The 72,007-nt window shown below is 47.7% G+C and overlaps 2 protein-coding genes across 2 annotated transcripts; one reads left to right on the top strand and one right to left on the bottom strand.

Moving 5' to 3' along the window:
* Positions 1–16,314: 16,314 nt before the first annotated feature.
* LOC109887133 (BRCA1-associated ATM activator 1-like) lies at positions 16,315–19,258 on the bottom strand (the record flags this gene model as incomplete). Its single annotated transcript, XM_031818003.1, has 4 exons — positions 19,102–19,258; positions 18,741–18,882; positions 17,809–17,963; positions 16,315–16,518 (listed from the first exon to the last, which is right to left on the bottom strand). Coding segments are annotated over exons 2-4 (486 nt in total), but the record flags the coding sequence as incomplete, so codon positions are not given.
* On the top strand, positions 19,242–43,745 carry LOC116365355 (eukaryotic translation initiation factor 3 subunit B). Its single transcript, XM_031818004.1, has 18 exons — positions 19,242–19,656; positions 20,655–20,856; positions 22,973–23,092; positions 24,541–24,598; positions 25,262–25,390; positions 25,567–25,724; positions 28,455–28,586; positions 30,235–30,301; positions 31,279–31,325; positions 32,719–32,929; positions 34,214–34,307; positions 35,407–35,532; positions 36,004–36,082; positions 37,372–37,510; positions 41,153–41,278; positions 42,576–42,762; positions 42,855–42,964; positions 43,104–43,745. Exons 1-17 carry the CDS (start codon positions 19,557–19,559, stop codon positions 42,950–42,952), a joined length of 2,073 nt encoding a protein of 690 aa, XP_031673864.1. The 5' UTR covers positions 19,242–19,556; the 3' UTR covers positions 42,953–42,964; positions 43,104–43,745.
* Positions 43,746–72,007: the final 28,262 nt, after the last annotated feature.

Genomic DNA, 72,007 nt, shown 5'->3' with positions numbered 1-72,007 from the left:
GTATACACAGAGTACCAGTACTGAGTTGATGTGTAGGGGTACTAGGTAATAACATGGCTGTATACACAGAGTACCAGTACTGAGTTGAGTGTGTAGGGGTACTAGGTAATAACATGGCTGTATACACAGAGTACCAGTACTGAGTTGATGTGTAGGGGTACTAGTAATAAACATGGCTGTATAACAGAGTACCAGTACTGAGTTGATGTGTAGGGGTACTAGGTAATAACATGGCTGTATACACAGAGTACCAGTACTGAGTTGATGTGTAGGGGTACTAGGTAATAACATGGCTGTATACACAGAGTACAGTACTGTATTTGTAGTTGATGTGTGAGGGTTGGTTGGGTACTAGGTAATAACATGGCTGTATACACAGAGTACCAGTACTGAGTTGATGTGTAGGGTGTACTAGGTAATAAACGGCTGTATACACAGAGTACCAGTACTGAGTTGATGTGTAGGGGTACTAGGTAATAACATGGCTGTATACACAGATACCAGTACTGAGTTGATGTGTAGGGGTATAGGTGGTAACAACATGGCTGTATACACAGAGTACCAGTACTGAGTTGATGTGTAGGGGTACTAGGTAATAACATGGCTGTATACACAGAGTACCAGTACTGAGTTGATGTGTAGGGGTACTAGGTAATAACATGGCTGTATACACAGAGTACCAGTACTGAGTTGATGTGTAGGGGTACTAGGTAACAACATGGCTGTATACACAGAGTACCAGTACTGAGTTGATGTGTAGGGGTACTAGGTAATAACATGGCTGTATACACAGAGTACCAGTACTGAGTTGATGTGTAGGGGTACTAGGTAATAACATGGCTGTATACACAGAGTACCAGTACTGAGTTGATGTGTAGGGGTACTAGGTAATAACATGGCTGTATACACAGAGTACCAGTACTGAGTTGATGTGTAGGGGTACTAGGTAATAACATGGCTGTATACACAGAGTACCAGTACTGAGTTGATGTGTAGGGGTACTAGGTAATAACATGGCTGTATACACAGAGTACCAGTACTGAGTTGATGTGTAGGGGGTAATAGGGGTACTAGGTAATAACATGGCTGTATACACAGAGTACCAGTACTGAGTTGATGTGTAGGGGTACTAGGTAATAACATGGCTGTATACACAGAGTACCAGTACTGAGTTGATGTGTAGGGGTACTAGGTAATAACATGGCTGTATACACAGAGTACCAGTACTGAGTTGATGTGTAGGGGTACTAGGTAATAACATGGCTGTATACACAGAGTACCAGTACTGAGTTGATGTGTAGGGGTACTAGGTAATAACATGGCTGTATACACAGAGTACCAGTACTGAGTTGATGTGTAGGGGTACTAGGTAATAACATGGCTGTATACACAGAGTACCAGTACTGAGTTGATGTGTAGGGGTACTAGGTAATAACGGCTGTATACACAGAGTACCAGTACTGAGTTGATGTGTAGGGGTACTAGGTAATAACATGGCTGTATACACAGAGTACCAGTACTGAGTTGATGTGTAGGGGTACTAGGTAATAACATGGCTGTATACACAGAGTACCAGTACTGAGTTGATGTGTAGGGGTACTAGGTAATAACATGGCTGTATACACAGAGTACCAGTACTGAGTTGATGTGTAGGGGTACTAGGTAATAACATGGCTGTATACACAGAGTACCAGTACTGAGTTGATGTGTAGGGGTACTAGGTAATAACATGGCTGTATACACAGAGTACCAGTACTGAGTTGATGTGTAGGGGTACTAGGTAATAACATGGCTGTATACACAGAGTACCAGTACTGAGTTGATGTGTAGGGGGTACTAGGTACTAACATGGCTGTATACACAGAGTACCAGTACTGAGTTGATGTGTAGGGGTACTAGGTAATAACATGGCTGTATACACAGAGTACCAGTACTGAGTTGATGTGTAGGGGTACTAGGTAATAACATGGCTGTATACACAGAGTACCAGTACTGAGTTGATGTGTAGGGGTACTAGGTAATAACATGGCTGTATACACAGAGTACCAGTACTGAGTTGATGTGTAGGGGTACTAGGTAATAACATGGCTGTATACACAGAGTACCAGTACTGAGTTGATGTGTAGGGGGTAGGAGGTAATAACATGGCTGTATACACAGAGTACCAGTACTGAGTTGATGTGTAGGGGTACGGAGGTAATAACATGGCTGCTATACACAGAGTACCCGTACTGAGTTGATGTGTAGGGGGTACTAGGTAATAACACTGGCTGTATACACAGAGTACCAGTACTGAGTTGATGTGTAGGGGTACTAGGTAATAACATGGCTGTATACACAGAGTACCAGTACTGAGTTGATATGTGTAGGGGTACAGGTAATAACAGGCTGTATACACGAGTACCAGTACTGAGTTGATGTGTAGGGGTACTAGGTAATAACACGGGCTGTATACACAGAGTACCAGTACTGAGTTGATGTGTAGGGGTACTAGGGGGTCATAAACATGGCTGTATACACAGAGTACCAGTACTCAGTTGATTGTAGGGGTACTAGGTAATACATGGTGTATACACAGAGTACAGTACTGAGTTGATGTGTAGGGGGTACTAGGTAATAACATGGCTGTATACACAGAGTACCAGTATGAGTTGATGTGTAGGGGTTACTAGGTACAACATGGCTGTATACACAGAGTACCAGTACTGAGTTGATGTGTAGGGGTACTAGGTAATAACATGGCTGTATACACAGAGTAACCAGTACTGAGTTGATGTGTAGGGGTACTAGGTAATAACATGGCTGTATACACAGAGTACCAGTACTGAGTTGATGTGTAGGGGTACGTAGGTAATAACATGGCTGTATACACAGAGTACCAGTACTGAGTTGATGTGTAGGGGTACTAGGTAATAACATGGCTGCATACACAGAGTAACCAGTACTGAGTTGATGTGTAGGGGTACTAGGTAATAACATGGCTGTATACACAGAGTACCAGTACTGAGTTGATGTGTAGGGGTACGAGGTAATAACATGGCTGTATACACAGAGTACCAGTACTGAGTTGATGTGTAGGGGTACTAGGTAATAACATGGCTGCATACACAGAGTACCAGTACTGAGTTGATGTGTAGGGGTACTAGGTAATAACACGGCTGTATACACAGAGTACCAGTACTGAGTTGATGTGTAGGGGTACTAGGTAATAACATGGCTGCATACACAGAGTACCAGTACTGAGTTGATGTGTAGGAGGTACTAGGTAATAACATGGCTGTATACACAGAGTACCAGTACTGAGTTGATGTGTAGGGGTACTAGGTAATAACATGGCTGTATACACAGAGTACCAGTACTGAGTTGATGTGTAGGGGTACGAGGGTAATAACATGGCTGTATACACAGAGTACCAGTACTGAGTTGATGTGTAGGGGTACTAGGTAATAACATGGCTGTATACACAGAGTACCAGTACTGAGTTGATGTGTAGGGGTACTAGGTAATAACATGGCTGTATACACAGAGTACCAGTACTGAGTTGATGTGTAGGGGTACTAGGTAATAACACGGCTGTATACACAGAGTTACCAGTACTGAGTTGATGTGTAGGGGTACTAGGTAATAACATGGTTGTATACACAGAGTACCAGTACTGAGTTGATGTGTAGGGGTACTAGGTAACAACATGGCTGTATACACAGAGTACCAGTACTGAGTTGATGTGTAGGGGGTACATAGGTATAAACATGGCTGTATACACAGAGAGTACCCAGTACTGAGTTGGATGTGTAGGGGTACTAGGTAACAACACGGCTGTATACACAGAGTACCAGTACTGAGTTGATGTGTAGGGGTACTAGGTAACAACATGGCTGTATACACAGAGTACCAGTACTGAGTTGATGTGTAGGGGGTACTAGGTAATAACATGGCTGTATACACAGAAGTACCAGTACTGAGTTGATGTGTAGGGGGTACTAGGTAATAACCATGGCTGTATACACAGAGTACCAGTACTGAGTTGATGTGTAGGGGTACTAGGTAATAACACGGCTGTATACACAGAGTACCAGTACTGAGTTGATGTGTAGGGGTACTAGGTAATAACATGGCTGTATACACAGAGTACCAGTTACTGAGTTGATGTGTAGGGGTACTAGGTAATAACATGGCTGTATACACAGAGTACCAGTACTGAGTTGATGTGTAGGGGTACTAGGTAATAACATGGCTGTATACACAGAGTACCAGTACTGAGTTGATGTGTAGGGGTACTAGGTAATAACATGGCTGTATACACAGAGTACCAGTACTGAGTTGATGTGTAGGGGGTACGAGGTAGGTAATACACGGCTGTATACACAGAGTACCAGTACTGAGTTGATGTGTAGGGGTACTAGGTAATAACATGGCTGTATACACAGAGTACCAGTACTGAGTTGATGTGTAGGGGTACTAGGTAATAACATGGCTGTATACACCAGAGTACCAGTACTGAGTTGATGTGTAGGGGTACTAGGTAACAACATGGCTGTATACACAGAGTACCAGTACTGAGTTGATGTGTAGGGGTACTAGGTAATAACATGGCTGTATACACAGAGTACCAGTACTGAGTTGATGTGTAGGGGTACTAGGTAATAACACGGCTGTATACACAGAGTACCAGTACTGAGTTGATGTGTAGGGGTACGAGGTAATAACACGGCTGTATACACAGAGTACCAGTACTGAGTTGATGTGTAGGGGTACTAGGTAATAACATGGCTGTATACACAGAGTACCAGTACTGAGTTGATATGTAGGGGTACTAGGTAATAACACGGCTGTATACACAGAGTACCAGTACTGAGTTGATGTGTAGGGGGTACTAGGTAATAACATGGCTGTATACACAGAGTACCAGTACTGAGTTGATGTGTAGGGTACGAGGGTAATAACACGGCTGTATACACAGAGTACCAGTACTGAGTTGATGTGTAGGGGTAGGAGGTAATAACATGGCTGTATACACAGAGTACCCGTACTGAGTTGATGTGTAGGGGTAGGAGGTAATAACATGGCTGTATACACAGAGTACCCGTACTGAGTTGATGTGTAGGGGTAGGAGGTAATAACATGGCTGTATACACAGAGTACCAGTACTGAGTTGATGTGTAGGGGTAGGAGGTAATAACATGGCTGTATACACAGAGTACCAGTACTGAGTTGATGTGTAGGGGTACTAGGTAATAACATGGCTGTATACACAGAGTACCAGTACTGAGTTGATGTGTAGGGGTAGGAGGTAATAACATGACTGTATACACAGAGTACCAGTACTGAGTTGATGTGTAGGGGTACTAGGTAATAACATGGCTGTATACACAGAGTACCAGTACTGAGTTGATGTGTAGGGGTACTAGGTAATAACATGGCTGTATACACAGAGTACCAGTACTGAGTTGATGTGTAGGGGTACTAGGTAATAACATGGCTGTATACACAGAGTACCAGTACTGAGTTGATGTGTAGGGGTACTAGGTAACAACACGGCTGTATACACAGAGTACCAGTACTGAGTTGATGTGTAGGGGTACTAGGTAATAACACGGCTGTATACACAGAGTACCAGTACTGAGTTGATGTGTAGGGGTACTAGGTAATAACACGGCTGTATACACAGAGTACCAGTACTGAGTTGATGTGTAGGGGTACTAGGTAATAACATGGCTGTATACACAGAGTACCAGTACTGAGTTGATGTGTAGGGGTACTAGGTAATAACATGGCTGTATACACAGAGTACCAGTACTGAGTTGATGTGTAGGGGTACTAGGTAATAACATGGCTGTATACACAGAGTACCAGTACTGAGTTGATGTGTAGGGGTACTAGGTAATAACATGGCTGTATACACAGAGTACCAGTACTGAGTTGATGTGTAGGGGTACCAGGTAGTTGATGTGTAGGGGTACCAGGTAGTTGATGTGTAGGGGTACGGGGTAGTTGATGTGTAGGGGTACTAGGTAATAACATGGCTGTATACACAGAGTACCAGTACTGAGTTGATGTGTAGGGGTACTAGGTAATAACATGGCTGTATACACAGAGTACCAGTACTGAGTTGATGTGTAGGGGTACTAGGTAATAACATGGCTGTATAAACAGAGTACCAGTACTGAGTTGATGTGTAGGGGTACTAGGTAATAACATGGCTGTATACACAGAGTACCAGTACTGAGTTGATGTGTAGGGGTACTAGGTAATAACATGGCTGTATACACAGAGTACCAGTACTGAGTTGATGTGTAGGGGTACTAGGTAGTTGATGTGTAGGGGTACTAGGTAGTTGATGTGTAGGGGTACTAGGTAGTTGATGTGTAGGGGTACTAGGTAGTTGATGTGTAGGGGTACTAGGTAGTTGATGTGTAGGGGTACTAGGTAGTTGATGTGTAGGGGTACTAGGTAGTTGATGTGTAGGGGTACTAGGTAGTTGATGTGTAGGGGTACTAGGTAGTTGATTTAGGGGTACTAGTAATAACATGACTGTTTACACAGAGTACCAGTACTGAGTTGATGTGTAGGGGTACTAGGTAATAACATGGCTGTATACACAGAGTACCAGTACTGAGTTGATGTGTAGGGGTACTAGGTAATAACATGGCTGTATACACAGAGTACCAGTACCGTGTTGATGTGTAGGGGTACTAGGTAATAACATGGCTGTATACACAGAGTACCAGTACTGAGTTGATGTGTAGGGGTACGAGGTAATAACATGGCTGTATACACAGGTGTACCAGTACTGAGTTGATGTGTAGGGGTACTAGGTAATAACATGGCTGTATACACAGAGTACCAGTACTGAGTTGATGTGTAGGGGGTACTAGGTAATAACATGGCTGTATACACAGAGTACCAGTACTGAGTTGATGTGTAGGGGTACTAGGTAATAACATGGCTGTATACACAGAGTACCAGTACTGAGTTGATGTGTAGGGGTAGGAGGTAATAACATGGCTGTATACACAGAGTACCAGTACTGAGTTGATGTGTAGGGGTACTAGGTAATAACATGGCTGTATACACAGAGTACCAGTACTGAGTTGATGTGTAGGGGTACTAGGTAATAACATGGCTGTATACACAGAGTACCAGTACTGAGTTGATGTGTAGGGGTACTAGGTAATAACATGGCTGTATACACAGAGTACCAGTACTGAGTTGATGTGTAGGGGTACTAGGTAATAACATGGCTGTATACACAGAGTACCAGTACCGAGTTGATGTGTAGGGGTACTAGGTAATAACATGGCTGTATACACAGAGTACCAGTACTGAGTTGATGTGTAGGGGTACTAGGTAATAACATGGCTACATACACAGAGTACCAGTACTGAGTTGATGTGTAGGGGTACTAGGTAATAACACGGCTGTATACACAGAATACCAGTACTGAGTTGATGTGTAGGGGTACTAGGTAATAACATGGCTGTATACACAGAGTACCAGTACTGAGTTGATGTGTAGGGGTACTAGGTAATAACATGGCTATATACACAGAGTACCAGTACTGTGTTGATGTGTAGGGGTACGAGGTAATAACATGGCTACATACACAGAGTACCAGTACTGAGTTTATGTGTAGGGGTACGAGGTAATAACATGGCTATATACACAGAGTACCAGTACTGAGTTGATGTGTAGGGGTACTAGGTAATAACATGGCTGTATACACAGAGTACCAGTACTGAGTTGATGTGTAGGGGTACGGGGTAGTTGATGTGTAGGGGTACGGGGTAGTTGATGTCTAGGGGTACGGGGTAGTTGATGTGTAGGGGTACTAGGTAATAACATGTCTGTATACACAGAGTACCAGTACTGAGTTTATGTGTAGGGGTACGAGGTAATAACATGGCTATATACACAGAGTACCAGTACTGAGTTGATGTGTAGGGGTACTAGGTAATAACATGGCTGTATACACAGAGTACCAGTACTGAGTTGATGTGTAGGGGTACGGGGTAGTTGATGTGTAGGGGTACGGGGTAGTTGATGTCTAGGGGTACGGGGTAGTTGATGTGTAGGGGTACTAGGTAATAATATATACTTAGCTGTCCTATGGTCTGAGACAGGGGTAGGGGTACTAGGTAATAATATATACTTAGCTGTCCTATGAGGTCTGAGACAGGGGTAGGGGTACTAGGTAATAATATATACTTAGCTGTCCTATGGTCTGAGACAGGGGTAGGGGTACTAGGTAATAATATATACTTAGCTGTCCTATGAGGTCTGAGACAGGGGTAGGGGTACTAGGCGATAATATATACTTAGCTGTCCTATGAGGTCTGAGACAGGGATAGGGGTACTAGGTAATAATATATACTTAGCTGTCCTATGAGGTCTGAGACAGGGGTAGGGGTACTAGGTAATAATATATACTTAGCTGTCCTATGAGGTCTGAGACAGGGGTAGGGGTACTAGGTAATAATATATACTTAGCTGTCCTATGGTCTGAGACAGGGGTAGGGGTACTAGGTAATAATATATACTTAGCTGTCCTATGAGGTCTGAGACAGGGTTAGGGGTACTAGGTAATAATATATACTTAGCTGTCCTATGAGGTCTGAGACAGGGGTAGGGGTACTAGGTAATAATATATACTTAGCTGTCCTATGAGGTCTGAGACAGGGGTAGGGGTACTAGGTAATAATATATACTTAGCTGTCCTATGAGGTCTGAGACAGGGGTAGGGGTACTAGGTAATAATATATACTTAGCTGTCCTATGAGGTCTGAGACAGGGGTAGGGGTACTAGGTAATAATATATACTTAGCTGTCCTATGGTCTGAGACAGGGGTAGGGGTACTAGGTAATAATATATACTTAGCTGTCCTATGAGGTCTGAGACAGGGTTAGGGGTACTAGGTAATAATATATACTTAGCTGTCCTATGAGGTCTGAGACAGGGGTAGGGGTACTAGGTAATAATATATACTTAGCTGTCCTATGAGGTCTGAGACAGGGGTAGGGGTACTAGGTAATAATATATACTTAGCTGTCCTATGAGGTCTGAGACAGGGGTAGGGGTACTAGGTAATAATATATACTTAGCTGTCCTATGAGGTCTGAGACAGGGGTAGGGGTACTAGGTAATAATATATACTTAGCTGTCCTATGAGGTCTGAGGCGTTTAGATTCTGTTTGTTCAAGTGCAACGCTAATAACGATGGTTTTGGGAAACTGCTCAGAGAACAATGAAATTCACCTTAAGGCCCGGTTTCCCAAAAGCATCTCAATCGCCCTTCACACTGCCCGTTCTCACCTGGACAAGAGGAACACCTATGTGGGAATGCTGTTCATTGACTACAGCTCAGCGTTCAATACCGTAGTGCCCTCCAAGCTCATCACTAAGCTAAGGACTCTGGGACTGAACACCTCCCTCTGCAACTGGATCCTGGACTTCCTGACGGGACGCCCACCCTCCAGGTGTTAAGGGTAGGTAACAACTCTTCCGCCACGCTGACCCTGAGCACGGGAGCCCATCAGGGGTGCATGCTTAGTCCACGCCTGTACTCGCTGTTCACCCACAACTCCCAACACCATCATTAAGTTTGTAGACGACGCGACAGTGCTAGGCCTGATCACTGATGACGATGAGACAGCCTATAGGGAGGTCAGAGACCTGGCGGTGTGGTGCCAAGGCAACAACCTCTCTCTCAACATCAGCAAGACAAAGGAGCTGATCGTGGACTACAGGGAACTGAGAGCCGAGCACGCCCCCGTTCACATCGAGGGGGCTGTAGAGGAGCGAGAGCTTCAAGTTCCTCGGCGTCCACGATCAGCTCCTTTGTCTTGCTGATGTTGAGAGAGAGGTTATTGCCTTGACACCACACCGCCACATCACTAAGGATCTATCATGGTCCACACACACCTACACAGTCGTGAAGAGAGCAAGACAACGCTTCTTCCCCCTCGGGAGACTGAACAGATTTGGCCTCAGATCCTCAAAGTTCTACAGCTGCACCATTGAGAGCATCGTGACTGGCTGCATCACCGCCTGGTATGTTATGTTGCTATAGCAACTGCTCAGCATCCGACCGCAAGGCGCTACAGAGGGTAGTGAGTACAGCCCAGTACATCACTGGGGCAGAGCTCCCAGCCATCCAGGACCTCTATACCAGGCGGTGTCAGAGGCCCTAAAAATGGTCAGACTCCAGCCTCCGTCATAGACTGTTCTCTCTGCTTCCGCACGGCAAACGGTATTGATGCATCAGTCTGGAACCAACAGGATAGCTGGCTAGACTACCTGACCAGTTTAGATAGCTGGCTAGACTACCTGACCAGTTTAGATAGCTGGCTAGACTACCTGACCAGTTTAGATAGCTGGCTAGACTACCTGACCAGTTTAGATAGCTGACTAGTCTACCTGACCAGTTTAGATAGCTGGCTAGACTACCTGACCAGTTTAGATAGCTGGCTAGACTACCTGACCAGTTTATATAGCTGACTAGTCTACCTGACCAGTTTAGATAGCTGACTAGACTACCTGACCAGTTTAGATAGCTGACTAGACTACCTGACCAGTTTAGATAGCTGGCTAGACTACCTGACCAGTTTAGATAGCTGGATATACTACCTGACCAGTTTATATAGCTGGCTAGACTACCTGACCAGTTTAGATAGCTGACTAGACTAACTGACCAGTTTAGATAGCTGACTAGACTACCTGACCAGTTTAGATAGCTGACTAGACTACCTGACCAGTTTAGATAGCTGACTAGACTACCTGACCAGTTTAGATAGCTGAATAGACTACCTGACCAGTTTAGATAGCTGGCTAGACTACCTGACCAGTTTAGATAGCTGGCTAGACTACCTGACCAGTTTAGATAGCTGGCTAGACTACCTGACCAGTTTAGATAGCTGACTAGACTAACTGACCAGTTTAGATAGCTGACTAGACTACCTGACCAGTTTAGATAGCTGACTAGACTACCTGACCAGTTTAGATAGCTGACTAGACTACCTGACCAGTTTAGATAGCTGACTAGACTACCTGACCAGTTTAGATAGCTGACTAGACTACCTGACCAGTTTAGATAGCTGGCTAGACCACCTGACCAGTTTAGATAGCTGGCTAGACTACCTGACCAGTTTAGATAGCTGACTAGACTACCTGACCAGTTTAGATAGCTGACTAGACTACCTGACCAGTTTAGATAGCTGACTAGACTACCTGACCAGTTTAGATAGCTGACTAGACTACCTGACCAGTTTAGATAGCTGGCTAGACTACCTGACCAGTTTAGATAGCTGACTAGACTACCTGACCAGTTTAGATAGCTGGCTAGACCACCTGACCAGTTTAGATAGCTGGCTAGACTACCTGACCAGTTTAGATAGCTGACTAGACTACCTGACCAGTTTAGATAGCTGACTAGACTACCTGACCAGTTTAGATAGCTGGCTAGACTACCTGACCAGTTTAGATAGCTGACTAGACTACCTGACCAGTTTAGATAGCTGGCTAGACTACCTGACCAGTTTAGATAGCTGGCTAGACTACCTGACCAGTTTAGATAGCTGACTAGACTACCTGACCAGTTTAGATAGCTGGCTAGACTACCTGACCAGTTTAGATAGCTGGCTAGACTACCTGACCAGTTTAGATAGCTGGCTAGACTACCTGACCAGTTTAGATAGCTGACTAGACTACCTGACCAGTTTAGATAGCTGGCTAGACTACCTGACCAGTTTAGATAGCTGGCTAGACTACCTGACCAGTTTAGATAGCTGACTAGACTACCTGACCAGTTTAGATAGCTGGCTAGACTACCTGACCAGTTTAGATAGCTGGCTAGACTACCTGACCAGTTTAGATAGCTGGCTAGACTACCTGACCAGTTTAGATAGCTGACTACACTACCTGACCAGTTTAGATAGCTGGCTAGACTACCTGACCAGTTTAGATAGCTGGCTAGACTACCTGACCAGTTTAGATAGCTGACTAGACTACCTGACCAGTTTAGATAGCTGACTAGACTACCTGACCAGTTTAGATAGCTGACTAGACTACCTGACCAGTTTAGATAGCTGACTAGACTACCTGACCAGTTTAGATAGCTGACTAGACTACCTGACCAGTTTAGATAGCTGACTAGACTACCTGACCAGTTTAGATAGCTGGCTAGACTACCTGACCAGTTTAGATAGCTGGCTAGACTACCTGACCAGTTTAGATAGCTGACTAGACTACCTGACCAGTTTAGATAGCTGGCTAGACTACCTGACCAGTTTAGATAGCTGGCTAGACTACCTGACCAGTTTAGATAGCTGGCTAGACTACCTGACCAGTTTAGATAGCTGGCTAGACTACCTGACCAGTTTAGATAGCTGGCTAGACTACCTGACCAGTTTAGATAGCTGACTAGACTACCTGACCAGTTTAGATAGCTGGCTAGACTACCTGACCAGTTTAGATAGCTGACTAGACTACCTGACCAGTTTAGATAGCTGGCTAGACTACCTGACCAGTTTAGATAGCTGGCTAGACTACCTGACCAGTTTAGATAGCTGGCTAGACTACCTGACCAGTTTAGATAGCTGGCTAGACTACCTGACCAGTTTAGATAGCTGGCTAGACTACCTGACCAGTTTAGATAGCTGGCTAGACTACCTGACCAGTTTAGATAGCTGGCTAGACTACCTGACCAGTTTAGATAGCTGACTAGACTACCTGACCAGTTTAGATAGCTGGCTAGACTACCTGACCAGTTTAGATAGCTGGCTAGACTACCTGACCAGTTTAGATAGCTGGCTAGACTACCTGACCAGTTTAGATAGCTGGCTAGACTACCTGACCAGTTTAGATAGCTGGCTAGACTACCTGACCAGTTTAGATAGCTGGCTAGACTACCTGACCAGTTTAGATAGCTGACTAGACTACCTGACCAGTTTAGATAGCTGACTAGACTACCTGACCAGTTTAGATAGCTGGCTAGACTACCTGACCAGTTTAGATAGCTGACTAGACTACCTGACCAGTTTAGATAGCTGACTAGACTACCTGACCAGTTTAGATAGCTGACTAGACTACCTGACCAGTTTAGATAGCTGGCTAGACTACCTGACCAGTTTAGATAGCTGGCTAGACTACCTGACCAGTTTAGATAGCTGACTAGACTACCTGACCAGTTTAGATAGCTGACTAGACTACCTGACCAGTTTAGATAGCTGGCTAGACTACCTGACCAGTTTAGATAGCTGGCTAGACTACCTGACCAGTTTAGATAGCTGACTAGACTACCTGACCAGTTTAGATAGCTGGCTAGACTACCTGACCAGTTTAGATAGCTGACTAGACTACCTGACCAGTTTAGATAGCTGGCTAGACTACCTGACCAGTTTAGATAGCTGGCTAGACTACCTGACCAGTTTAGATAGCTGGCTAGACCACCTGACCAGTTTAGATAGCTGACTAGTCTACCTGACCAGTTTAGATAGCTGACTAGTCTACCTGACCAGTTTAGATAGCTGACTAGACTACCTGACCAGTTTAGATAGCTGGCTAGACTACCTGACCAGTTTAGATATCTGGCTAGTCTACCTGACCAGTTTAGATAGCTGGCTAGACTACCTGACCAGTTTAGATAGCTGACTAGACTACCTGACCAGTTTAGATAGCTGGCTAGACCACCTGACCAGTTTAGATAGCTGACTAGACTACCTGACCAGTTTAGATAGCTGGCTAGACTACCTGACCAGTTTAGATAGCTGGCTAGACTACCTGACCAGTTTAGATAGCTGGCTAGACTACCTGACCAGTTTAGATAGCTGGCTAGACTACCTGACCAGTTTAGATAGCTGTCTAGACTACCTGACCAGTTTAGATAGCTGTCTAGACTACCTGACCAGTTTAGATAGCTGACTAGACTACCTGACCAGTTTAGATAGCTGGCTAGACCACCTCACCAATCTAAATAGTGTTAGCTGACATGTCTAATTGAGTGGCTGTCAGTGGCTGACACAACAAGAGAAAAACAACTGCTGACGCACAGCCAAATGTTGAAATTGCACCTTGTTTGTGCTACTATTCTAATTCTCAACCGTATGTGTATTCTACTGTTCTAATTCTCAACAGTATGTGTATTCTACTGTTCTAATTGTCAACAGTATGTGTATTCTACTGTTCTAATTCTCAACAGTATGTGTATTCTACTGTTCTAATTCTCAACAGTATGTGTATTCTACTGTTCTAATTCTCAACAGTATGTGTATTCTACTATTCTAATTCTCAACAGTATGCGTATTCTACTATTCTAATTCTCAACAGTATGTGTATTCTACTATTCTAATTCTCAACAGTATGTTGAGACCCCGACTGAGGTCACTCTGACATGTCGAGACCTACCATTAACATAGACAGGTTGGTTGTTCAGCAACAAAATCGACGAATGCCCAACTATGGGGAAACAGGCAGGGTTGGCTTAGATTATTGATAACATGTAAACAATATTTAATCTCCATTGTTAATTGAAATCATAAAGTTGCACAATGAGAACTTGTCTCAAATACATTGTTACAGTTGTTGGTTAGCTAGCTAGCAATTTATTGTTTTGTCATATTAGCAAAACACTAAAAAATAACCCACACCTCAGAACAAGATCAAACGAACTGAAACGAGCCACTTCAGATTCCCCACGTGACAGTTCCTAGTCATCGGTGCTATTCGACCATCCAGAACCAGAACAACACACGGCATTCTGACCCGTTGAAGAGCGCTTCGTTTGTCGAGACGTTGTCAGCTAAACCCGTAGATAGAAACCCATAGAAAGACTGCTACCGTATCCTGCTACCAGTATACTACCGTAGTAACCTGTGGATAGAAACCCATAGAAAGGCTGCTCTAGATAGTATACTACTATAGTACTACTGTTGATAGAAACCCATAGAAAGGCTGCTCTAGATAGTAAACTACTATAGTACTACTGTTGATAGAAACCCATAGAAAGACTGCTACCGTATCCTACTACCAGTATACTACCGTAGTAACCCGTGGATAGAAACCCATAGAAAGACTGCTACCGTATCCTACTACCAGTATACTACCGTAGTAACCCGTGGATAGAAACCCATAGAAAGACTGCTACCGTATCCTACTACCAGTATACTACCGTAGTAACCCGTGGATAGAAACCCATAGAAAGACTGCTCTAGATAGTATACTACCATAGTAACCTGTGGATAGAAACCCATAGAAAGACTGCTCTAGATAGTATACTACCATAGTAACCTGTGGATAGAAACCCATAGAAAGACTGCTCTAGATAGTATACTACCATAGTAACCCGTGGATAGAAACCCATAGAAAGACTGCTCTAGATAGTATACTACCATAGTAACCCGTGGATAGAAACCCATAGAAAGACTGCTCTAGATAGTATACTACCATAGTAACCCGTGGACAGAAACCCATAGAAAGACTGCTACCGTATCCTGCTACCAGTATACTACCGTAGTAACCCGTGGATAGAAACCCATAGAAAGACTGCTACCGTATCCTCCTACCAGTATACTACCGTAGTAACCCGTGGATAGAAACCCACACTTTAAGAAAGACTGCTACCGTATCCTACTACCAGTATACTACCGTAGTAACCTGTTGATAGAAACCCATAGAAAGACTGCTACCGTATCCTACTACCAGTATACTACCGTGTTGATAGAAACCCATTGAAAGGCTGCTCTAGATAGTATACTACTATAGTACTACTGTTGGTAGAAACCCATAGAAAGGCTGCTCTAGATAGTATACTACCGTAGTAACCTGTTGATAGAAACCCATAGAAAGGCTGCTCTAGATAGTATACTACTATAGTACTACTGTTGATAGAAACCCATAGAAAGGCTGCTCTAGATAGTATACTACTATAGTACTACTGTTGATAGAAACCCATAGAAAGGCTGCTCTAGATAGTATACTACTATAGTACTACTGTTGATAGAAACCCATAGAAAGGCTGCTCTAGATAGTATACTACTATAGTACTACTGTTGATAGAAACCCATAGAAAGGCTGCTCTAGATAGTATACTACTATAGTACTACTGTTGATAGAAACCCATAGAAAGGCTGCTCTAGATAGTATACTACTATAGTACTACTGTTGATAGAAACCCATAGAAAGGCTGCTCTAGATAGTATACTACTATAGTACTACTGTTGCTTTCATGACAGCCGGGAACTTGGGAACAAAACGCATTTAAATCACGATGTCGGTGATCTTCAGGTTGGAAAGTCGAAGCTCTAGAAAGATGCCTGAGTTACCGACTTCGGAAGTCGGAAGTCTGAGATTTCTGAGTTGCCAGTTGCAGCATACCTACCAGCCTGATCCAGGAAGTGGAAGGCCTGTGTGTGGCGCATCATGTTACTCAGGCCTTGGATCCAGCCAATCCGCACGCTCGGATCCTCCCATAGGCCAGCCACCTGCCATCGCTTGCTGTCGTAGGCCACGCCCAGGATGGATCGATCCTGAGATGGGATGAAGAGATAGCGAATGTCTAAGAGGTGAAGACAGTCCGACGCCCAATCACAAACGGACCCCTAAACCCTAAGCACTTGTGGAGAGCGGAGAGGATTTGATTGGTGTAAGCAATATGGTGAAACTTCCACCTGTCGAGATAGAGCTATTACCATAATGACTACACCTGAGACTATCCTATTACCATAATGACTACACCTGAGACTATCCTATTACCATAATGACTACACCCGAGACTATCCTATTACCATAATGACTACACCCGAGACTATCCTATTACCATATTGACTATCCTATTACCATATTGACTATCCTATTACCATATTGACTATCCTATTACCATATTGATTATCATATTACCATATTGACTATCATATTACCATATCGACTATCCTATTACCATATTGACTACCTTATTACCATATTGACTACCATATTACCATATTGACTACCATATTACCATATTGACTATCCTATTACCATATTGACTACCCTATTACCATATCGACTATCCTATTACCATATTGACAACACCTGAGACTATCCTATTACCATAATGACTACACCTGACTCTATCCTATTACCATAATGACTACACCTGACTCTATCATATTACCATAAACTACACCTGGCTCTATCCTATTACCATATTGACTAGACCTGTTGGGCCTGAATATGAGATCCATGTGTTTCTGTCTTCTTTATCGTCCATATATATGTACATATTCTTATTCCATCCCTTTAGATTTGTGTGTATTTGGTAGTTTGTTAGATATTACTGCACGGTCAGAACTAGAAGCACAAGCATGTCGCTACACTCGCATTAACATCTGCTAACCATGTGAATGTGACCAATAACATCTGCTAACCATGTGAATGTGACCAATAACATCTGCTAACCATGTGAATGTGACCAATAACATCTGCTAACCATGTGAATGTGACCAATAACATCTGCTAACCATGTGAATGTGACCAATAACATCTGCTAACCATGTGTATGTGACCAATAACATCTGCTAACCATGTGTATGTGACCAATAACATCTGATAACCATGTGTATGTGACCAATAACATCTGCTAACCCTGTGTATGTGACCAATAACATCTGCTAACCATGTGTATGTGACCAATAACATCTGCTAACCATGTGTATGTGACCAATAACATCTGATAACCATGTGTATGTGACCAATAACATCTGATTCGTGTGCGTTTCCTTCTACCATTGCAATACTACCTGGATGGATTGAAAATCTCTATCAGTCAGTCAGTTCACCTGCAGCAGGTTGAAGCCGTGTTGGCTGGCCGCCAGCAGGCCGGAAAGCTTGAGGCTGAAGGAAAGCATGCTGGGATCTGTAGTTTTGTCCAGACACGCGGTGGATATGTAGTCCACCAGACAGGGGCAGGACTCCAACAGGGCCAGGCCATGGTCTGGAAAACATCGCCACAGGTGTTATTAGGTATTATTGTCTGTGTCTATATAGGAAGTCTCATCCTCGCTGTGTGTGTGAGAGAGATTATATAGGAAGTCTCATCCTCGCTGTGTGTGAGAGATTATATAGGAAGTCTCATCCTCGCTGTGTGTGTGAGAGAGATTATATAGGAAGTCTCTCCTCCTCGCTGTGTGTGTGAGAGATTATATAGGAAGTCTCTCCTCCTCACTGTGTGTGTGAGAGATTATATAGGAAGTCTCTCCTCCTCACTGTGTGTGTGAGAGATTATATAGGAAGTCTCATCCTCGCTGTGTGTGAGAGATTATATAGGAAGTCTCTCATCCTCACTGTGTGTGAGAGATTATATAGGAAGTCTCATCCTCGCTGTGTGTGAGAGATTATATAAGAAGTCTCATCCTCGCTGTGTGTGAGAGATTATATAGGAAGTCTCATCCTCGCTGTGTGTGAGAGATTATATAGGAAGTCTCATCCTCGCTGTGTGTGAGAGATTATATAGGAAGTCTCTCATCCTCGCTGTGTGTGAGAGATTATATAGGAAGTCTCTCCTCCTCACTGTGTGTGAGAGATTATATAGGAAGTCTCATCCTCTCTGTGTGTGAGATTATATAGGAAGTCTCTCATCCTCTCTGTGTGTGAGAGATTATATAGGAAGTCTCTCATCCTCTCTGTGTGTGAGAGATTATATGATTATATAGGAAGTCTCTCCTCCTTATTCTTGCTTGTGAGACCTTTCTGTGTGTGTGTGTCTCCTCACCCTCCTTGGTGAGACCAGTGAACCAATCCAGCAGTTTCTCGAGGCTGGTGTCATCTGGTAGGGACTGTCTGGGGTCCGCTAGTACAGCGCACACCCGAGGCAACAACACCAGGCACTCACTGTCCATGCTGCTTAGAGATGTCTATGGGGAAAAGCCAAGAGGGGGAATATGACTTTAGTTTAGACAAAATGTAGTTTTCTAGTTCTGGTCCAGGGCGAATAGTAAAGCACACTGCTGCCCTGGACCAGAGCTAGCTAAGTAAAGTATGAAACTGTATGGCAACACGTTCGTAATGAAGTTAACCAAGTCAGCTACACAAAACAACTGAGTTGAATGACAAATGCATGATAACCACAGTACCTAGGTATATGTTGAAGATATCTGAGAAGCAATTTAGGGACAAATTCACGAAGCTTGATAGATAGCAATCGCCTGAAAAGTATCTCGCGGGACTGAAACCTTGTTTGGTTTTACCGGAGCGTGCGTTCATGGATTCCCTCACTACGGAAGGTAAGAAGGATCATTCAAGGTGTGTGCATAAAAAAATCGATTTAAAAAGAAATTAACAGCAACTGCGCATTTTCTCCGATCTCATACAATCTGGTAAACTGAATCTAAAAGGCATCGCATCGCACTGCAGCCTATCGACACACTAACACGTGTCTGTAGTGATATCGCGAAACCGGAAGTTAAACTCCTCCTCGACGTTTCCCCGCAATTCGTCCATTTTCACGTAAATCGCACATGGTGTTACACAAAATCTACATTTTGCACCGATTTAGCGTCGACTAAAACACACTTCTTTCGCCTGTTAAATGCACGACACCGAGGATATGCCGGTTGATGTCGATTTCGACGAGGAGGAACCGTCGTTCAGTGACCCAGAAGACTTTGAAGATGATGTCGACGATGAAGGTGAGGAAACGCAGGAAAGATGCCGGATTATAATGCGGCCTGGAGAGCCGCTTAGCACGTTGTTTTTAACACATAGTAGTTGGCTACAAGGCCATCATATGTAGTACATATGGACATATAAACCAAAATGGGTATAAATAATTGACATATTTAAAATATATTTGAAGGTTCAACGTGAAGATCAGTTAATGAGGACGTTCATTAAGTGATAATGTTAGTTATCTACAAGGCCATAATATGTCATAATAATACCAACTTGTATATAAATAATTGTTAAAATATTTTTTAAAACGCGTTTTTTTTTGAAGGGTCAACGTGAAGATCAGTTAATGAGGACTTTTTGTTGTTGAGGATGTTCATTTTAAGTGATAATATTAGTTAGCTACAGTAGCTGCTAAAAGCTAACCCTTGGATTCATTCATACCGATCCACTCAAAGTTGTCCATACAGATGGCGAACCAAAAGGAGAAATATTTACTACGTCTGTGACATTTTACAACATTTTGTTTGTTAGCTATGTTCTTATTGTAAACAAATGTGAGCATAACTGTTTTTGTTTCCAGTTGTTAGTTGAAGCGGGACATTTTGACTCCCCGCCGTCAGTGTTTTACTGTCTAACCTCAACTACCAGCTGTCAGATAATAGTGAATGCAGATGTGTGTTTTTATCAACTATAACAAAGCCCAAACTACATCCTCATAGCCTTTACCCAAGTTTAATTTTCAGCAGGTGTGGCAAAAATGGTAAATTCACTTTTTTGGGGGGGGGGGGGACAACAGAGCTAATTTTAGGTGACATTGTCGCCAGTAAATTGGTAAAACATGTAAAAATGTATGCACAAATGAGTCGCTTTGGATTAAAAAGTGTATGCTAAATGGCATTATTAATACATGGGGCCTGTCTTTGTCTATACACAATCAATGGTATGGAAAACCCTGGTTTGATAAACTACCTCAAGTAATATGTTCTTTACCCTCATCCATCCCTCCCCCCTGTAGAGTTACTGGGTGACCTGCTACGGGAGAAGCCCCAGGAGGCAGACGGGATAGACTCTGTGGTTGTCGTGGACAATGTGCCCCAGGTCGGCCCCGAGCGCCTGGAGAAACTGAAGAACGTCATTCACAAGATATTCTCCAAGTTCGGCAAGATCACCAACGAGTTCTACCCGACGGTAGACGGACCTGAAGGACTCACTAAGGGGTGAGAAGTAGGGTGCAGGGAGGCTGTAGGAGGGGTTCAGGGAGGCTGTAGGAGGGGTTCAGGGAGGCTGTAGGAGGGGTGCAGGGAGGCTGTAGGAGGGGTGCAGGGAGGCTGTAGGAGGGGTGCAGGGAGGCTGTAGGAGGGGTTCAGGGAGGCTGTAGGAGGGGTTCAGGGAGGCTGTAGGAGGGGTTCAGGGAGGCTGTAGGAGGGGTTCAGGGAGGCTGTAGGAGGGGTTCAGGGTTGTCACGATACTAAGTATTAAGGTAGAGAAGAAAATGAAACAGACTGCATTTCTTGAGGAAGACGGTCCTAATGTTAGCAGACACACACACACACGGTCCTAATGTTTGGGGAAAAACCGCTGTATGTTGTCAACCACAGTCACGTTTGTTTATTTTCCAAGCTATAGCACAATATTTTACGCAAAGTAGGTTTTTAAAGGACCAAAGAGTTTAGTCTTTGTTTTATTGTTTGATCTCTGTAGGTACATCTTCCTGGAGTATCCCACTCAGACCTATAGTTAGTTAACCTGTAGTTATCTCCTCTGTAGGTACATCTTCCTGGAGTATCCCACTCAGACCTATAGTTAGTTAACCTGTAGTTATCTCCTCTGTAGGTACATCTTCCTGGAGTATCCCACTCAGACCTATAGTTAGTTAACCTGTAGTTATCTCCTCTGTAGGTACATCTTCCTGGAGTATCCAACTCAGACCTATAGTTAGTTAACCTGTAGTTATCTCCTCTGTAGGTACATCTTCCTGGAGTATCCCACTCAGACCTATAGTTAGTTAACCTGTAGTTAATGTTATCTCCTCTGTAGGTACATCTTCCTGGAGTATCCCACTCAGACCTATAGTTAGTTAACCTGTAGTTATCTCCTCTGTAGGTACATCTTCCTGGAGTATCCCACTCAGACCTATAGTTAGTTAACCTGTAGTTATCTCCTCTGTAGGTACATCTTCCTGGAGTATCCCACTCAGACCTATAGTTAGTTAACCTGTAGTTAATGTTATCTCCTCTGTAGGTACATCTTCCTGGAGTATCCCACTCAGACCTATAGTTAGTTAACCTGTAGTTATCTCCTCTGTAGGTACATCTTCCTGGAGTATCCCACTCAGACCTATAGTTAGTTAACCTGTAGTTAATGCTATCTCCTCTGTAGGTACATCTTCCTGGAGTATCCCACTCAGACCTATAGTTAGTTAACCTGTAGTTATCTCCTCTGTAGGTACATCTTCCTGGAGTATCCCACTCAGACCTATAGTTAGTTAACCTGTAGTTAATGTTATCTCCTCTGTAGGTACATCTTCCTGGAGTATCCCACTCAGACCTATAGTTAGTTAACCTGTAGTTATCTCCTCTGTAGGTACATCTTCCTGGAGTATCCCACTCAGACCTATAGTTAGTTAACCTGTAGTTAATGTTATCTCCTCTGTAGGTACATCTTCCTGGAGTATCCCACTCAGACCTATAGTTAGTTAACCTGTAGTTATCTCCTCTGTAGGTACATCTTCCTGGAGTATCCCACTCAGACCTATAGTTAGTTAACCTGTAGTTAATGTTATCTCCTCTGTAGGTACATCTTCCTGGAGTATCCCACTCAGACCTATAGTTAGTTAACCTGTAGTTAATGTTATCTCCTCTGTAGGTACATCTTCCTGGAGTATCCCACTCAGACCTATAGTTAGTTAACCTGTAGTTATCTCCTCTGTAGGTACATCTTCCTGGAGTATCCCACTCAGACCTATAGTTAGTTAACCTGTAGTTAATGTTATCTCCTCTGTAGGTACATCTTCCTGGAGTATCCCACTCAGACCTATAGTTAGTTAACCTGTAGTTATCTCCTCTGTAGGTACATCTTCCTGGAGTATCCCACTCAGACCTATAGTTAGTTAACCTGTAGTTATCTCCTCTGTAGGTACATCTTCCTGGAGTATCCCACTCAGACCTATAGTTAGTTAACCTGTAGTTATCTCCTCTGTAGGTACATCTTCCTGGAGTATCCCACTCAGACCTATAGTTAGTTAACCTGCAGTTATCTCCTCTGTAGGTACATCTTCCTGGAGTATCCAACTCAGACCTATAGTTAGTTAACCTGTAGTTATCTCCTCTGTAGGTACATCTTCCTGGAGTATGGGGCTCCCACTCAGGCTCTGGAGGCAGTGAAGAACGCTGACGGCTACAAGCTGGACAAGCAGCACACCTTCAGAGTCAATGTGTTCACCGACTTCGACAAGTACGAAAACACCACACACATGGTTATATGGGGTGTCTAGGGGCATCAGCTGTTATATGGGGTGTTCTGGGGCATCCTTCCAGCTGTTATATGGGGTGTCTAGGGGCATCAGCTGTTATATGGGGTGTTCTGGGGCATCCTTCCAGCTGTTATATGGGGTGTTCTGGAGCATCATTCCAGCTGTTATATGGGGTGTTCTGGGGCATCATTCCAGCTGTTATATGGGGTGTTCAGGGGCATCATTCCAGCTGTTATATGGGGTGTCTGGGGCATCATTCCAGCTGTTATATGGGGTGTCTAGGGGCATCATTCCAGCTGTTATATGGGGTGTCTAGGGCATCATTCCAGCTGTTATATGGGGTGTCTGGGGGCATCATTCCAGCTGTTATATGGGATGTTCAGGGGCATCATTCCAGCTGTTATATGGGGTGTCTGGGGGCATCATTCCAGCTGTTATATGGGGTGTTCAGGGGCATCATTCCAGCTGTTATATGGGGTGTTCAGGGGCATCATTCCAGCTGTTATATGGGGTGTCTAGGGGCATCATTCCAGCTGTTATATGGGGTGTTCAGGGGCATCATTCCAGCTGTTATATGGGGTGTTCAGGGGCATCATTCCAGCTGTTATATGGGGTGTCTAGGGCATCATTCCAGCTGTTATATGGGGTGTCTGGGGCATCATTCCAGCTGTTATATGGGGTGTTCAGGGGCATCATTCCAGCTGTTATATGGGGTGTTCAGGGGCATCATTCCAGCTGTTATATGGGGTGTTCAGGGGCATCATTCCAGCTGTTATATGGGGTGTTCAGGGGCATCATTCCAGCTGTTATATGGGGTGTTCAGGGGCATCATTCCAGCTGTTATATGGGGTGTTCAGGGCGTCATTCCAGCTGTTATATGGGGTGTTCTGGGGGCATCATTCCAGCTGTTATATGGGGTGTCTAGGGCATCATTCCAGCTGTTATATGGGGTGTTCAGGGCGTCATTCCAGCTGTTATATGGGGTGTTCTGGGGGCATCATTCCAGCTGTTATATGGGGTGTCTGGGGGCATCATTCCAGCTGTTATATGGGGTGTTCAGGGGCATCATTCCAGCTGTTATATGGGGTGTTCAGGGGCATCATTCCAGCTGTTATATGGGGTGTTCTGGGGGCATCATTCCAGCTGTTATATGGGGTGTTCTGGGGGCATCATTCCAGCTGTTATATGGGGTGTCTGGGGGCATCATTCCAGCTGTTATATGGGGTGTTCAGGGGCATCATTCCAGCTGTTATATGGGGTGTCTAAGGGCATCATTCCAGCTGTTATATGGGGTGTCTGGGGGCGTCATTCCAGCTGTTATATGGGGTGTTCAGGGCATCTAGGCACAACATCAACACGGCAGAAACGTTTGCCATAGATATACATGATTATAGAACTGTCTGCTGTAGATGGTGACGTTGTGTTCCAGGTACATGAGCATCAGTGACGAGTGGGAGACTCCTGAGAAGCAGCCGTTCAAGGACTTTGTGAGTGTTACACCCTGAATAACCATTACACACTGTCACTACAACCACACGTTCAGAGAATACCCATTACACACTGTCACTACAACCACACGTTCAGAGAATACCCATTACACACTGTCACTACAACCACACGTTCAGAGAATACCCATTACACACTGTCACTACAACCACACGTTCAGAGAATACCCATTACACACTGTCACTACAACCACACGTTCAGAGAATACCCATTACACACTGTCACTACAACCACACGTTCAGAGAATACCCATTACACACTGTCACTACAACCACACGTTCAGAGAATACCCATTACACACTGTCACTACAACCACACGTTCAGAGAATACCCATTACACACTGTCACTACAACCACACGTTCAGAGAATACCCACCCGGTGTTGTGGAGGGGGGTCATTACACACTGTCACTACAACCACACGTTCAGAGAATACCCACCCGGTGTTGTGGAGGGGGGGGGGGGGGTCATTACACACTGTCACTTCAACCACACGTTCAGAGAATACCTACCCGGTGTTGTGGAGGGGGGGGGGGTCATTACACACTGTCACTTCAACCACACGTTCAGAGATTACCCACCCGGTGTTGTGGAGAGGGGGGGGGGAGTCATAACTAACGGTCACTTCCTGTTTGTGTTGTCAGGGTAACATGCGTCACTGGATGGAGGACCCTGACTGTCGTGACCAGTACAGCGTCATCTACGAATCAGGAGAGAGGACCGCCATCTTCAACAACGACGCCAAGGATCCAATCGTCTCCGAGGAGAGGGCGGTGAGTCAACCATTCAACCAATCACGCCGGCACTGAGCATTCTACATCTACAGGAATACTTTTGACGGCTTTGATCTTTAAAAGTAGAAGGATTGTGTCATCAAAATGTCTGCCGTTGTGTTGTGTTATTGTATATTGATTAATTCTGAGGTTGTGACCGTGTTGTGTCCCTGTAGCGCTGGACAGAGACCTATGTGCGCTGGTCTCCCAAGGGAACCTACCTGGCCACGTTCCACCAGCGAGGCATTGCATTGTGGGGCGGAGAGAAGTTCAAGCAGATCCAACGTTTCAGCCACCAGGGAGTGTCTCTGATCGACTTCTCCCCCTGCGAGAGGTAACCAATCGCTAATGAATAATCCATGCCTGTCGGCAGGTAGCCTAGTGGTTAGGGGGGGGGCAGGTAGCCTAGTGGTTAGGGGGGGGGGCAGGTAGCCTAGTGGTTAGAGGGGGGGGGGGGGGCAGGTAGCCTAGTGGTTGGAGGGAGGGGGGCAGGTAGCCTAGTGGTTGGGGGGGGGGGGGGGGGGGGCAGGTAGCCTAGTGGTTAGAGCTTTGGACTTGTAACCGAAGGGTTTCAAGATCGAATCCTCGAGCCAACAAGGTAAAAATCTGTCGTTCTGCCCCTGGACAAGGCAGTTAACCCACTAGACCGTCATTGAAAATAAGAATTTGTTCTTAACTGACTTGACTTAGTTAACTAAAGGAATAATAAAAATGAAGCTACATTACATTGTTATAATGCTTAATTCCCTGATAGTAACTGAGGACCTTCAGGCCATAATGTAACTCTATGTAGTCTTATTACGCCTTTTGAGGTGTTATAACGCTTCATAGGGACGTCGCCGTGACGTCCAGTCCCCTGATGGACACCGTGGACACCCCCATGCCCTAGTGGTAGCTCTGTCGGCGGTATGAAACCATGTGAAGCTACATAAAGGGGTTGTAATGCTTGGTAGCTACAGGTAACTGCCAGAATAAAGGAAACCCCAACATAAAGTGTCTTAATAGGGTGTTGCACCACCAGCCAGAACAGCTTCGGCGTAGACACGTTTCTGGAACTCTATTGGAGGGGTGTGTCACGCTGGCGTAAGGGATCGGGAGACAGGCGCAGGAATACGTAATGTTATTATTAGGCACACGGACGAAGACCAAACAAACACGTATACAACACACGGGGTTGAAACCCCAAAACGAAAAAGAGCGAGGAGTACCTTGAATAAATAACACAAGCGCACAATGACTAACACACGGGACGAGACCTGTAATCATCTGCATAATGACTAACACACGGGACGAGACCCGTAATCATCTGCACAATGACTAACACACGGGACGAGACCCGTAATCACCTGCACAATGACTAACACACGGGACGAGACCCGTAATCATCTGCACAATGGCACAAAAGCCCAAAACAGACAGCACAGGTACTCACACGCACCAACGGACATTGTAAGAATATATCGTCAGGACAATGGTAAACCAAGGGTACAATTACTAATCACTGGGAATAGGGACTGGGTGTGACTAATCACTGGGAATAGGGACTGGGTGTGACTAATCACTGGGAATAGGGACCAGGTGTGACTAATCACTGGGAATAGGGACTGGGTGTGACTAATCACTGGGAATAGGGACCAGGTGTGACTAATCACTGGGAATAGGGACTGGGTGTGTCTAATCACTGAGAATAGGGACTGGGTGTGACTAATCACTGGGAATAGGGACCGGGTGTGTCTAATCACTGGGAATAGGGACCGGGTGTGACTAATCACTGGGAATAGGGTGTGGCTAATCACTGGGAATAGGGTGTGGCTAATCACTGGGAATAGGGTGTGACTAATCACTGGGAATAGGGTGTGACTAATCACTGGGAATAGGGTGTGACTAATCACTGGGAATAGGGTGTGTCTAATCACTGGGAATAGGGACCGGGTGTGTCTAATCACTGGGAATAGGGTGTGTCTAATCACTGGGAATAGGGACCGGGTGTGTCTAATCACTGGGAATAGGGACCGGGTGTGTCTAATCACTGGGAATAGGGACCGGGTGTGTAATCACTGGGAATAGGGACCGGGTGTGACTAATCACTGGGAATAGGGTGTGACTAATCACTGGGAATAGGGTGTGACTAATCACTGGGAATAGGGTGTGTCTAATCACTGGGAATAGGGTGTGACTAATCACTGGGAATAGGGTGTGACTAATCACTGGGAATAGGGTGTGACTAATCACTGGGAATAGGGTGTGACTAATCACTGGGAATAGGGTGTGACTAATCACTGGGAATAGGGTGTGACTAATCACTGGGAATAGGGTGTGACTAATCACTGGGAATAGGGTGTGACTAATCACTGGGAATAGGGTGTGACTAATCACTGGGAATAGGGTGTGACTAATCACTGGGAATAGGGTGTGACTAATCACTGGGAATAGGGTGTGACTAATCACTGGGAATAGGGTGTGACTAATCACTGGGCATAGGGTGTGACTAATCACTGGGCATAGGGTGTGACTAATCACTGGGAATAGGGACCGGGTGTGACTAATCACTGGGAATAGGGACCGGGTGTGCCTAATGAAAGTCCCGGAGGGATCCGTGAAACCGTTCTTCCACGATAAAATCCTTCATTTGGTGTTTTGTTGACGGTGGTGGAAAAACGCTGTCTCGGGCCCCGATCCAGAATCTCCCAGAAGTGTTCATTTGGGATCCAGTTACTGAGACTCACACACCCTTTAAAACCCCTGTGCTCCTTTCAGAGCCCTCTTTCAAAGTCTCTGAGATCTCTTCTTCTAGCCATGCTAGCCAAGATAATGGGCAACTGGGCATTTTTATACATGACCCTAAGCATGATGGGATGTTAATTGCTTAATTACCTCAGGAACCACACCTGTGTGGAAGCCCCTGCTTTCATTATACTTTGTACCCCCCCTCGTTGACTCAAGCTTTTCCTTTCGTTTTGGCTGTTACCCTGTACATGGTGAGCCTAGTGTGGTTATAACCTGTCTATGTCATCTGTACGAATCCTTATGAAGCTACACATAAAGGTGTTATAATGCTTGGTAGGTACGTGGTGACGTTCAGTCCCCTGATGGACACTAAGGAGGACCCCCAGGCCATCATCATCTGGGACATTCTGACTGGCCAGAAGAAGAGAGGCTTCCACTGTGAGAGCTCCGCCCACTGGCCCATCTTCAAGTAAGGACTGACTACACACCCCTCTGTTTTCATGTCTCTACATCTTCTAGTAAGGCCTGACTACCAACCTCTCTGTTTTCATGTCGCTATCCTGTTCCTGTCTCTGCATCTTCTAGTTAGGCCTGACTACCAACCTCTCTGTTTTCATGTCTCTACATCTTCTAGTAAGGCCTGACTACCAACCTCTCTGTTTTCATGTCTCTACATCTTCTAGTTAGGCCTGACTACACACCTCTCTGTTTTCATGTCTCTACATCTTCTAGTAAGGCCTGACTACACACCTCTCTGTTTTCATGTCTCTACATCTTCTAGTAAGGCCTGACGACCCACCTCTCTGTTTTCATGTCTCTATCCTGTTCCTGTCTCTACATCTTCTAGTAGCCAAGAACTGCAGCAGAACTTGTTTCTCTTGCTTTCTGTCTTGGTTCTCTCCCCTAGCTGCAGCGGTCTGTCTTGGTTCTCTCCCCTAGCTGCAGCGGTCTGTCTTGGTTCTCTCCCCTAGCTGCAGCGGTCTGTCTTGGGTCTCTCCCCTAACTGTCTTGGTTCTCTCTCTACCTGCAGCGGTCTGTCTTGGTTCTCTCCCCTAGCTGCAGCGGTCTGTCTTGGTTCTCTCCCCTAGCTGCAGCGGTCTGTCTTGGTTCTCTCCCCTACCTGCAGCGGTCTGTCTTGGTTCTCTCCCTACCTGCAGCGGTCTGTCTTGGGTCTCTCCCCTAACTGTCTTGGTTCTCTCTCTACCTGCAGCGGTCTGTCTTGGTTCTCTCCCCTAGCTGCAGCGGTCTGTCTTGGTTCTCTCCCCTAGCTGCAGCGGTCTGTCTTGGTTCTCTTCCCTAGCTGCAGCGGTCTGTCTTGGGTCTCTCCCCTAACTGTCTTGGTTCTCTCTCTACCTGCAGCGGTCTGTCTTTGTTCTCTCCCCTAGCTGCAGCGGTCTGTCTTGGTTCTCTTCCCTAGCTGCAGCGGTCTGTCTTGGGTCTCTCCCCTAACTGTCTTGGTTCTCTCTCTACCTGCAGCGGTCTGTCTTGGTTCTCTCCCCTAACTGTCTTGGTTCTCTCCCCTAGCTGCAGCGGTCTGTCTTGGTTCTCTCCCTACCTGCAGCGGTCTGTCTTGGTTCTCTCCCCTAACTGTCTTGGTTCTCTCCCCTAGCTGCAGCGGTCTGTCTTGGTTCTCTCCCTACCTGCAGCGGTCTGTCTTGGTTCTCTCCCCTAACTGTCTTGGTTCTCTCTCTACCTGCAGCGGTCTGTCTTGGTTCTCTCCCCTAGCTGCAGCGGTCTGTCTTGGTTCTCTCCCCTAGCTGCAGCGGTCTGTCTTGGTTCTCTCCCCTACCTGCAGCGGTCTGTCTTGGTTCTCTCCCCTAACTGTCTTGGTTCTCTCTCTACCTGCAGCGGTCTGTCTTGGTTCTCTCCCCTAGCTGCAGCGGTCTGTCTTGGTTCTCTACCCTAGCTGCAGCGGTCTGTCTTGGTTCTCTCCCCTAGCTGCAGCGGTCTGTCTTGGTTCTCTCCCTACCTGCAGCGGTCTGTCTTGGTTCTCTCCCTAACTGCAGCGGTCTGTCTAGGTTCTCTCCCTAACTGCAGCGGTCTGTCTTGGTTCTCTCGCCTAACTGTCTTGGTTCTCTCCCTACCTGCAGTGTTCTAACGTGTGTCTGTTTCTCCAGGTGGAGTCACGATGGGAAGTTCTTTGCCAGGATGACCCAGGACACACTGAGCATCTACGAGACCCCAGTAAGTCCCCACACTGAGCATCTATGACCCAGGACACACTGAGCATCTATGAGACCCCAGTAAGTCCCCACACTGAGCATCTATGAGACCCCAGTAAGTCCCCACACTGAGCATCTATGACCCAGGACACACTGAGCATCTATGAGACCCCTGTAAGTCCCCACACTGAGCATCTATGAACCAGGACACACTGAGCATCTATGAGACCCCAGTAAGTCCCCACACTGAGCATCTATGAGACCCCAGTAAGTCCCCACACTGAGCATCTATGACCCAGGACACACTGAGCATCTACGAGACCCCAGTAAGTCCCCACACTGAGCATCTATGACCCAGGACACACTGAGCATCTATGAGACCCCAGTAAGTCCCCACACTGAGCATCTATGAGACCCCAGTAAGTCCCCACACTGAGCGTCTACGAGACCCCAGTAAGTCCCCACACTGAGCGTCTACGAGACCCCAGTAAGTCCCCACACTGAGCATCTATGAGACCCCAGTAAGTCCCCACACTGAGCGTCTATGACCCCAGTAAGTCCCCACACTGAGCGTCTATGACCCCAGTAAGTCCCCACACTGAGCGTCTATGACCCCAGTAAGTCCCCACACTGAGCGTCTGAGACCCCAGTAAGTCCCCACACTGAGGGTCTATGACCCCAGTAAGTCCCCACACTGAGCGTCTACGAGACCCCAGTAAGTCCCCACACTGAACGTCTGAGACACCAGTAAGTCCCCACACTGAGCATCTATGGCCCCAGTAAGTCCCCACACTGAACGTCTGAGACACCAGTAAGTCCCCACACTGAGCATCTATGGCCCCAGTAAGTCCCCACACTGAACGTCTGAGACACCAGTAAGTCCCCACACTGAGCATCTATGACCCCAGTAAGTTATATTGACCAGTATTACTCTGAGTGTGTCTGTGTAACAGACTGGTGAGTCCGTACTGAACAACATCCTGTTTTCTCCTGTCGTAGTCCATGGGCCTGTTGGATAAGAAGAGTCTGAAGATCAGTGGCATCAAGTGAGTCTTTATCCTGGGCATGTTGACCCTTAATCAGTTAGTTCAGGAATACCACCTGTCAGACAGAGACTAGTTAGAGGAATACCACCTGTCAGACAGAGACTAGTTAGAGGAATACCACCTGTCAGACAGACTAGTTAGAGGAATACCACCTGTCAGACAGAGACTAGTTAGAGGAATACCACCTGTCAGACAGAGACTAGTTAGAGGAATACCACCTGTCAGACAGAGACTAGTTAGAGGAATACCACCTGTCAGACTGAGACTAGTTAGAGGAATACCACCTGTCAGTCAGACTAGTTAGAGGAATACCACCTGTCAGAGACTAGTAGAGGAATACCACCTGTCAGAGACTAGTTAGAGGAATACCACCTGTCAGACAGAGACTAGTTAGAGGAATACCACCTCTCAGACTGAGACTAGTTAGAGGAATACCACCTGTCAGACAGAGACTAGTTAGAGGAATACCACCTGTCAGAGACTAGTTAGAGGAATACCACCTGTCAGAGACTAGTTAGAGGAATACCACCTGTCAGAGACTAGTTAGAGGAATACCACCTGTCAGACTGAGACTAGTTAGAGGAATACCACCTGTCAGACAGAGACTAGTTAGAGGAATACCACCTGTCAGAGACTAGTTAGAGGAATACCACCTGTCAGAGACTAGTTAGAGGAATACCACCTGTCAGAGACTAGTTAGAGGAATACCACCTGTCAGAGACTAGTTAGAGGAATACCACCTGTCAGATCGAGACTAGTTAGAGGAATACCACCTGTCAGACTGAGACTAGTTAGAGGAATACCACCTGTCAGACAGACTAGTTAGAGGAATACCACCTGTCAGAGACTAGTTAGAGGAATACCACCTGTCAGAGACTAGTTAGAGGAATACCACCTGTCTGAGACTAGTTAGAGGAATACCACCTGTCAGACAGAGACTAGTTAGAGGAATACCACCTGTCAGACAGAGACTAGTTAGAGGAATACCACCTGTCAGACAGAGACTAGTTAGAGGAATACCACCTGTCAGACAGAGACTAGTTAGAGGAATACCACCTGTCAGAGACTAGTTAGAGGAATACCACCTGTCAGAGACTAGTTAGAGGAATACCACCTGTCAGACAGAGACTAGTTAGAGGAATACCACCTGTCAGACAGAGACTAGTTAGAGGAATACCACCTGTCAGACAGAGACTAGTTAGAGGAATACCACCTGTCAGACAGAGACTAGTTAGAGGAATACCACCTGTCAGACAGAGACTAGTTAGAGGAATACCACCTGTCAGACAGAGACTAGTTAGAGGAATACCACCTGTCAGACAGAGACTAGTTAGAGGAATACCACCTGTCCTGTGTGTGTGTGTGTGTATTAATCCCCTCCTCCCCTCTGCAGGGACTTCTCCTGGTCACCAGGCGATAACATCATAGCGTTCTGGGTCCCCGAGGACAAAGACATCCCAGCCAGAGTGACTCTGATGCAGCTTCCCTCCAGACAGGAGATCAGAGTCAGGAACCTCTTCAATGTGGTGGACTGTAAACTTCACTGGCAGAGACAGGGAGACTACCTCTGTGTCAAGGTGGACCGGACACCTAAAGGAACTCAGGTTAGTGAAGGAGGGGAGAACAGAGGAGGGTGAAGGGAGAGGAGAACAGAGGGAGGGTGAAGGGGGGAGGTGAACAGAGGGAGGGTGAAGGGGGGAGGTGAACAGAGGGAGGGTGAAGGGGGGAGGAGGAGAACAGATGGAGGGTGAAGGAGGGAGGAGGAGAACAGAGGGAGGGTGAAGGAGGGAGGACGAGAACAGAGGGAGGGTGAAGGGGGGAGGAGAACAGAGGGAGGGTGAAGGGAGGAGGAGAACAGAGGGAGGGTGAAGGAGGGAGGAGGAGAACAGAGGGAGGGTGAAGGGGGGAGGAGAACAGGGAGGAGAACAGAGGGAGGGTGAAGGGGGGAGGAGAACAGAGGGAGGGTGAAGGAGGGAGGGTGAAGGGGGGAGGAGAACAGAGGGAGGGTGAAGGGGGGAGGAGAACAGAGGGAGGGTGAAGGGGGGAGGAGAACAGAGGGAGGGTGAAGGGGGGAGGAGGGGAGGAGAACAGAGGGAGGGTGAAGGGGGGAGGAGAACAGAGGGAGGGTGAAGGGGGGAGGGGAGGAGAACAGAGGGAGGGTGAAGGGAGAGGAGGGGAGGAGAACAGAGGGAGGGTGAAGGGGGAGGAGAACAGAGGGAGGGTGAAGGGAGGAGGAGAACAGAGGGAGGGTGAAGGGGGGAGGAGGGGAGGAGAACAGAGGGAGGGTGAAGGGGGGAGGAGAACAGAGGGAGGGTGAAGGGGGGAGGGGAGGAGAACAGAGGGAGGGTGAAGGGAGAGGAGGGGAGGAGAACAGAGGGAGGGTGAAGGGGGAGGAGAACAGAGGCAGGGTGAAGGGGGAGGAGAACAGAGGCAGGGTGAAGGAGGAGGAGAACAGAGGCAGGGTGAAGGAGGAGGAGAACAGAGGGAGGGTGAAGGGAGAGGAGAACAGAGGGAGGGTGAAGGGGGAGGGGAGGAGAACAGAGGGAGGGTGAAGGGAGAGGAGGGGAGGAGAACAGAGGGAGGGTGAAGGGGGAGGAGAACAGAGGCAGGGTGAAGGGGGAGGAGAACAGAGGCAGGGTGAAGGGGGAGGAGAACAGAGGGAGGGTGAAGGGGGAGGAGAACAGAGGGAGGGTGAAGGGGGGAGGAGAACAGAGGGAGGGTAAATGTGATGCTTTGATGTTAAACCTCATTTTCAAGTCTCCTTTCTCTCTCTGTCCTCATCCTCTATCGTTCCCCCTCTCCTCTTCTGTCATCTCCATCATTCTCTGTCCTCTCCTCTCGTTCTCTCCTCCTGTCTGTCCTCTCCTCTCGTCCTCTCCTTCTCTCAGGGTGTGGTGACCAACTTTGAGATCTTCAGGATGAGAGAGAAGCAGGTTCCTGTTGACGTGGTGGAGATGAAGGGAGACCCGGAATCTAAAACTGGTAACGCACACCCCCCACTCTGACAAGACGGACAGAACCCCCCTCTGACAAGACGGACATAACCCCCCCCCCCCCACTCTGACAAGATGGACAGAAACCCCCCCCACTCTGACAAGATGGACAGAACCCCCCCACGCTGACAAGATGGACAGAACCCCCCCCCCCCCCCCCCCCACTCTGACAAGATGGACAGAAACCCCCCCATCCCTACTCTGACAAGATGGATAGAAACCCCCCCCCCCCCCCCCACTCTGACAAGATGGACAGAAACCCCCATCCCTACTCTGACAAGATGGACAGAAACCCCCCCACTCTGACAAGATGGACAGAAACCCCCCATCCCTACTCTGACAAGATGGACAGAACCCCCCCCCCACTCTGACAAGATGGACAGAACCCCCCCACTCTGACAAGATGGACAGAAACCCCCCATCCCTACTCTGACAAGATGGACAGAAACCCCCCCCACTCTGACAAGATGGACAGAAACCCCCCATCCCTACTCTGACAAGATGGACAGAACCCCCCCCCACTCTGACAAGATGGACAGAACCCCCCCACTCTGACAAGATGGACAGAACCCCCCCCCCCCCACTCTGACAAGATGGACAGAAACCCCCATCCCTACTCTGACAAGATGGACAGAGAACCCCCCCCCACTCTGACAAGATGGACAGAAACCCCCCCATCCCCACTCTGACAAGATGGGCAGAACCCCCCCCCCCCCCCACTCTGACAAGATGGATAGAACCCCCCCCCACTCTGACAAGATGGACAGAACCCCCCCATCCCCACACTGACAAGATGGACAGAAACCCCCCATCCCTACTCTGACAAGATGGACAGAACCCCCCCCACACTCTGACAAGACGGACAGAAGCCCCCCCCCCCCCCACTGATAATGTACAGTAACACCACCAGGTGCAGTAACACCACCAGGTGCAGTAACACCACCAGGTGCAGTAACACCACTAGGTAACACCACCAGGTGCAGTAACACCACTAGGTAACACCACCAGGTGCAGTAACACCACCAGGTGCAGTAACACCACTAGGTAACACCACCAGGTATAATAACACCCGTGTTGTCGTCCCCTAGCGGAGAGCATCATAGCGTTTGCGTGGGAGCCCAACGGCAGTAAGTTTGCCGTCCTGCACGGTGAATCTCCCAGAATCAACGCCTCGTTCTACCACGTCAAGAACAACGGCAAGATAGAACTCATCAGTGAGTCCAACCTTTACTGAGAATCTCTCATGACTCTGTAATGTCTATAAGGATCGTTATTCCGTCTCTACTGTTGTCAGATGTCGTATTCAGGCCTTTGGCAAACAACACAATCTGTTACTGTAACATACTCTCTCCTCCCCCCCCCCCCCCCTCTCCTCTCCCCCTTCTCTCTCCTCCTCCCCCCCCCCCCTCTCCTCCTCCCCCCTTCTCTCTCCTCCCCCCCCCCCTCTCCTCTCCTTCTCTCCTCTACTCCCCCCCTTCTCTCTCCTCTACTCCCCCCCTTCTCTCTCCTCTACTCCCCCCCTTCTCTCTCCTCTCCTCCCCCCCTTCTCTCTCCTCTCCTCTCCTCCCCCCCTTCTCTCTCCTCTCCTCTCCTCCCCCCCTTCTCTCTCCTCTCCTCTCCTCCCCCCCTTCTCTCTCCTCTCTCCTCCTCCCCCTTCTCTCTCCTCCTCCCCCTTCTCTCTCCAGAGATGTTTGACAAGCAGCAGGCCAACAGCATCTTCTGGAGTCCTCAGGGACAGTTCATGGTGCTGGCTGGACTCAGGAGGTACAAGACCTGTGTGTGTGTGTGTGTGTGTGTGTGTGTGTGTGTGTGTGTGTGTGTGTGTGTGAGTGAGAGATCTCCCCTCCTGTGTTAACCCTGTCCTCTCCTCCAGTATGAACGGGGCCCTGTGTTAACCCTGTCCTCCAGTATGAACGGGGCCCTGTGTTAACCCTGTCCTCTCCTCCAGTATGAACGGGGCCCTGTGTTAACCCTGTCCTCTCCTCCAGTATGAACGGGGCCCTGTGTTAACCCTGTCCTCTCCTCCAGTATGTACGGGGCCCTGTGTTAACCCTGTCCTCTCCTCCAGTATGTACGGGGCCCTGTGTTAACCCTGTCCTCTCCTCCAGTATGAACGGGGCCCTGTGTTAACCCTGTCCTCTCCTCCAGTATGAACGGGCCCCTGTGTTAACCCTGTCCTCTCCTCCAGTATGAACGGGGCCCTGTGTTAACCCTGTCCTCTCCTCCAGTATGAACGGGCCCCTGTGTTAACCCTGTCCTCTCCTCCAGTATGAACGGGGCCCTGTGTTAACCCTGTCCTCTCCTCCAGTATGAACGGGGCCCTGTGTTAACCCTGTCCTCTCCTCCAGTATGAACGGGGCCCTGTGTTAACCCTGTCCTCTCCTCCAGTATGAATGGGGCCCTGTGTTAACCCTGTCCTCTCCTCCAGTATGAACGGGGCCCTGTGTTAACCCTGTCCTCCAGTATGAACGGGGCCCTGTGTTAACCCTGTCCTCCAGTATGTACGGGGCCCTGTGTTAACCCTGTCCTCTCCTCCAGTATGAACGGGCCCCTGTGTTAACCCTGTCCTCTCCTCCAGTATGAACGGGGCCCTGTGTTAACCCTGTCCTCTCCTCCAGTATGAACGGGGCCCTGTGTTAACCCTGTCCTCTCCTCCAGTATGAACGGGGCCCTGTGTTAACCCTGTCCTCCAGTATGAACGGGGCCCTGTGTTAACCCTGTCCTCTCCTCCAGTATGAACGGGGCCCTGTGTTAACCCTGTCCTCTCCTCCAGTATGAACGGGGCCCTGTGTTAACCCTGTCCTCTCCTCCAGTATGAACGGGGCCCTGTGTTAACCCTGTCCTCTCCTCCAGTATGAACGGGGCCCTGTGTTAACCCTGTCCTCTCCTCCAGTATGAACGGGGCCCTGTGTTAACCCTGTCCTCTCCTCCAGTATGAACGGGGCCCTGTGTTAACCCTGTCCTCTCCTCCAGTATGAACGGGGCCCTGTGTTAACCCTGTCCTCGCCTCCAGTATGAACGGGGCCCTGTGTTAACCCTGTCCTCTCCTCCAGTATGAACGGGGCCCTGGCGTTTGTGGACACCTCTGACTGCACCATGATGAACATGGTTGAACACTACATGGCTTCTGACGTAGAGTGGGACCCTACAGGACGATACCTGGTGACATCTGTGTCCTGGTGGAGTCACAAGGTACACCTGACACACACACACACCTGATACATACACCTGACACACACACAGGGAATAAACTACTGTCATGTTTATTTAAATGGAAGATCAACCAAATGAAGGTTGGTTTGTACCGCAATAATTAACCAATGAGATAGGAGCTCCAAGCTGTCTTCATCAGGGTATATTTGATAATTAACCAATGAGATATCAGGCCGCTCTTGGCCGTGATTACACTCTAGGAGCTCCAAGCTGTCTTCATCAGGGTATAATCACACTCTAGGAGCTCCAAGCTGTCTTCATCAGGGTATATTTGATAATTAACCAATAATATCAGGCCGCTCCTGGCCGTGATTACACTCTAGGAGCTCCAAGCTGTCTTCATCAGGGTATATTTGATAATTAACCAATAATATCAGGCCGCTCCTGGCCGTGATTACACTCTAGGAGCTCCAAGCTGTCTTCATCAGGGTATAATCACCCTCTAGGAGCTTTGTATGCCATTTTAATATTTGATAATTAACCAATGAGATATCAGGCCACTCTTGGCCGTGATTACAGACACCTGTCTTTTGACACAACATTAACGAGTTGGACAGTAACACAGATGACTGGGAGGAGGAGATATTACTATATTAACGAGTTGGACAGTAACACAGATGACTGGGAGGAGGAGATATTAATATATTAACGAGTTGGACAGTAACACAGATGACTGGGAGGAGGAGATATTAATATATTAACAAGTTGGACAGTAACACAGATGACTGGGAGGAGGAGATATTACTATATTAACGAGTTGGACAGTAACACAGATGACTGGGAGGAGGAGATATTAATATATTAACGAGTTGGACAGTAACACAGATGACTGGGAGGAGGAGATATTAATATATTAACGAGTTGGACAGTAACACAGATGACTGGGAGGAGGAGATATTAAGATATTACTATATTAACGAGTTGGACAGTAACACAAATGACTGGGAGGAGGAGATATTACTATATTAACGAGTTGGACAGTAACACAGATGACTGGGAGGAGGAGATATTAATATATTAACGAGTTGGACAGTAACACAGATGACTGGGAGGAGGAGATATTAATATATTACTATATTAACGAGTTGGACAGTAACACAGATGACTGGGAGGAGGAGATATTAATATATTAACGAGTTGGACAGTAACACAGATGACTGGGAGGAGGAGATATTAATATATTAACGAGTTGGACAGTAACACAGATGACTGGGAGGAGGAGATATTAATATATTAACGAGTTGGACAGTAACACAAATGACTGGGAGGAGGAGATATTAATATATTAACGAGTTGGACAGTAACACAGATGACTGAGAGGAGGAGATATTAATATATTAACAAGTTGGACAGTAACACAGATGACTGGGAGGAGGAGATATTAATATATTAACGAGTTGGACAGTAACACAGATGACTGGGAGGAGGAGATATTAATATATTACTATATTAACGAGTTGGACAGTAACACAGATGACTGGGAGGAGGAGATATTAATATATTAACGAGTTGGACAGTAACACAGATGACTGGGAGGAGGAGATATTAATATATTAACGAGTTGGACAGTAACACAGATGACTGGGAGGAGGAGATATTAATATATTACTATATTAACGAGTTGGACAGTAACACAGATGACTGGGAGGAGGAGATATTAATATATTAACGAGTTGGACAGTAACACAGATGACTGGGAGGAGGAGATATTAATATATTAACGAGTTGGACAGTAACACAGATGACTGGGAGGAGGAGATATTAATATATTACTATATTAACGAGTCATCGCGCAGGGTTTGTGATTATACCCTGATGAAGACCGCTTGGCTGTCTGTGTGCTGTGCTTCTACACCTGCATTGCTTGCTGTTTGGGGTTTTAGGCTGGGTTTCTGTACAGCACTTTGAGATATCAGCTGATGTACGAAGGGCTATATAAATAAATTTGATTTGAAAACAGCTTGGCTGTTGAAACGTTGGTCATTTTATTTAATTTTTTGCATCTGAGCTCCTAGAGTGTGCGGCTCTCTTTAATTTTCAAGTTTTCTCCTCCGCTAGCCGGCACCTCGTCTAAACAGGTTTTCTCCTCCGCTAGCCGGCACCTCGTCTAAACAGGTTTTCTCCTCCGCTAGCCGGCACCTCGTCTAAACAGGTTTTCTCCTCCGCTAGCCGGCACCTCGTCTAAACAGGTTTTCTCCTCCGCTAGCCGGCACCTCGTCTAAACAGGTTTTCTCCTCCGCTAGCCGGCACCTCGTCTAAACAGGTTTTCTCCTCCGCTAGCCGGCACCTCGTCTAAACAGGTTTTCTCCTCCGCTAGCCGGCACCTCGTCTAAACAGGTTTTCTCCTCCGCTAGCCGGCACCTCGTCTAAACAGGTTTTCTCCTCCGCTAGCCGGCACCTCGTCTAAACAGGTTCTCTCCTCCGCTAGCCGGCACCTCGTCTAAACAGGTTTTCTCCTCCGCTAGCCGGCACCTCGTCTAAACAGGTTTTCTCCTCCGCTAGCCGGCACCTCGTCTAAACAGGTTTTCTCCTCCGCTAGCCGGCACCTCGTCTAAACAGGTTTTCTCCTCCGCTAGCCGGCACCTCGTCTAAACAGGTTTTCTCCTCCGCTAGCCGGCACCTCGTCTAAACAGGTTTTCTGAGCCATACCAAGTGTGTTTTTATCTGAGCCATACCAAGTGTGTTTTTATCTGAGCCATACCAAGTGTGTTTTTATCTGAGCCATACCAAGTGTGTTTTTATCTGAGCCATACCAAGTGTGTTTTTATCTGAGCCATACCAAGTGTGTTTTTATCTGAGCCATACCAAGTGTGTTTTTATCTGAGCCATACCAAGTGTGTTTTTATCTGAGCCATACCAAGTGTGTTTTTATCTGAGCCATACCAAGTGTGTTTTTATCTGAGCCACACCAAGTGTGTCTTTATCTGAGCCACACCAAGTGTGTCTTTATCTGAATACCAAGTGTGTCTTTATCTGAGCCATACCAAGTGTGTCTTTATCTGAGCCATACCAAGTGTGTTTTTATCTGAGCCACACCAAGTGTGTTTTTATCTGAGCCACACCAAGTGTGTTTTTATCTGAGCCACACCAAGTGTGTTTTTATCTGAGCCACACCAAGTGTGTTTTTATCTGAGCCACACCAAGTGTGTCTTTATCTGAGCCACACCAAGTGTGTTTTTATCTGAGCCACACCAAGTGTGTTTTTATCTGAGCCACACCAAGTGTGTTTTTATCTGAGCCACACCAAGTGTGTCTTTATCTGAGCCACACCAAGTGTGTTTTTATCTGAGCCATACCAAGTGTGTTTTTATCTGAGCCACACCAAGTGTGTTTTTATCTGAGCCACACCAAGTGTGTTTTTATCTGAGCCATTCCAAGTGTGTTTTTATCTGAGCCATACCAAGTGTGTTTTTATCTGAGCCACACCAAGTGTGTTTTTATCTGAGCCACACCAAGTGTGTTTTTATCTGAGCCACACCAAGTGTGTTTTTATCTGAGCCACACCAAGTGTGTTATTATCTGAGCCACACCAAGTGTGTTTTTATCTGAGCCACACCAAGTGTGTCTTTATCTGAGCCGTACCAAGTGTGTTTTTAAAAAGGGGGTTGTCTCTCCCGTCAGGTGGACAATGCCTATTGGCTGTGGACCTTTCAGGGGCGTCTCCTCCAGAAGAACAACAAGGATCGTTTCTGTCAGCTACTCTGGAGACCTCGGCCTGCTACCCTGCTCACACAGGACTCCATCAAGGTACGTATCTGTGTGTGTGTCCAGTATTTATAAAGGGTATAAAGGGTAAACTAGCTAAACTAACTCTGTCATCAAGGTTGTTTTAAACCAATAGAATCCAAAAACTCGTTCAGTGTCTGGACAAGTAGTGACTTCTGTCTAAACTTCTGTGTGTTGAAAGGGTTTTGTTGTAATGTGTCTGACTGCGTTTATATAACATGGGCTTAGCTGGGACCCTTGGTTTTGACTGTCTTGTTGCTACTATAACATGTGCTTAGCTGGGACCCTTGGTTTTGACTGTCTTGTTGCTACTATAACATGGGCTTTGCCGGGACCCTTGGTTTTGACTGTCTTGTTGCTACTATAACATGGGCTTTGCCGGGACCCTTGGTTTTGACTGTCTTGTTGCTACTATAACATGGGCTTAGCTGGGACCCTTGGTTTTGACTGTCTTGTTGCTACTATAACATGGGCTTAGCTGGGACCCTTGGTTTTGACTGTCTTGTTGCTACTATAACATGGGCTTTGCCGGGACCCTTGGTTTTGACTGTCTTGTTGCTACTATAACATGGGCTTAGCTGGGACCCTTGGTTTTGACTGTCTTGTTGCTACTATAACATGGGCTTAGCCGGGACCCTTGATGGTCTTGTTGCTACTATAACATAGGCTTAGCCGGTACCCTTGATGGTCTTGTTGCTACTATAACATGGGCTTAGCCGGGACCCTTGATGGTCTTGTTGCTACTATAACATGGGCTTAGCCGGGACCCTTGATGGTCTTGTTGCTACTATAACATGGGCTTAGCCGGGACCCTTGATGGTCTTGTTGCTACTATAACGTGGGCTTAGCCGGGACCCTTGATGGTCTTGTTGCTACTATAACATGGGCTTAGCCGGGACCCTTGATGGTCTTGTTGCTACTATAACATGGGCTTAGCCGGGACCCTTGATGGTCTTGTTGCTACTATAACATGGGCTTAGCCGGGACCCTTGATGGTCTTGTTGCTACTATAACATGGGCTTAGCCGGGACCCTTGATGGTCTTGTTGCTACTATAACATGGGCTTAGCCGGGACCCTTGATGGTCTTGTTGCTACTATAACATGGGCTTAGCCGGGACCCTTGATGGTCTTGTTGCTACTATAACATGGGCATAGCTGGGACCCTTGATGGTCTTGTTGCTACTATAACATGGGCTTAGCTGGGACCCTTGATGGTCTTGTTGCTACTATAACATGGGCTTAGCCGGGACCCTTGATGGTCTTGTTGCTACGTGTAACGTGTTTTTCTTCTTGTGTTTTGACCCGTTCGTTCCCCAGGTGATCAAGAAGGACCTGAAGAAGTACTCTAAGATCTTTGAGCAGAAGGATCGTCTGAGCCAGTCGAAGGCCTCCAGGGAGCTGGTGGACAAGAGGAGGAGCATGATGGAGGACTACCGCACCTACAGAGAGGCTGCCCTGCAGCAGCACCACGAACAGAAGATCGCCCGCCTGCAGCTCCGAGGAGGTACGTAGACTCCCCCCAACCCCCCTCTGTGGGCCGTTCTGGCTCGGGACCAGGCTTACTAAGCTTGACCCCTGACCTCTCTCTGTCTCTAGGAGTGGACACTGACGAGCTGGACAGTAACACAGATGACTGGGAGGAGGAGACCATTGAGTTTTTTATCAACGAAGAAATCATTCCCCTCGGAGAGTAGTCCCCTACGCAGGTAACACCCACACGCACTACCCAAACACACTCACTACCCACACACACGCTACCCACACACACTCACACTACCTACACACATACACAACCTACACACTGTCTGTGGTTTTGACGGTCTCTCCCCCCCTCTATCTCTCCAGGTCCATTTTTGCGTGGGGACTAGAGGGGGGGCGTTATCTTGTTCGACTGGAGGAGGGAAAACTACGCTGAGAATCTTGGGAGTCGCCAGAGTTCCACCATTCTCTCTTTGTGACATCATCAAAGCGTGCCTTGTGGTATAGCGACAACAGCAAGCTAACAACTGTGGGAGGAGGGAGGAAACCAACTTTTAAACTCTTAATTTTTTTTTCATCACCTTGGTCTTTTTCTGCCACTTTTTGAAATAGTTTTTCTTTCTCATAATCTATCCTCGCTCACTCACTTTCTATTCTTCTTATCTTGACTACACACCCCCTTGCAGTCTTTAACCGTCATTACCGTGGCAACGGTCACACCTTACCATAAAGAGACAGAGACCGTTGCACCACCAGCACCACCACCGGGAGGGATGAGGACTGGGTGTGTGACGTGGCAGTGTGTGTGTGAGGCTAGAGAGAGTGTTCTCCTGATGACCAAACGTTCAAGGCTGTGTTGTAGTAGTAGTAGTAGTGTGTTGAAGTGGCATTATCCTCCTCCGTTTAGACTACCTGACGTTGTTGTTGTTGTTGTTGTTGTTATCATACTAGACCACAACTATCACATGATCTTCGACGTCAATAAAGATAAACGGCATTCAAATCATCCACTCTTGTCTGTGGTTTTTACATGTTGCTTAAGGCTGTTTTTATTTATTTATTCATGTGTTGAAAAGTGTTTTATATTTTCTCTATTTAGCCAGACGTTCTCATACCAGAGTGACTTAGTTCAGGCAGTGTCTTCAACTATGGTGCATCGTACCGGTCATTACCAGGCAGTGTCTTCAACTATGGTGCATCGTACCGGTCATTACCAGGCAGTGTAACTATGGTGCATCGTCCCGGTCATTACCAGGCAGTGTCTTCAACTATGGTGCATCGTACCGGGCATTACCAGGCAGTGTAACTATGGTGCATCGTACCGGTCATTACCAGGCAGTGTCTTCAACTATGGTGCATCGTACCGGGCATTACCAGGCAGTGTAACTATGGTGCATCGTACCGGTCATTACCAGGCAGTGTAACTATGGTGCATCGTACCGGTCATTACCAGGCAGTGTCTTCAACTATGGTGCATCGTACCGGTCATTACCAGGCAGTGTCTTCAACTATGGTGCATCGTACCGGTCATTACCAGGCAGTGTAACTATGGTGCATCGTACCGGTCATTACCAGGCAGTGTCTTCAACTATGGTGCATCGTACCGGTCATTACCAGGCAGTGTCTTCAACTATGGTGCATCGTACCGGTCATTACCAGGCAGTGTCTTCAACTATGGTGCATCGTACCCGGTCATTACCAGGCAGTGTAACTATGGTGCATCGTACCGGTCATTACCAGGCAGTGTCTTCAACTATGGTGCATCGTACCGGTCATTACCAGGCAGTGTCTTCAACTATGGTGCATCGTACCGGTCATTACCAGGCAGTGTAACTATGGTGCATCGTACCGGTCATTACCAGGCAGTGTCTTCAACTATGGTGCATCGTACCGGTCATTACCAGGCAGAGTAACTATGGTGCATCGTACCCGGTCATTACCAGGCAGTGTCTTCAACTATGGTGCATCGTACCGGTCATTACCAGGCAGTGTCTTCAACTATGGTGCATCGTACCGGTCATTACCAGGCAGTGTCTTCAACTATGGTGCATCGTACCGGTCATTACCAGGCAGAGTAACTATGGTGCATCGTACCGGTCATTACCAGGCAGTGTCTTCAACTATGGTGCACCGTCCCGGTCATTACCAGGCAGTGTCTTCAACTATGGTGCATCGTACCGGTCATTACCAGGCAGTGTCTTCAACTATGGTGCATCGTACCGGTCATTACCAGGCAGTGTCTTCAACTATGGTGCATCGTACCCGGTCATTACCAGGCAGTGTAACTATGGTGCATCGTACCGGTCATTACCAGGCAGTGTCTTCAACTATGGTGCATCGTACCGGTCATTACCAGGCAGTGTCTTCAACTATGGTGCATCGTACCGGTCATTACCAGGCAGTGTAACTATGGTGCATCGTACCGGTCATTACCAGGCAGTGTCTTCAACTATGGTGCATCGTACCGGTCATTACCAGGCAGAGTAACTATGGTGCATCGTACCCGGTCATTACCAGGCAGTGTCTTCAACTATGGTGCATCGTACCGGTCATTACCAGGCAGTGTCTTCAACTATGGTGCATCGTACCGGTCATTACCAGGCAGTGTCTTCAACTATGGTGCATCGTACCGGTCATTACCAGGCAGAGTAACTATGGTGCATCGTACCGGTCATTACCAGGCAGTGTCTTCAACTATGGTGCATCGTACCGGTCATTACCAGGCAGTGTCTTCAACTATGGTGCATCGTACCCGGTCATTACCAGGCAGTGTAACTATGGTGCATCGTACCGGTCATTACCAGGCAGTGTCTTCAACTATGGTGCATCGTACCGGTCATTACCAGGCAGTGTCTTCAACTATGGTGCATCGTACCGGTCATTACCAGGCAGTGTAACTATGGTGCATCGTACCGGTCATTACCAGGCAGTGTCTTCAACTATGGTGCATCGTACCGGTCATTACCAGGCAGTGTCTTCAACTATGGTGCATCGTACCGGTCATTACCAGGCAGTGTCTTCAACTATGGTGCATCGTACCGGTCATTACCAGGCAGTGTCTTCAACTATGGTGCATCGTACCGGTCATTACCAGGCAGTGTCTTCAACTATGGTGCATCGTACCCGGTCATTACCAGGCAGTGTCTTCAACTATGGTGCATCGTACCCGGTCATTACCAGGCAGTGTAACTATGGTGCATCGTACCGGTCATTACCAGGCAGTGTCTTCAACTATGGTGCATCGTACCGGTCATTACCAGGCAGTGTAACTATGGTGCATCGTACCGGTCATTACCAGGCAGTGTCTTCAACTATGGTGCATCGTACCGGTCATTACCAGGCAGAGTAACTATGGTGCATCGTCCCGGTCATTACCAGGCAGTGTCTTCAACTATGGTGCATCGTACCGGTCATTAACTGGTGTCCTGTCTTCACGGTGAATTGTTTGTGTTCCTCATCAATCTTCACACAATACCCCATAATGACAAAGTAAAAATAGATTTAGAAAGCGTCACCTTTTTCATATTAGCTCCCTGTACGTTGAGAACGCTTGCTCTGCGTCTGCGCACTCACTTTTCACTCTGTTACTTGATTTGAGTGGTGGTTAGAGCGTCACGAGGTATTTGGTTCTCTGTCCGTTCTCTTTTCTGTAACCCGTTGCGTTTTCTTATTGCGGCACGCCCTCGCAATGTCCTATCATCCCACATGCATCACACTTGTCATGTTTGAATTTACAGTCAGACGCTATGTGTTGGCCTTAGCAACGATAACAGTTTATTGGCTGCTTCCCCTTCTTTGAAGCCAGCGCATTTCTATGAATGGTTTATCAGGGCGCAACAGGTTTTCTCATTGAGTTGCATGTTTGTCCACCGACAATGCGTATGAGTATGGATTTCTGTTTAGCGGCATCAGTTATTTCATTAGCAGCAAACAAAACATCCATTATTTCACAGTACTCCTCTCATTCCTGATTTGTAGGATCAACTAGTGGTAGCGAACCTATTGTTGCCAAAGCCATCTTTTCCGATTCTCTCTCCCCGGACACAGTTAATAATTTGTTCCCGTATCCAGGGAATCCATCCTCCAGAATCTTCCACCGCTCACTTGAGTCTCGCATCCGGCGTCGCGCGCCAAACTCTCGGTCGAATGCGTGGCAAACAAATCCAACGCTGTCCTCCATAGCTATCCTCATCGACATCTATGTAGTATTTTAGGATTGAGTCAATACTGCCATCTATTGGTAAACATAATACTTAACATAAATATACCAGGTTAGTACAGTACCAATTTCCAAAACATCGTTTTTGAGAATTTGGCAGTACGTCCAACCAGTCTCACAACCGGCAGACCACTTGTAACCACGCCAGCCCAGGACCTCCACATCCGGCTTCTTCTACTGTGGGATCGTCTTGAGACCAGCCACCTGGACAGCTGATGAAACTGAGGGTTTCTGCACAAACTGTCACACCAGGGGTCTTGACCTGACTGCAGTTCGGCATTGTAACCGATTTCAGTGGGTAAATGCCCCCCTTCGATGGTCACTGCCACTCTGTAGGGCTCTTCACTATTAATCCTGGTTTCTACTGTACCGGGTAGATGGCAGACAGCGTGTATGGAGAAGTGGACTCCTGGTTTCTACTGTACCGGGTAGATGGCAGACAGCGTGTATGGAGGAGTGGACTCCTGGTTTCTACTGTACCGGGTAGATGGCAGACAGCGTGTATGACGTCGTGTGTTCGAGCGGTTTGCTGATGTCAACGTTGTGAACCGAGTGCCCCATGGTGGCGGTGGGGTTAAGGTATAGGCAGGCGTAAGCTACGGACAACAAACACAATTGGATTTTATTGTTGCCAATTTCAATGCACAGAGATCCTGAGGTCCGTTGTCATGCCATTCATCCGCCTCCATCACCTTATGTTTCAGCAGGATAACGCACGGCCCCATGTCGCAATGATCTGGACACAAGTCCTGGAAGCTGAACATGTCTCAGTTCATCCACGGCCTACATACTCACCAGACATGTCATCCATTGAGCATGTTTGGGATGCTCTGGATCGACATATATGACAGCGTGTTCCACTTCCCACCAATATCCAGAAACTTCACACAGCCAATGAAGAGGAGTGGAATGTTGTTCCACTCAACAGCCAATGAAGAGGAGTGGAATGTTGTTCCACTCAACAGCCAATGAAGAGGAGTGGAATGTTGTTCCACTCAACAGCCAATGAAGAGGAGTGGAACAACATTCCACAATCAACAGCCTGATCAACTCTATGGAAGAAGGGGTCTACTGTTTAGTGTCACAATGCATTAAACACATGGTGATCACACCAGATAACGACTGGTTTTCTGATCCAAGGTATCTGTGACCAACTGAATGCATATCTATATTCCCAGCCCTAAAAATGGTCAAAGACCCCAGCCACCCCAGTCATAGACTGTTCTGTCTACTACCGCATGGCAAGCGGTAGCGGAGTGCCAAGTCAAGGACAAAAAGGCTTCTCAACAGTTTTCACCCCCAGGCCTTAAGACTTCTGAACAGGTAACCAATGGTTACCCGGACTATTTGCATTGTGTGTGTGTGTCCCCCCCTCTTTTACGCTGCTGCTACTCTCTGTTTATCTTATTTGCATAGTCACTTTAACTATACATTCATGTACATACACCCTCAATTGGCCCGACCAACCAGTGCTCCCGCACATTGGTTAACCGGGCTATCTGCATTGTGTCCCACCACCCGCCAACCCCTCTTTTTACGCTTCTGCTACTCTCTGTTCATCATATATGCATAGTCACTTTAACCATACCTACATGTACATACTACCTCAATCAGCCTGACTAACCGGTGTCTGTGTATAGCCTTGCTACTCTTATTTTCAAATATCTTTCTACTGTTGTTTTTATTTCTTTACTTACCTACACACACACACACATTTATTTTTTCGCACTATTGGTTAGAGTCTGTAAGAAAGCATTTCACTGTAAGGTCTACTACACCTGTTGTATTCGGCATTTCACTGTAAGGTCTACTACACCTGTTGTATTCGGCATTTCACTGTAAGGTCTACTACACCTGTTGTATTCAGCATTTCACTGTAAGGTCTACTACACCTGTAGTATTCGGCATTTCACTGTAAGGTCTACTGCACCTGTTGTATTCGGCATTTCACTGTAAGGTCTACTACACCTGTTGTATTCAGCATTTCACTGTAAGGTCTACTACACCTGTAGTATTCGGCATTTCACTGTAAGGTCTACTACACCTGTTGTATTCGGCATTTCACTGTAAGGTCTACTACACCTGTTGTATTCAGCATTTCACTGTAAGGTCTACTACACCTGTAGTATTCGGCATTTCACTGTAAGGTCTACTACACCTGTAGTATTCGGCATTTCACTGTAAGGTCTACTACACCTGTTGTATTCGGCATTTCACTGTAAGGTCTACTACACCTGTTGTATTCGGCATTTCACTGTAAGGTCTACTACACCTGTTGTATTCGGCATTTCACTGTAAGGTCTACTACACCTGTTGTATTCGGCATTTCACTGTAAGGTCTACTACACCTGTTGTATTCGGCATTTCACTGTAAGGTCTACTACACCTGTTGTATTCGGCATTTCACTGTAAGGTCTACTACACCTGTTGTATTCGGCATTTCACTGTAAGGTCTACTACACCTGTTGTATTCGGCATTTCACTGTAAGGTCTACTACACCTGTTGTATTCGGCATTTCACTGTAAGGTCTACTACACCTGTTGTATTCGGCATTTCACTGTAAGGTCTACTACACCTGTTGTATTCGGCATTTCACTGTAAGGTCTACTACACCTGTTGTATTCGGCATTTCACTGTAAGGTCTACTACACCTGTTGTATTCGGCATTTCACTGTAAGGTCTACTACACCTGTTGTATTCGGCATTTCACTGTAAGGTCTACTACACCTGTTGTATTCGGCATTTCACTGTAAGGTCTACTACACCTGTTGTATTCGGCATTTCACTGTAAGGTCTACTACACCTGTTGTATTCGGCATTTCACTGTAAGGTCTACTACACCTGTTGTATTCGGCATTTCACTGTAAGGTCTACTACACCTGTTGTATTCGGCATTTCACTGTAAGGTCTACTACACCTGTTGTATTCGGCATTTCACTGTAAGGTCTACTACACCTGTTGTATTCGGCATTTCACTGTAAGGTCTACTACACCTGTTGTATTCGGCATTTCACTGTAAGGTCTACTACACCTGTTGTATTCGGCATTTCACTGTGAGGTCTACTACACCTGTTGTATTCGGCATTTCACTGTGAGGTCTACTACACCTGTTGTATTCGGCATTTCACTGTGAGGTCTACTACACCTGTTGTATTCGGCATTTCACTGTAAGGTCTACTACACCTGTTGTATTCGGCATTTCACTGTAAGGTCTACTACACCTGTTGTATTCGGCATTTCACTGTAAGGTCTACTACACCTGTTGTATTCGGCATTTCACTGTAAGGTTGGCACACGTGACAAATAAACTTTGATTTGATTTGAGTCATGTGAAATCCATAGATTTGGGCCTAATGCATTTATTTCAATTGACTGATTTCCTTGTATGAACTGAAACTCAGTAAAATCATAGCATGTTGCATTTATATTTTAGTTCAATGTAGTATCAGGGTGACGGTCCGAGACACTCCATTTAGTATGATATGTTACGTTTAGTATGGTATATATTCATTTGTGGATGTCCATCATAATTTATATGTTACAAATTCCAAATTTCTTGTGGCTAATGTTAGCTAGGTGGCAAAACGTTAGTTAGGCGTTGGGGTTAAGGTTGGTTAGAAGTTAGGTCAGGGGAAAGGTTAGCTAACATGCTAAGTAGTTACAAAGTAGACAAACCGTAAGTAGCTGCAAAGTTTCTGATTAGCTAAAATGCTAACGTTGTCCAGGATGAGACTTGGACATGCAACCTCTGGGTGGCTAGATGTTCACAACCAACCTCCTTTCGTTTCTGCCTTAAGTAACCTTCTGTCTTATCTAACCATATCATACTTACCCTATCAATCTATCCTGGATTTACATTTACTATGTTACCATATCAATCTATCCTGGATTTACATTTACTATGTTCCCATATCATTCTATCCTGGATTTACGTTTACTATGTTACATCTAGTCTATGAGAACAGTCTGACAGTAACCATCACCCAGTACTTCTAATAAAACATAAACAATCCGTTTTATAACTGCACATTTATAATACTTTGTGTAAAACAGTGAAATAAGATGCACACTCATCCTCTGGCTTCAGAACAGAAGTCCAAACTCTCGCCGTATGGAAGCTCAATGCATGGAAGCTGCGTGGTAAGAAACGGAAGAAAAAAAACACAGCGCTCAATCAAAACCATGTAACCTATAGCAGAAAGCTCTCCTTTCCACACGCCCACCACTTTCCTTTCGACACACCCATTCGCCCACACTCCGGTCGCCATAAGGAGGGTATGACTAGATGGGATCCAGCTTTCGTCAAATTGGCCGGGGTAGGCCGTCATTGTAAATAAGAATTTGTTCTAAACGGACTTGCCTAGTTTAAATAAATGTTAAATAAAATATAATACATCAAATACCCATATTGAGCTGCAGCTACCTTCCCGGTTCTACAATCTATAGACTGCCGAGGTGATAGACGAGATCACAAGAAGTCTCGCGATTGTCTTTGCAGTGCTCGGTCCTCGGGTCCCGTCCCGTTGCTTTGTGTGCTCTACTATGTGCTGCTCTCTCTCGCTCATCTACAGACCAGACTTCACACCCTGTACCACGTCGAGGGGCCGGTGCGCGAACATGGAAGCGAACAAAGAGGTAAACGAAAAAACCGTTAGTTAAGAAAAATAAAAAATTTACATTTAAAACCGTCCGGATGTTATTGTGAATAGAACAGTTTGTACTTTCAGCGGAGGGGCTTCCTCTTTCTTCTTTCCGGTAACAAATCGACTAAAACAGCTGGTATGTTAGTTAACCGATGTCATTTTACTGTTATAGCCTGCTGTGTGGCCGTTATTTGAGATGAATCGGGATTTATCAAATGTGTCTGCGGAGATTGGGGAAATGGGGAATACACAGTGATCTCAACATAGACGTTAAGAGGAAGGGGAGAGAGAAAAGAGAATACGTGTACAGTTGGAAGCGGGAGTTACTGGCTATATCTTGGCAGGACAGGCCCTGGATGATTGCAGGAAACCGCAGTGGAAGGAAGGAGAGAGAGAGGGGTAGCCTAAAGAGAGGGGAAAGAGAGAGTGATTGTGTTTGAGAGAGAGAGAGAGAGAGACAGCCTAAAGAGAGCGGAAGAGAGAGTGATTGTGTTTGAGAGAGAGAGAGAGCCTAAAGAGAGGGGAAAGAGAGAGTGATTGTGTTTGAGAGAGAGAGCATAAAGAGAGGGGAAAGAGAGAGTGATTGTGTTTGAGAGAGAGAGAGAGAGAGAGAGACAGCCTAAAGAGAGGGGAAGAGAGAGTGATTGTGTTTGAGAGAGAGAGAGAGAGAGAGACAGCCTAAAGAGAGGGGAAAGAGAGAGTGGTTGTGTTTGAGAGAGAGAGAGAGACAGCCTAAAGAGAGGGGAAGAGAGAGTGATTGTGTTTGAGAGAGAGAGAGAGAGAGAGCCAGCCTAAAGAGAGGGGAAGAGAGAGTGATTGTGTTTGAGAGAGAGAGAGAGAGAGAGAGAGAGCCAGCCTAAAGAGAGGGGAAAGAGAGAGTGGTTGTGTTTGAGAAAGAGAGAGAGAGAGAGCCAGCCTAAAGAGAGGGGAAAGAGAGAGTGGTTGTGTTTGAGAGAGAGAGAGAGCCAGCCTAAAGAGAGGGGAAAGAGAGAGTGATTGTGTTTGAGAGAGAGAGAGAGCCAGCCTAAAGAGAGGGGAAAGAGAGAGTGGTTGTGTTTGAGAGAGAGAGAGCCAGCTTAAAGAGAGGGGAAAGATAGAGTGATTGTGTTAGAGAGAGAGAGAGAGAGAGAGCCAGCCTAAAGAGAGGGGAAAGAGAGAGTGGTTGTGTTTGAGAAAGAGAGAGAGAGAGAGCCAGCCTAAAGAGAGGGGAAAGAGAGAGTGGTTGTGTTTGAGAGAGAGAGAGAGAGAGAGAGCCAGCCTAAAGAGAGGGGAAAGAGAGAGTGATTGTGTTTGAGAGAGAGAGCCAGCCTAAAGAGAGGGGAAAGAGAGAGTGGTTGTGTTTGAGAGAGAGAGAGCCAGCTTAAAGAGAGGGGAAAGATAGAGTGATTGTGTTTGAGAGAGAGAGAGAGAGAGAGAGCCAGCCTAAAGAGAGGGGAAAGAGAGAGTGATTGTGTTTGAGAGAGAGAGAGAGCCAGCCTAAAGAGAGGGGAAAGAGAGAGTGGTTGTGTTTGAGAGAGAGAGAGACAGCTTAAAGAGAGGGGAAAGAGAGAGTGATTGTGTTTGAGAGAGAGAGAGAGCCAGCCTAAAGAGAGGGGAAAGAGAGAGTGATTGTGTTTGAGAGAGAGAGAGAGAGAGAGAGAGAGAGCCTAAAGAGAGGGGAAAGAGAGAGTGATTGTGTTTGAGAGAGAGAGAGAGAGAGAGAGAGACAGCCTAAAGAGAGGGGAAAGAGAGAGTGATTGTGTTTGAGAGAGAGAGAGATCCACTGGGCTCACCACATCATTTCAAAGTGGACATGTGGGTAATATTTAGTTGAGACATCGATAATCATGGGACAGTTTAAACAACTGTTTCTTAAACACTGTGGATATAGTGGCTCCATGGAAAACCTTCAGAATTAAACAAAGAACTGAACATTGGATGAATCAGGAAATCCCTGAGGCCATTAAATCAGGACGATAACAGAACCAAAGAGGAAGATGCTTTCACTAGACACATCACCCTAAGGATGTACTGGAGGGGAGGGTCCTAGGTTATTACTCCAGATGGATGTACTGGAGGGGAGCGGAGGGTCCTAGGTTATTACTCCAGATGGATGTAGTGGAGGGGAGGGTCCTAGGTTATTACTCCAAGATGGATGTACTGGAGGGGAGGGTCCTAGGTTATAACTCCAAGATGGATGTACTGGAGGGGAGGGTCCTAGGTTATTACTCCAGATGGATGTACTGGAGGGGAGGGTCCTAGGTTATAACTACAAGATGGAGGTACTGGAGGGGAGGGGAGGGTCCTAGGTTATAACTCCAGATGGATGTACTGGAGGGGAGGGTCCTAGGTTATAACTACAAGATGGAGGTACTGGAGGGGAGGGGAGGGTCCTAGGTTATAACTCCAGATGGATGTACTGGAGGGGAGGGGAGGGTCCTAGGTTATAACTCCAAGATGGATGTACTGGAGGGGAGGGTCCTAGGTTATTACTCCAGATGGATGTACTGGAGGGGAGGGTCCTAGGTTATTACTCCAAGATGGATGTACTGGAGGGGAGGGTCCTAGGTTATAACTCCAAGATGGATGTACTGGAGGGGAGGGGAGGGTCCTAGGTTATTACTCCAGATGGATGTACTGGAGGGGAGGGGAGGGTCCTAGGTTATAACTCCAGATGGATGTACTGGAGGGGAGGGGAGGGTCCTAGGTTATAACTCCAAGATGGAAGTATTGGAGGGGAGGGTCCTAGGTTATTACTCCAGATGGATGTACTGGAGGGGAGGGGAGGGTCCTAGGTTATTACTCCAAGATGGATGTACTGGAGGGGAGGGTCCTAGGTTATTACTCCAGATGGATGTACTGGAGGGGAGGGTCCTAGGTTATTACTCCAAGATGGATGTACTGGAGGGGAGGGTCCTAGGTTATTACTCCAGATGGATGTACTGGAGGGGAGGGGAGGGTCCTAGGTTATTACTCCAGATGGATGTGCAAGCGGAAGCCTTTTCCTTTACAGCAGTGTCTCAGGCTGAAGGTGTCAAGAGACTGTCTGAACTAAACTGCTATAAGGCTATAGGCCTCAACATTATCCCTGCCAGGTTTTAAAGAAATTGTGCTGAACTTATTGTTCTCTATTTCACCCATTTAATCAACATCTCTGTTGAGCAGGGTAGAGTTTCCAGGGATACGAAACATGCTGAAGTGATCCCCTATCCACAAGAAGGGCAGGAAAAGTGCTGAGACTGGGTCTACTGTGGAGACTGGGTCTACTGTAGAGACTGGGTCTACTGTGGAGACTGGGTCTACTGTGGAGACTGGGCCTACTGTGGAGACTGGGTCTACTGTGGAGACTGGGACTACTGTGGAGACTGGGTCTACTGTGGAGACTGGGTCTACTGTGGAGACTGGGACTACTGTGGAGACTGGGTCTACTGTGGAGACTGGGTCTACTGTGGAGACTGGGTCTACTGTGGAGACTGGGACTACTGTGGAGACTGGGACTACTGTGGAGACTGGGTCTACTGTGGAGACTGGGTCTACTGTGGAGACTGGGTCTACTGTGGAGACTGGGACTACTGTGGAGACTGGGTCTACTGTAGAGACTGGGTCTACTGTGGAGACTGGGACTACTGTGGAGACTGGGTCTACTGTGGAGACTGGGTCTACTGTGGAGACTGGGTCTACTGTAGAGACTGGGGCTACTGTAGAGACTTGGGCTACTGTAGAGACTGGGTCTACTGTGGAGACTGGGGCTACTGTGGAGAATGGGTCTACTGTGGAGACTGGGACTATAGAGGCTGGGTCTACTGTGGAGACTGGGTCTACTGTGGAGACTGGGACTATAGAGACTGGGTCTACTGTGGAGACTGGGTCTATAGAGACTGGGACTATAGAGACTGGGTCTACTGTGGAGACTGGGACTATAGAGACTGGGACTATAGAGTCAGGGTCTATTGTGGAGGCAAGGTCTATTGTGGAGGCTGGGTCTACTGTGGAGACTGGGCCTATAGAGACTGGGACTATAGAGGCAGCGTCTACTGTGGAGGCTGGGTCTACTGTGGAGGCTGGGTCTACTGTGGAGACTGGGTCTACTGTGGAGACTGGGTCTATTGAGACTGGGACTATAGAGGCAGGGTCTACTGTGGAGGCTTGGTCTATTGAGACTGGGACTATAGAGTCAGGGTCTATTGTGGAGGCAGGGTCTATTGTGGAGGCTGGGTCTACTGTGGAGGCTGGGTCTACTGTGGAGGCTGGGTCTACGGTGGAGACTGGGACTATAGAGGCAGGGCCTACTGTGGAGGCTGGGATTATAGAGGCTTGGACTATAGAGTCAGGGTCTACTGTGGAGCCTGGGTCTACTGTGTTTAGGCTGGGACTAGAGAGTCAGGGTCTACTGTGGAGCCTGGGTCTACTGTGGAGGCTTGGACTATAGAGGTTGGGACTATAGAGTCAGGGTCTACTGTGGAGCCTGGGTCTACTGTGGAGGCTGGGACTAGAGAGTCAGGGTCTACTGTGGAGGCTTGGACTATAGAGGCTGGGACTATAGAGCCTGGGTCTACTGTGGAGGCTGGGACTATAGAGGCAGGGTCTATTGTGGAGGCTGGGACTATAGAGGCTGGGTCTATTGTGGAGACTGGGTTTACTGTGGAGACTTATTACATATATTAGGATATGTTTTTTTTTACCTTGTCAGCTCGGGGATTCGATCTAGCAACCTTTTGGTTACTGGCCCAACGCTCTAATTAGGCTACCTGTGGTGGGACCTGCCGCCCCATGTATTAGGACATGTATTAGGACCTGTATTAGGACCTGTAATTGGACACGTATTAGGACCTGAATTAGGACCTGTATTAGGACATGTATGGGACCTGTGGTGGGACCTGTATTAGGACATGTATTGGGACCTATATTGGGACATGTATAGGGACATGTATTAGGACCTGTGGTGGGACCTGTTGTGGGACCTGTATTGGGACATGTATCGGGACATGTATTGGGACATGTATTGGGACCTGTGGGTGGACCTGTATTGGGACCTGTATTAGGACCTGTATTGGGACATGTATTGGGACATGTATTGGGACCTGTGGTTTGACATGTATTGGGACAAAGTTTTGTGACGTTTTGATCTTCGGGCAGGTTTTTTGGGGGGCTGTTCACGCACACAGAATGTTTTATTGAGGCAAGTTGAGGTTCGGTAGCCGAAGTCTATGTCCCTTCGTCCGTCATTGGTCAAGAGCACTACTCCTAGTAGGATTGGGAACTATGGACGTGATTCTTCAAGTAAGTGTTTGTTGTTATTCAACAAGAGACGACTAGTTTTCATGTTGTTATTCAACAAGAGACGACTAGTTTTCATGTTGTTATTCAACAAGAGACGACTAGTTTTCATGCAAGTTCACTTGAGAATTACTACCCCAATTGTAGATGTAAAAATGCCTTGCAAAAAAAACATCAAAATTATTTTCAGATTTCTTCATTTATCTTAGATGAATTCAGACTATTTTAAGAAAGTGTTACTGGCTATGTTGTCTCAAGAGGGACAAACAGTAATATTGATGCTTTTTTTGTTCTCGTTTATTTTAGCAAAGGTTCTTTTGAAGGAGTATGCAAGCACAGACATTCACTGAGCTGAGTTGAGTTCTACTAGGAGCAGTGAGAACCCAGTCTGAGTGTTCTGCTGCTGGGGGAGAGATGCTCTACTAGGAGCAGTGAGAACCCAGTCTGAGTGTTCTGCTGGGAGGGGGAGAGATGCTCTACTAGGAGCAGTGAGAACCCAGTCTGAGTGTTCTGCTGGGAGGGGGAGAGATGCTCTACTAGGAGCAGTGAGAACCCAGTCTGAGTGTTCTGCTGCTGGGGGGGGGGGATGCTCTACTAGGAGCAGTGAGAACCCAGTCTGAGTGTTCTGCTGCTGGGGGAGAGATGCTCTACTAGGAGCAGTGAGAACCCAGTCTGAGTGTTCTGCTGCTGGGGGGGGGGGGGGGATGCTCTACTAGGAGCAGTGAGAACCCAGTCTGAGTGTTCTGCTGCTGGGGGAGAGATGCTCTACTAGGAGCAGTGAGAACCCAGTCTGAGTGTTCTGCTGCTGGGGGAGAGATGCTCTACTAGGAGCAGTGAGAACCCAGTCTGAGTGTTCTGCTGCTGGGGGGGGGGGGAGATGCTCTACTAGGAGCAGTGAGAACCCAGTCTGAGTGTTCTGCTGCTGGGGGGAGAGATGCTCTACTAGGAGCAGTGAGAACCCAGTCTGAGTGTTCTGCTGCTGGGGGGAGAGATGCTCTACTAGGAGCAGTGAGAACCCAGTCTGAGTGTTCTGCTGCTGGGGGGGGGGAGATGCTCTACTAGGAGCAGTGAGAACCCAGTCTGAGTGTTCTGCTGCTGGGGGAGAGATGCTCTACTAGGAGCAGTGAGAACCCAGTCTGAGTGTTCTGCTGCTGGGGGGAGGAGGGGGGGAGATGCTCTACTAGGGGCAGTGAGAACCCAGTCTGAGTGTTCTGCTGGGGGGAGAGATGCAAGCGGAAGCCTTTTCCTTTACAGCAGTGTCTCAGGCTGAAGGTGTCAAGAGACTGTCTGAACTAAACTGCTATAAGGCTATAGGCCTCAACATTATCCCTGCCAGGTTTTAAAGAAATTGTGCTGAACTTATTGTTCTCTATTTCACCCATTTAATCAACATCTCTGTTGAGCAGGGTAGAGTTTCCAGGGATACGAAACATGCTGAAGTGATCCCCTATCCACAAGAAGGGCAGGAAAAGTGCTGAGACTGGGTCTACTGTGGAGACTGGGTCTACTGTAGAGACTGGGTCTACTGTAGAGACTTGGTCTACTGTGGAGACTGGGTCTACTGTGGAGACTGGGTCTACTGTGGAGACTGTGTCTACTGTGGAGACTGGGTCTACTGTGGAGACTGGGTCTACTGTGGAGACTGGGTCTACTGTGGAGACTGGGACTACTGTGGAGACTGGGTCTACTGTAGAGACTGGGTCTACTGTGGAGACTGGGTCTACTGTGGAGACTGGGCCTACTGTGGAGACTGGGCCTACTGTGGAGACTGGGTCTACTGTGGAGACTGGGTCTACTGTGGAGACTGGGTCTACTGTGGAGACTGGGACTACTGTGGAGACTGGGTCTACTGTAGAGACTGGGTCTACTGTGGAGACTGGGACTACTGTGGAGACTGGGTCTACTGTGGAGACTGGGTCTACTGTGGAGACTGGGTCTACTGTAGAGACTGGGGCTACTGTAGAGACTTGGGCTACTGTAGAGACTGGGTCTACTGTGGAGACTGGGGCTACTGTGGAGAATGGGTCTACTGTGGAGACTGGGACTATAGAGGCTGGGTCTACTGTGGAGACTGGGTCTACTGTGGAGACTGGGACTATAGAGACTGGGTCTACTGTGGAGACTGGGTCTATAGAGACTGGGACTATAGAGACTGGGTCTACTGTGGAGACTGGGACTATAGAGACTGGGACTATAGAGTCAGGGTCTATTGTGGAGGCAAGGTCTATTGTGGAGGCTGGGTCTACTGTGGAGACTGGGCCTATAGAGACTGGGACTATAGAGGCAGCGTCTACTGTGGAGGCTGGGTCTACTGTGGAGACTGGGTCTACTGTGGAGACTGGGTCTATTGAGACTGGGACTATAGAGGCAGGGTCTACTGTGGAGGCTTGGTCTATTGAGACTGGGACTATAGAGTCAGGGTCTATTGTGGAGGCAGGGTCTATTGTGGAGACTGGGTCTACTGTGGAGGCTGGGTCTACTGTGGAGGCTGGGTCTACGGTGGAGACTGGGACTATAGAGGCAGGGCCTACTGTGGAGGCTGGGATTATAGAGGCTTGGACTATAGAGTCAGGGTCTACTGTGGAGCCTGGGTCTACTGTGTTTAGGCTGGGACTAGAGAGTCAGGGTCTACTGTGGAGCCTGGGTCTACTGTGGAGGCTTGGACTATAGAGGTTGGGACTATAGAGTCAGGGTCTACTGTGGAGCCTGGGTCTACTGTGGAGGCTGGGACTAGAGAGTCAGGGTCTACTGTGGAGGCTTGGACTATAGAGGCTGGGACTATAGAGCCTGGGTCTACTGTGGAGGCTGGGACTAGAGAGTCAGGGTCTACTGTGGAACCTGGGTCTACTGTGGAGGCTTGGACTATAGAGGCTGGGACTATAGAGTCAGGGTCTACTGTGGAGGCTGGGACTATAGAGGCAGGGTCTATTGTGGAGGCTGGGACTATAGAGGCTGGGTCTATTGTGGAGACTGGGTTTACTGTGGAGACTTATTACATATATTAGGATATGTTTTTTTTTACCTTGTCAGCTCGGGGATTCGATCTAGCAACCTTTTGGTTACTGGCCCAACGCTCTAATTAGGCTACCTGTGGTGGGACCTGCCGCCCCATGTATTAGGACATGTATTAGGACCTGTATTAGGACCTGTAATTGGACACGTATTAGGACCTGAATTAGGACCTGTATTAGGACATGTATGGGACCTGTATTAGGACATGTATTGGGACCTATATTGGGACATGTATAGGGACATGTATTAGGACCTGTGGTGGGACCTGTTGTGGGACCTGTATTGGGACATGTATCGGGACATGTATTGGGACATGTATTGGGACCTGTGGGTGGACCTGTATTGGGACCTGTATTAGGACCTGTATTGGGACATGTATTGGGACATGTATTGGGACCTGTGGTTTGACATGTATTGGGACAAAGTTTTGTGACGTTTTGATCTTCGGGCAGGTTTTTTGGGGGGCTGTTCACGCACACAGAATGTTTTATTGAGGCAAGTTGAGGTTCGGTAGCCGAAGTCTATGTCCCTTCGTCCGTCATTGGTCAAGAGCACTACTCCTAGTAGGATTGGGAACTATGGACGTGATTCTTCAAGTAAGTGTTTGTTGTTATTCAACAAGAGACGACTAGTTTTCATGTTGTTATTCAACAAGAGACGACTAGTTTTCATGTTGTTATTCAACAAGAGACGACTAGTTTTCATGCAAGTTCACTTGAGAATTACTACCCCAATTGTAGATGTAAAAATGCCTTGCAAAAAAAACATCAAAATTATTTTCAGATTTCTTCATTTATCTTAGATGAATTCAGACTATTTTAAGAAAGTGTTACTGGCTATGTTGTCTCAAGAGGGACAAACAGTAATATTGATGCTTTTTTTGTTCTCGTTTATTTTAGCAAAGGTTCTTTTGAAGGAGTATGCAAGCACAGACATTCACTGAGCTGAGTTGAGTTCTACTAGGAGCAGTGAGAACCCAGTCTGAGTGTTCTGCTGCTGGGGGAGAGATGCTCTACTAGGAGCAGTGAGAACCCAGTCTGAGTGTTCTGCTGGGAGGGGGAGAGATGCTCTACTAGGAGCAGTGAGAACCCAGTCTGAGTGTTCTGCTGGGAGGGGGAGAGATGCTCTACTAGGAGCAGTGAGAACCCAGTCTGAGTGTTCTGCTGCTGGGGGGGGGGGATGCTCTACTAGGAGCAGTGAGAACCCAGTCTGAGTGTTCTGCTGCTGGGGGAGAGATGCTCTACTAGGAGCAGTGAGAACCCAGTCTGAGTGTTCTGCTGCTGGGGGGGGGGGGGGGGATGCTCTACTAGGAGCAGTGAGAACCCAGTCTGAGTGTTCTGCTGCTGGGGGAGAGATGCTCTACTAGGAGCAGTGAGAACCCAGTCTGAGTGTTCTGCTGCTGGGGGAGAGATGCTCTACTAGGAGCAGTGAGAACCCAGTCTGAGTGTTCTGCTGCTGGGGGGGGGGGGGGATGCTCTACTAGGAGCAGTGAGAACCCAGTCTGAGTGTTCTGCTGCTGGGGGGAGAGATGCTCTACTAGGAGCAGTGAGAACCCAGTCTGAGTGTTCTGCTGCTGGGGGGAGAGATGCTCTACTAGGAGCAGTGAGAACCCAGTCTGAGTGTTCTGCTGCTGGGGGGGGGGAGATGCTCTACTAGGAGCAGTGAGAACCCAGTCTGAGTGTTCTGCTGCTGGGGGAGAGATGCTCTACTAGGAGCAGTGAGAACCCAGTCTGAGTGTTCTGCTGCTGGGGGGAGGAGGGGGGGAGATGCTCTACTAGGGGCAGTGAGAACCCAGTCTGAGTGTTCTGCTGGGGGGAGAGATGCAAGCGGAAGCCTTTTCCTTTACAGCAGTGTCTCAGGCTGAAGGTGTCAAGAGACTGTCTGAACTAAACTGCTATAAGGCTATAGGCCTCAACATTATCCCTGCCAGGTTTTAAAGAAATTGTGCTGAACTTATTGTTCTCTATTTCACCCATTTAATCAACATCTCTGTTGAGCAGGGTAGAGTTTCCAGGGATACGAAACATGCTGAAGTGATCCCCTATCCACAAGAAGGGCAGGAAAAGTGCTGAGACTGGGTCTACTGTGGAGACTGGGTCTACTGTAGAGACTGGGTCTACTGTAGAGACTTGGTCTACTGTGGAGACTGGGTCTACTGTGGAGACTGGGTCTACTGTGGAGACTGTCTACTGTGGAGACTGGGTCTACTGTGGAGACTGGGTCTACTGTGGAGACTGGGTCTACTGTGGAGACTGGGACTACTGTGGAGACTGGGTCTACTGTAGAGACTGGGTCTACTGTGGAGACTGGGTCTACTGTGGAGACTGGGCCTACTGTGGAGACTGGGCCTACTGTGGAGACTGGGTCTACTGTGGAGACTGGGTCTACTGTGGAGACTGGGTCTACTGTGGAGACTGGGACTACTGTGGAGACTGGGTCTACTGTAGAGACTGGGTCTACTGTGGAGACTGGGACTACTGTGGAGACTGGGTCTACTGTGGAGACTGGGTCTACTGTGGAGACTGGGTCTACTGTAGAGACTGGGGCTACTGTAGAGACTTGGGCTACTGTAGAGACTGGGTCTACTGTGGAGACTGGGGCTACTGTGGAGAATGGGTCTACTGTGGAGACTGGGACTATAGAGGCTGGGTCTACTGTGGAGACTGGGTCTACTGTGGAGACTGGGACTATAGAGACTGGGTCTACTGTGGAGACTGGGTCTATAGAGACTGGGACTATAGAGACTGGGTCTACTGTGGAGACTGGGACTATAGAGACTGGGACTATAGAGTCAGGGTCTATTGTGGAGGCAAGGTCTATTGTGGAGGCTGGGTCTACTGTGGAGACTGGGCCTATAGAGACTGGGACTATAGAGGCAGCGTCTACTGTGGAGGCTGGGTCTACTGTGGAGGCTGGGTCTACTGTGGAGACTGGGTCTACTGTGGAGACTGGGTCTATTGAGACTGGGACTATAGAGGCAGGGTCTACTGTGGAGGCTTGGTCTATTGAGACTGGGACTATAGAGTCAGGGTCTATTGTGGAGGCAGGGTCTATTGTGGAGGCTGGGTCTACTGTGGAGGCTGGGTCTACTGTGGAGGCTGGGTCTACGGTGGAGACTGGGACTATAGAGGCAGGGCCTACTGTGGAGGCTGGGATTATAGAGGCTTGGACTATAGAGTCAGGGTCTACTGTGGAGCCTGGGTCTACTGTGTTTAGGCTGGGACTAGAGAGTCAGGGTCTACTGTGGAGCCTGGGTCTACTGTGGAGGCTTGGACTATAGAGGTTGGGACTATAGAGTCAGGGTCTACTGTGGAGCCTGGGTCTACTGTGGAGGCTGGGACTAGAGAGTCAGGGTCTACTGTGGAGGCTTGGACTATAGAGGCTGGGACTATAGAGCCTGGGTCTACTGTGGAGGCTGGGACTAGAGAGTCAGGGTCTACTGTGGAACCTGGGTCTACTGTGGAGGCTTGGACTATAGAGGCTGGGACTATAGAGTCAGGGTCTACTGTGGAGGCTGGGACTATAGAGGCAGGGTCTATTGTGGAGGCTGGGACTATAGAGGCTGGGTCTATTGTGGAGACTGGGTTTACTGTGGAGACTTATTACATATATTAGGATATGTTTTTTTTTACCTTGTCAGCTCGGGGATTCGATCTAGCAACCTTTTGGTTACTGGCCCAACGCTCTAATTAGGCTACCTGTGGTGGGACCTGCCGCCCCATGTATTAGGACATGTATTAGGACCTGTATTAGGACCTGTAATTGGACACGTATTAGGACCTGAATTAGGACCTGTATTAGGGCATGTATGGGACCTGTATTAGGACATGTATTGGGACCTATATTGGGACATGTATAGGGACATGTATTAGGACCTGTGGTGGGACCTGTTGTGGGACCTGTATTGGGACATGTATCGGGACATGTATTGGGACATGTATTGGGACCTGTGGGTGGACCTGTATTGGGACCTGTATTAGGACCTGTATTGGGACATGTATTGGGACATGTATTGGGACCTGTGGTTTGACATGTATTGGGACAAAGTTTTGTGACGTTTTGATCTTCGGGCAGGTTTTTTGGGGGGCTGTTCACGCACACAGAATGTTTTATTGAGGCAAGTTGAGGTTCGGTAGCCGAAGTCTATGTCCCTTCGTCCGTCATTGGTCAAGAGCACTACTCCTAGTAGGATTGGGAACTATGGACGTGATTCTTCAAGTAAGTGTTTGTTGTTATTCAACAAGAGACGACTAGTTTTCATGTTGTTATTCAACAAGAGACGACTAGTTTTCATGTTGTTATTCAACAAGAGACGACTGGTTTTCATGTTGTTATTCAACAAGAGACGACTGGTTTTCATGTTGTTATTCAACAAGAGACGACTAGTTTTCATGTTGTTATTCAACAAGAGACGACTAGTTTTCATGCAAGTTCACTTGAGAATTACTACCCCAATTGTAGATGTAAAAATGCCTTGCAAAAAAAACATCAAAATTATTTTCAGATTTCTTCATTTATCTTAGATGAATTCAGACTATTTTAAGAAAGTGTTACTGGCTATGTTGTCTCAAGAGGGACAAACAGTAATATTGATGCTTTTTTTGTTCTCGTTTATTTTAGCAAAGGTTCTTTTGAAGGAGTATGCAAGCACAGACATTCACTGAGCTGAGTTGAGTTCTACTAGGAGCAGTGAGAACCCAGTCTGAGTGTTCTGCTGCTGGGGGAGAGATGCTCTACTAGGAGCAGTGAGAACCCAGTCTGAGTGTTCTGCTGGGAGGGGGAGAGATGCTCTACTAGGAGCAGTGAGAACCCAGTCTGAGTGTTCTGCTGGGAGGGGGAGAGATGCTCTACTAGGAGCAGTGAGAACCCAGTCTGAGTGTTCTGCTGCTGGGGGGGGGGGATGCTCTACTAGGAGCAGTGAGAACCCAGTCTGAGTGTTCTGCTGCTGGGGGAGAGATGCTCTACTAGGAGCAGTGAGAACCCAGTCTGAGTGTTCTGCTGCTGGGGGGGGGGGGGGGATGCTCTACTAGGAGCAGTGAGAACCCAGTCTGAGTGTTCTGCTGCTGGGGGAGAGATGCTCTACTAGGAGCAGTGAGAACCCAGTCTGAGTGTTCTGCTGCTGGGGGAGAGATGCTCTACTAGGAGCAGTGAGAACCCAGTCTGAGTGTTCTGCTGCTGGGGGGGGGGGGGATGCTCTACTAGGAGCAGTGAGAACCCAGTCTGAGTGTTCTGCTGCTGGGGGGAGAGATGCTCTACTAGGAGCAGTGAGAACCCAGTCTGAGTGTTCTGCTGCTGGGGGGAGAGATGCTCTACTAGGAGCAGTGAGAACCCAGTCTGAGTGTTCTGCTGCTGGGGGGGGGGAGATGCTCTACTAGGAGCAGTGAGAACCCAGTCTGAGTGTTCTGCTGCTGGGGGAGAGATGCTCTACTAGGAGCAGTGAGAACCCAGTCTGAGTGTTCTGCTGCTGGGGGGAGGAGGGGGGGAGATGCTCTACTAGGGGCAGTGAGAACCCAGTCTGAGTGTTCTGCTGGGGGGAGAGATGCAAGCGGAAGCCTTTTCCTTTACAGCAGTGTCTCAGGCTGAAGGTGTCAAGAGACTGTCTGAACTAAACTGCTATAAGGCTATAGGCCTCAACATTATCCCTGCCAGGTTTTAAAGAAATTGTGCTGAACTTATTGTTCTCTATTTCACCCATTTAATCAACATCTCTGTTGAGCAGGGTAGAGTTTCCAGGGATACGAAACATGCTGAAGTGATCCCCTATCCACAAGAAGGGCAGGAAAAGTGCTGAGACTGGGTCTACTGTGGAGACTGGGTCTACTGTAGAGACTGGGTCTACTGTAGAGACTTGGTCTACTGTGGAGACTGGGTCTACTGTGGAGACTGGGTCTACTGTGGAGACTGTGTCTACTGTGGAGACTGGGTCTACTGTGGAGACTGGGTCTACTGTGGAGACTGGGTCTACTGTGGAGACTGGGACTACTGTGGAGACTGGGTCTACTGTAGAGACTGGGTCTACTGTGGAGACTGGGTCTACTGTGGAGACTGGGCCTACTGTGGAGACTGGGCCTACTGTGGAGACTGGGTCTACTGTGGAGACTGGGTCTACTGTAGAGAATGGGTCTACTGTGGAGACTGGGACTACTGTGGAGACTGGGTCTACTGTGGAGACTGGGACTACTGTGGAGACTGGGTCTACTGTGGAGACTGGGTCTACTGTGGAGACTGGGTCTACTGTGGAGACTGGGTCTACTGTAGAGACTGGGTCTACTGTAGAGACTTGGGCTACTGTAGAGACTGGGTCTACTGTAGAGACTGGGTCTACTGTGGAGACTGGGTCTACTGTAGAGACTGGGGCTACTGTAGAGACTGGAGCTACTGTAGAGACTGGGTCTACTGTGGAGACCGGGTCTACTGTGGAGAATGGGTCTACTGTGGAGACTGGGACTATAGAGGCTGGGTCTACTGTGGAGACTGGGTCTACTGTGGAGACTGGGACTATAGAGACTGGGTCTACTGTGGAGACTGGGTCTATAGAGACTGGGACTATAGAGACTGGGTCTACTGTGGAGACTGGGACTATAGAGACTGGGACTATAGAGTCAGGGTCTATTGTGGAGGCAAGGTCTATTGTGGAGGCTGGGTCTACTGTGGAGACTGGGCCTATAGAGACTGGGACTATAGAGGCAGCGTCTACTGTGGAGGCTGGGTCTACTGTGGAGGCTGGGTCTACTGTGGAGACTGGGTCTACTGTGGAGACTGGGTCTATTGAGACTGGGACTATAGAGGCAGGGTCTACTGTGGAGGCTTGGTCTATTGAGACTGGGACTATAGAGTCAGGGTCTATTGTGGAGGCAGGGTCTATTGTGGAGGCTGGGTCTACTGTGGAGGCTGGGTCTACTGTGGAGGCTGGGTCTACGGTGGAGACTGGGACTATAGAGGCAGGGCCTACTGTGGAGGCTGGGATTATAGAGGCTTGGACTATAGAGTCAGGGTCTACTGTGGAGCCTGGGTCTACTGTGTTTAGGCTGGGACTAGAGAGTCAGGGTCTACTGTGGAGCCTGGGTCTACTGTGGAGGCTTGGACTATAGAGGTTGGGACTATAGAGTCAGGGTCTACTGTGGAGCCTGGGTCTACTGTGGAGGCTGGGACTAGAGAGTCAGGGTCTACTGTGGAGGCTTGGACTATAGAGGCTGGGACTATAGAGCCTGGGTCTACTGTGGAGGCTGGGACTAGAGAGTCAGGGTCTACTGTGGAACCTGGGTCTACTTTGGAGGCTTGGACTATAGAGGCTGGGACTATAGAGTCAGGGTCTACTGTGGAGGCTGGGACTATAGAGGCAGGGTCTATTGTGGAGGCTGGGACTATAGAGGCTGGGTCTATTGTGGAGACTGGGTTTACTGTGGAGACTTATTACATATATTAGGATATGTTTTTTTTTACCTTGTCAGCTCGGGGATTCGATCTAGCAACCTTTTGGTTACTGGCCCAACGCTCTAATTAGGCTACCTGTGGTGGGACCTGCCGCCCCATGTATTAGGACATGTATTAGGACCTGTATTAGGACCTGTAATTGGACACGTATTAGGACCTGTATTAGGACATGTATGGGACCTGTGGTGGGACCTGTATTAGGACATGTATTGGGACCTATATTGGGACATGTATAGGGACATGTATTAGGACCTGTGGTGGGACCTGTTGTGGGACCTGTATTGGGACATGTATCGGGACATGTATTGGGACATGTATTGGGACCTGTGGGTGGACCTGTATTGGGACCTGTATTAGGACCTGTATTGGGACATGTATTGGGACATGTATTGGGACCTGTGGTTTGACATGTATTGGGACAAAGTTTTGTGACGTTTTGATCTTCGGGCAGGTTTTTTGGGGGGCTGTTCACGCACACAGAATGTTTTATTGAGGCAAGTTGAGGTTCGGTAGCCGAAGTCTATGTCCCTTCGTCCGTCATTGGTCAAGAGCACTACTCCTAGTAGGATTGGGAACTATGGACGTGATTCTTCAAGTAAGTGTTTGTTGTTATTCAACAAGAGACGACTAGTTTTCATGTTGTTATTCAACAAGAGACGACTAGTTTTCATGTTGTTATTCAACAAGAGACGACTAGTTTTCATGCAAGTTCACTTGAGAATTACTACCCCAATTGTAGATGTAAAAATGCCTTGCAAAAAAAACATCAAAATTATTTTCAGATTTCTTCATTTATCTTAGATGAATTCAGACTATTTTAAGAAAGTGTTACTGGCTATGTTGTCTCAAGAGGGACAAACAGTAATATTGATGCTTTTTTTGTTCTCGTTTATTTTAGCAAAGGTTCTTTTGAAGGAGTATGCAAGCACAGACATTCACTGAGCTGAGTTGAGTTCTACTAGGAGCAGTGAGAACCCAGTCTGAGTGTTCTGCTGCTGGGGGAGAGATGCTCTACTAGGAGCAGTGAGAACCCAGTCTGAGTGTTCTGCTGGGAGGGGGAGAGATGCTCTACTAGGAGCAGTGAGAACCCAGTCTGAGTGTTCTGCTGGGAGGGGGAGAGATGCTCTACTAGGAGCAGTGAGAACCCAGTCTGAGTGTTCTGCTGCTGGGGGGGGGGGGATGCTCTACTAGGAGCAGTGAGAACCCAGTCTGAGTGTTCTGCTGCTGGGGGAGAGATGCTCTACTAGGAGCAGTGAGAACCCAGTCTGAGTGTTCTGCTGCTGGGGGGGGGGGGGGGATGCTCTACTAGGAGCAGTGAGAACCCAGTCTGAGTGTTCTGCTGCTGGGGGAGAGATGCTCTACTAGGAGCAGTGAGAACCCAGTCTGAGTGTTCTGCTGCTGGGGGAGAGATGCTCTACTAGGAGCAGTGAGAACCCAGTCTGAGTGTTCTGCTGCTGGGGGGGGGGGGAGATGCTCTACTAGGAGCAGTGAGAACCCAGTCTGAGTGTTCTGCTGCTGGGGGAGAGATGCTCTACTAGGAGCAGTGAGAACCCAGTCTGAGTGTTCTGCTGCTGGGGGGAGAGATGCTCTACTAGGAGCAGTGAGAACCCAGTCTGAGTGTTCTGCTGCTGGGGGGGGGGAGATGCTCTACTAGGAGCAGTGAGAACCCAGTCTGAGTGTTCTGCTGCTGGGGGAGAGATGCTCTACTAGGAGCAGTGAGAACCCAGTCTGAGTGTTCTGCTGCTGGGGGGAGGAGGGGGGGAGATGCTCTACTAGGGGCAGTGAGAACCCAGTCTGAGTGTTCTGCTGGGGGGAGAGATGCAAGCGGAAGCCTTTTCCTTTACAGCAGTGTCTCAGGCTGAAGGTGTCAAGAGACTGTCTGAACTAAACTGCTATAAGGCTATAGGCCTCAACATTATCCCTGCCAGGTTTTAAAGAAATTGTGCTGAACTTATTGTTCTCTATTTCACCCATTTAATCAACATCTCTGTTGAGCAGGGTAGAGTTTCCAGGGATACGAAACATGCTGAAGTGATCCCCTATCCACAAGAAGGGCAGGAAAAGTGCTGAGACTGGGTCTACTGTGGAGACTGGGTCTACTGTAGAGACTGGGTCTACTGTAGAGACTTGGTCTACTGTGGAGACTGGGTCTACTGTGGAGACTGGGTCTACTGTGGAGACTGTGTCTACTGTGGAGACTGGGTCTACTGTGGAGACTGGGTCTACTGTGGAGACTGGGTCTACTGTGGAGACTGGGACTACTGTGGAGACTGGGTCTACTGTAGAGACTGGGTCTACTGTGGAGACTGGGTCTACTGTGGAGACTGGGCCTACTGTGGAGACTGGGCCTACTGTGGAGACTGGGTCTACTGTGGAGACTGGGTCTACTGTAGAGAATGGGTCTACTGTGGAGACTGGGACTACTGTGGAGACTGGGTCTACTGTGGAGACTGGGACTACTGTGGAGACTGGGTCTACTGTGGAGACTGGGTCTACTGTGGAGACTGGGTCTACTGTGGAGACTGGGTCTACTGTAGAGACTGGGTCTACTGTAGAGACTTGGGCTACTGTAGAGACTGGGTCTACTGTAGAGACTGGGTCTACTGTGGAGACTGGGTCTACTGTAGAGACTGGGGCTACTGTAGAGACTGGAGCTACTGTAGAGACTGGGTCTACTGTGGAGACCGGGTCTACTGTGGAGACCGGGTCTACTGTGGAGACCGGGTCTACTGTGGAGGCTGGGGCTACTGTGGAGAATTGGTCTACTGTGGAGACTGGGACTATAGAGGCTGGGTCTACTGTGGAGACTGGGTCTACTGTGGAGACTGGGACTATAGAGGCTGGGTCTACTGTGGAGACTGGGACTATAGAGACTGGGTCTACTGTGGAGACTGGGTCTACTGTAGAGACTGGGTCTACTGTGGAGACTGGGACTACTGTGGAGACTGGGTCTACTGTAGAGACTGGGTCTACTGTGGAGACTGGGACTACTGTGGAGACTGGGTCTACTGTGGAGACTGGGACTACTGTGGAGACTGGGTCTACTGTGGAGACTGGGTCTACGGTGGAGACTGGGTCTACTGTGGAGACTGGGTCTACTGTGGAGACTGGGACTACTGTGGAGGCTGGGACTATAGAGGCTGGGTCTATAGAGGCTGGGTCTATTGTGGAGACTGGGTCTACTGTGGAGGCTGGGACTATAGAGGCTGGGACTATAGAGGCTGGGTCTATTGTGGAGGCTGGGACTATAGAGGCTGGGACTATAGAGGCTGGGTCTATTGTGGAGACTGGGTTTACTGTGGAGACTGGGACTATAGAGGCTGGGTCTATTGTGGAGACTGGGTTTACTGTGGAGGCTGGGACTATAGAGGCAGGGTCTACTGTGGAGGCTGGGACTATAGAGGCTGGGTCTATTGTGGAGACTGGGTTTACTGTGGAGACTTATTACATATATTAGGATATGTTTTTTTTTACCTTGTCAGCTCGGGGATTCGATCTAGCAACCTTTTGGTTACTGGCCCAACGCTCTAATTAGGCTACCTGTGGTGGGACCTGCCGCATTTAATCAACATCTCTGTTGAGCAGGGTAGAGTTTCCAGGGATACAAAACATGCTGAAGTGATCCCCTATCCACAAGAAGGGCAGGAAAAGTGCTGAGACTGGGTCTACTGTGGAGACTGGGTCTACTGTAGAGACTGGGTCTACTGTGGAGACTGGGTCTACTGTGGAGACTGGGTCTACTGTGGAGACTGGGACTACTGTGGAGACTGGGTCTACTGTGGAGACTGGGTCTACTGTGGAGACTGGGACTACTGTGGAGACTGGGTCTACTGTGGAGACTGGGTCTACTGTGGAGACTGGGTCTACTGTGGAGACTGGGACTACTGTGGAGACTGGGTCTACTGTAGAGACTGGGTCTACTGTGGAGACTGGGACTACTGTGGAGACTATGTCTACTGTGGAGACTGGGTCTACTGTAGAGACTGGGTCTACTGTGGAGACTGGGACTACTGTGGAGACTGGGTCTACTGTGGAGACTGGGTCTACGGTGGAGACTGGGTCTACTGTAGAGACTGGGGCTACTGTAGAGACTGGGGCTACTGTAGAGACTGGGTCTACTGTGGAGACTGGGGCTACTGTGGAGAATGGGTCTACTGTGGAGACTGGGACTATAGAGGCTGGGTCTACTGTGGAGACTGGGTCTACTGTGGAGACTGGGACTATAGAGACTGGGTCTACTGTGGAGACTGGGTCTATAGAGACTGGGACTATAGAGACTGGGTCTACTGTGGAGACTGGGACTATAGAGACTGGGACTATAGAGTCAGGGTCTATTGTGGAGGCAGGGTCTATTGTGGAGGCAGGGTCTATTGTGGAGGCAGGGTCTATTGTGGAGGCTGGGTCTACTGTGGAGACTGGGCCTATAGAGACTGGGACTATAGAGGCAGCGTCTACTGTGGAGGCTGGGTCTACTGTGGAGGCTGGGTCTACTGTGGAGACTGGGTCTACTGTGGAGACTGGGTCTATTGAGACTGGGACTATAGAGTCAGGGTCTATTGTGGAGGCAGGGTCTATTGTGGAGGCTGGGTCTACTGTGGAGGCTGGGTCTACTGTGGAGGCTGGGTCTACGGTGGAGACTGGGACTATAGAGGCAGGGTCTACTGTGGAGGCTGGGATTATAGAGACTGGACTATAGAGTCAGGGT

The sequence above is a fragment of the Oncorhynchus kisutch genome, unplaced genomic scaffold (genome assembly GCF_002021735.2).
Source record: "Oncorhynchus kisutch isolate 150728-3 unplaced genomic scaffold, Okis_V2 scaffold1224, whole genome shotgun sequence".
Taxonomy (NCBI): domain Eukaryota; kingdom Metazoa; phylum Chordata; class Actinopteri; order Salmoniformes; family Salmonidae; genus Oncorhynchus; species Oncorhynchus kisutch.
The sequence above is the reverse complement of the archived record's forward strand: the minus strand, read 5'-3'. Positions and strand labels throughout refer to the sequence as shown.

Coding starts and splice junctions, on each gene's coding strand:
- LOC116365355 (XM_031818004.1), top strand. CDS start 19,557: ATGCACGACACCGAGGATATGCCGGTTGATGTCGATTTCGACGAGGAG. Junction 28,587..30,234: donor GCCCACTGGCCCATCTTCAA/GTAAGGACTGAC, acceptor CTGTTTCTCCAG/GTGGAGTCACGATGGGAAGT. Junction 34,308..35,406: donor AGACCCGGAATCTAAAACTG/GTAACGCACACC, acceptor GTCGTCCCCTAG/CGGAGAGCATCATAGCGTTT.